The following is a 71,285-nucleotide window of genomic DNA, read 5'->3' as shown; positions in this document are numbered from 1 at the left end:
CAGTTAACTTTGGAAATGAGATGTTCTAAATGATCCACAAGGTTCAAAGTAGTAGATCTGAGAAGGGCACTTCTCAAAATCCACACACCAAAAAGATATGAACAAATCTTCCACGCAATGGTGAGAGAACAAAGAACACAAACAAACACAATGAGCAAGAACACAAGAGACACAAGATTTATCCCGAGGTTCGGTCACACCACCAAGGTGGCCTACTTCCTCGTTGAGGCGCCCACAAAGAGACGGGTCTCTTTCAACCCTAATCCTCCCTTTGCCGACCACAAAGGTCAAGCCCACACAATAATCTTTGCTCAAACGAGCGGGTAATACAAACTTTCTTATGGTCTTCCACAAGATTTAGAGACTCACAAGAGACACCTAGTCGTCTAGGAGCTAGAAGCTCCAAGAGTAATGAATCCACAAAGAACTCGATGTAGTACCAAAGCTCGAATCAAGAAGAGCAAGAGAGATTTGGAGATGAAGCACAAAAACCGCAGCTCTCAAACTCACTCAAAGATTTCTCTCCAAAGATTTGAAATGGGAGAGGCAAGAGATGTGTGAGAGAGAGTGGGAGGTGTTCTTCAAGTTAGAAATGGAGTTTGGGTCGTGCTCTTGTGTATGGGGGAGAGAGGTAGGAGTGAGTATATATAGGTGGAGCTCAAAACTAGTCGTTGGGCAGATTTTTCTGTCTAAGACCGGTTGAACCGCCCAGGCACACTGTCTGCCAGTCAGACTGTCAGACTGACTGGCAGACTGACCTGCAGACTGGTCAAGTTGACCAAGACCGGTTGAACCGCCCCTAAGACCGGTTCAACCGCCTGGGGCAGGCTGACAGACAGTCCGCCAGTCAGACTGGCAAACTGTAGGTCAGACTGCAAAAACAGGTCCTAACACCGGTTGAACTGCCCCTAGGGCCGGTTCAACCGCCTGGGGGTCACACTGGCAGTCAGTCTGCCAGTCAGGAGGTAAGACCGGTCAGGTGACCCTGACACCGGTTGAACCTCCCCTAGGACCGGTTCAACCGGTTTTGACCAGTGAGGTCCGGGGAAAATACCCCGGCTGAACTTTCCCTGGACACCGGTTGAACCTCTCTGGACCTCGGTTGAACTTGCCCTGGACCCCAGTTGAACCTCTCTGGACCCCGGTTGAACTTGCCCTGGACCCCGGTAGAAGTTGAAGTTCAGCTAGAGTTGAGAAAGCTCAACTCAGCTGAAGTTCAGCTCAACTGAAAAGCTCAGCTGCAGCTGAAGAAGCTCAGCTCAGCTGAAGTTCAGCTCAGCTGAAAAGCTCAGCTGCAGTTTAAGAAGTTTAGCTGCTTTTCAACAAGAACACTCTAGGTTTCTCAAACCTAATCACGGTCAACCATAGAATTTTAAAGAGATTTTTGGTTTTTAAAAAATAGCTTTTGAATATAGAGGCTTGAGCTTTGGCAAACACCTACCTTCTTTTTGGATCCCTCTTTATAGTACGACGATTCCTATACTCAAGTTAAATAAAATATAATTAAGTAAACTCCTTGAGTCATTGGTGTCTCATGTGAGATTTCTCCATGGCGTTGCTTCATAAGGATCACAAACATCTTTGTCTCACCTTTTGAAGCAAACATAAATCAAACCATGTGACTTGTACCATATCACCATATGTGAGTTCAAATCATGGCTTCAAGTCACTGTACTGATGCATCAACATGTTATAACTCTTCATAGCTGATTAGTTCATCGACTTAGTGCAAGTACTCCCTTCTTCACCTTAGCCATGGTACCTCGGTCCACAAGCCGTCGCTTGGCCTTCACCTTCGCTTAGTTCCTCGAAGCCCTTTCCTTGCTATCTTCACCCTATCAAGCCATTCTTGAGTCACATCATATTGAGCATCCATTGAGAGAATCATTTCTTCAATATTGTGAACCTTGCTTGAATGTCTTCTAGATATAACCGTTAAGATCAATCAAGCTCTAGTTTGATTCTCATAGAAGCATATATGGACCGATAGTAATACGGTCAAGCCAATTCACGATTCCTCATATCTTATTCACTTTGGCTTGACCTATCCTCTTAATCACTTCATCCTCTATTTTGATCATATGTATGTAGTGATTTCTCGGGTCTTGTCCATATATTCAAACCAATATAGAGATCATATAATATCCATTTGCATTGTCTCATTGGTATTTAACCTCGTGTTGAACCTTCGTTCACTGATCATTATACACTATTCAAGTATGTTCATCATACTGAATTTCCTGTTCAACACTTAGCAAACTCGTTAGACCTTTAAATATGTTGTTATCCAAATCACCAAAACTAACAAAAGGGATGAATGCACTTTCACTTACAAAGATGCTCCAGGGGTTAGGAAGAGGTACTCTTTCAGTTGTAGCGATGTGGTCACCCTCGGGTCGACATATTTCCATCGCCTTGAAGGGTCCTTCCCAGATGGGGGAGAGTTTGTGGAGCCCTTCTCGGTTCAGTACTCGCCTTAGGGTTAGGTCCCGACCCTAGGTTCCCATCTGCGTTTGATGATAGAGTCCACGTCCTCACGCTGTAGCCGTTTCTGTATGGACCCATCAGAAGACTGGACCCGTGGGGAGTCCAGAAGGGTTTCCGGGGGAAGGCAGGCTTCGGCCCCGTAGACCGGGGAGTACGGGGTCCCCCCGGTGAAAGGGAAATGTGCCTTTGGGCCATTTCTAAGTATTTTGGTGATTAGATGCCAACACAAGTGTTTAAATGTGAATCTATGCCCATGGGTGAACAAAGTGAAAATCAAGAGCAAAGGTATGTTTCTAAGTCTTAGTACATTGGTTTTGTGTACTAATATATTTGTCTAAGTGTTAGAAACAGAGAGAAGAAGAAAAGGAGAAGGTTAGCTGTGTACAGCCAACAGGCTGGTTCGGTCTGGGGCACCGGACTGTCCGGTGGTGCACCGGACAGTGTCCGGTGGTGCACCGGACAGTGTCCGGTGCGCCAGGCTGCCTCGGCCGAAGAGGCCGCTCTCGGGAATTCGCCGACGGCGTACGGCTAAAATTCACCGGACTGTCCGGTGTGCACCGGACTGTCCGGTGAGCCAACGGTCGGCCAGGGCCAACGGTCGGCCGCGCGATCGGCGCGCGACACGTGGCCGAGCCAACGGTCGGACAGGTACACCGGACTGTCCGGTGTGCACCGGACATGTCCGGTGCGCCAACTGTGCGCAGATCTGCATCAGAAAGCAACGGTCGGATGAGCTTTTTATGGAAACAAATCGGGCACCGGACAGTGTCCGGTGTGCACCGGACTGTCCGGTGCGCCCGACGACAGAAGGCAAGGATAGCCTTCCAGTTGTGTTCTCAACGGCTCCTAGCTGCCTTGGGGCTATAAAAGGGACTCCTAGGCGCATGGAGGAGCAACACCAAGTATTCCTACAACCTTTCTAAGCACCAAGACATTGATCTAGCGCATTCGATTCATTGTGATAGCATATAGAGCTCTTGTGGAGTTGTGTACTCTTTGAGTTGTGTTGCGAGCTCTTATTGCTGCTTGTGTGCGTGTTGCTCTGATCTTTTGAAGTCTTGTGTGCGTTGCTCATTCCCTCCCTTGCTCCGTGATTCTCTGTGAACATCTTTTGTAAGGGCGAGAGGCTCCAAGTTGTGGAGATTCCTCGCAAACGGGATTGAGAAAAGAAAAGCAAGAACACCGTGGTATTCAAGTTGATCATTGGATCACTTGAGAGGAGTTGAGTGCAACTCTCGTCCATTGGGACGCCACAACGTGGAGTAGGCAAGTTTTGTACTTGGCCGAACCACGGGATAACCACCGTGTCATCTCTGTGATTGATTTCTTGTGGTTATTGTGTTTTGACTCCTCTCTAGCCACTTGGCCATAATTGTGCTAACACTTAACAAGTTTTTGTGGCTTAAGTTTTGAAGTTTTACAGGATCACCTATTCACCCCCCCCTCTAGGTGCTCTCAATTGGTATCAGAGCCGTTCTCTTCAAGAAAGGGACTAACCGCCCGAAGAGATGGATCCTAAGGGGAAAGGAATTGTGATCAACGACAAGGAGAAGGAGTCTTTCGTCAACGAGCCAAGGGATGACAAGTCCAACAACTCGGGCTCTGGCCACAAGCGAAAAGATGGGAAGAAGAAGAAGACAAGACGCATCAAGGAGATCGTCTACTACGACAGCGATGAGTCCTCTTCTTCCCAAAAGGACGACGACAACGACTACAGGAAGACGGTCAATTCGAACTTTTCATTTGATTATTCTCGTATTCCACATAGTTCGAATTCGCATTTGCTTTCCATTCCTCTTGGTAAACCTCCACACTTTGATGGGGAGGACTACGGATTTTGGAGTCACAAAATGCGTAGTCATTTATTCTCTCTCCATCCAAGCATATGGGAGATTGTAGAGAATGGAATGAAATTTGATAGCTCGGATAGCCCTATGTTTATCAATGAACAAATTCATAAAAATGCACAAGCTACTACTGTTCTCTTAGCATCTTTGTGCAGGGAAGAGTACAATAAGGTGAGCGGCTTGGACAATGCCAAGCAGATATGGGACACCCTCAAGATCTCTCACGAGGGGAACGACATCACCATGCTCACCAAGATGGAGTTGGTGGAGGGCGAGCTTGGACGATTCGCCATGATAAGGGGAGAAGAGCCAACTCAAACTTACAACCGGCTCAAGACCCTTATCAACAAGATAAGGAGCTACGGAAGCACGCGTTGGACGGATCACGACGTCGTCCGCCTAATGCTCAGGTCATTTACCGTTCTTGATCCTCATCTCGTGAACAATATTCGTGAGAATCCCAGGTACACGATGATGACGCCCAAAGAAGTACTTGGAAAATTCGTGAGCGGGCGGATGATGATCAAGGAGGCAAGATACGTCGACGACGCGTTGAACGGTCCACTCCACGAGTCTCAACCCATTGCTCTAAAGGCAACAAGGAGCAAGGAGTCGCTACCTAGCAAGGTGGCGCAAGTTGAGGCGGCCGGGCTCAATGATGAAGAGATGGCTCTTATCATCAAAAGATTCAAGACGGTGCTAAAGGGTCACAAGGGGCAGCCAAGCAAGAACAAGACAAAGGGGAAGCGCTCATGCTTCAAGTGCGGTAAGATTGGTCATTTTATCGCTAACTGCCCCGATAACGATAGTGACCAGGAACAGGGAAACAAGAGGGAAAAGAAAAAGAATTACAAGAAGGCCAAGGGCGAGGCGCATCTCGGCAAGGAGTGGGATTCGGATTGCTCCTCCTCCGACTCCGACAATGAGGGACTCGCCGCCACTGCCTTCAACAAATCGGCTCTCTTCCCCAACGAGCATCACACTTGCCTCATGGCAAGGGAAAAGAAGGTAATCACTCGTAATGCTAATACTTATGATTCTTCTAGTGATGATGAATCTAGTGAGGATGAAGTAGATTATTCATGTTTATTCAAGGGCTTAGATAGATCTAAGATAGACAAAATTAATGAATTAATTGATGCCTTGAATGAAAAGAATATACTTTTAGAAAAGCAAGAGGATTTGTTGTATGAAGAACATGATAAGTTTGTAGAGGCTCAAAAATCCCTTGCATTAGAAATTAAGAGGAATGAAATGCTTGCTTGTGAAGTGTCATCATGCCATGATTCTATTTCTAACTTAAAGAGCATAAACGATGATTTAAATGCTAAACTAGTAGAAGCAAATAAATCCAACTCTTGTGTTGAATATGTTGAAGTTTGCACTAGGTGTAAGGATATTGATATTAATGCTTGTAGCGAACACTTAGTTTCTATTTCAAAATTGAATGATGAATTAGCTAGTCTTAATGCTCAACTTAAGACTAGCAAGAGTAATTTTGATAAACTAAAATTTGCTAGGGATGCCTACACGGTTGGTAGACACCCCTCAATTAAGGATGGGCTTGGCTTCAAGAGAGAAGTCAAGAACTTGACAAGCCATAAGGCTCCTATCTCCGCCAAGGAGAAAGGGAAGGCTCCTATGGCTAGTAGCACTAAAAAGAACCATGCTTTTTTGTATCATGATAGAAGACATACTAGAAATGGAAATAGAAGTTATGATGCTTTTGACTCATATGTTTATGATTCTCATGCCATGCTTGCTCCTAGTTCTTCTTATGTGTATGATAGAAATGTTACTAGGAAAAATGTTGTTCCTAAAAAGAATGTTATTCATGCTCCTAGGAAAGTAGCAAATGAACCTTCTACCATTTATTATACTTGCAATGCTCCCTTTGCTATTTGTAGAAAGGGCAAGAAGGTAATTGCTAGGAAGTTAGGGGCAAGATGCAAGGGAGATAAAACTTGCATTTGGGTCCCTAAGAATATATGTGCTAACCTTGTAGGACCCAACATGAGTTGGGTACCTAAGACCCAAGCCTAAATTTGCCTTGCAGGTTTATGCATCCGGGGGTTCAAGCTGGATTATCGACAGCGGATGCACAAACCATATGACGGGGGAGAAGAAGATGTTCACCTCCTACGTCAAGAATAAAGATTCCCAAGATTCAATTATATTCGGTGATGGGAATCAAGGCAAGGTAAAAGGTTTAGGTAAAATTGCAATTTCTAATGAGCACTCCATATCTAATGTGTTTTTAGTTGAGTCTCTTGGATATAATCTGCTATCTGTGAGTCAATTATGCAATATGGGATATAACTGTCTATTTACAAATGTAGATGTGTCTGTCTTTAGAAGAAGTGATGGTTCACTAGCTTTTAAGGGTGTATTAGACGGTAAACTTTATTTAGTTGATTTTGCAAAAGAAGAGGCCGGTCTAGATGCATGCTTAATAGCTAAGACTAGCATGGGCTGGCTGTGGCATCGCCGCTTAGCACATGTGGGGATGAAGAACCTTCACAAGCTTCTAAAGGGAGAACACGTGATAGGTCTAACTAATGTTCAATTCGAAAAAGATAGACCTTGTGCAGCTTGTCAAGCAGGGAAACAGGTGGGAGGCTCTCATCACACCAAAAATGTGATGACGACATCAAGACCCTTGGAGATGCTGCATATGGACCTTTTTGGACCCGTCGCCTATCTGAGCATAGGAGGAAGTAAGTATGGTTTAGTTATTGTTGATGACTTTTCCCGCTTCACTTGGGTGTTCTTTTTGCAGGAAAAGTCCGAAACCCAAGGGACCCTCAAACGCTTCCTCAGGAGAGCTCAAAATGAGTTTGAGCTCAAAGTGAAGAAGATAAGGAGCGACAACGGATCCGAGTTCAAGAACCTTCAAGTGGAGGAGTTCCTTGAAGAGGAAGGAATCAAGCACGAGTTCTCCGCTCCCTACACACCACAGCAAAATGGTGTGGTAGAGAGGAAGAACAGGACGCTCATCGATATGGCGAGGACGATGCTAGGAGAGTTCAAGACCCCCGAGTACTTTTGGACGGAAGCCGTCAACACTGCTTGCCACGCCATCAACAGGGTCTACCTTCATCGCCTCCTCAAGAAGACGTCGTATGAGCTACTAACCGGTAACAAACCCAATGTATCGTACTTTCGTGTATTTGGGAGCAAGTGCTACATTCTAGTGAAGAAAGGTAGAAATTCTAAGTTTGCTCCCAAAGCTGTAGAAGGGTTTTTGTTAGGTTATGACTCAAATACAAAGGTGTATAGAGTCTTCAACAAATCATCGGGTTTGGTTGAAGTCTCTAGCGACGTTGTATTTGATGAGACTAATGGCTCTCCAAGAGAGCAAGTTGTTGATTGTGATGATGTAGATGAAGAAGATGTTCCAGCGGCTGCTATTCGAACCATGACGATTGGAGAAGTGCGGCCACAGGAACAAGATGAACGAGATCAACCTTCTTCCTCAACTATGGTGCATCCCCAAACCGAAGATGACGAACAGGTACCTCAAGTGGAGGCGCTTGATCAAGGGGGAGCACAAGATGATCAAGTAATGGAGGAAGAAGCGCAACCGGCACCTCCAACCCAAGTTCGAGCGATGATTCAAAGGGATCATCCCGTCGACCAAATTCTGGGTGATATTAGCAAGGGAGTAACTACTCGATCTAGATTAGTTAATTTTTGTGAGCATTACTCTTTTGTCTCTTCTATTGAACCTTTCAGGGTAGAGGAGGCCTTGCTAGATCCGGATTGGGTATTGGCCATGCAGGAGGAGCTCAACAACTTCAAGCGCGATGAAGTTTGGACACTGGTGCCTCGTGAAAGGGAATTAGGCTTACACCTAGTTCCTATATAATTTTGGTGGTTGAATTGCCCAACACAAATCTTTGGACTAACTTGTTTGCCCAAGTGTATAGTATATACAGGTGTAAAAGGTTCACACTTAGCCAATAAAAAGACCAAGTTTTGGATTCAACAAAGGAGCAAAGGGGCAACCGAAGGCACCCCTGGTCTGGCGCACCGGACTGTCCGGTGTGCCACCGGACAGTGAACAGTACCTGTCCGGTGCACCAGGGGACTCAGACTCCAACTCGCCACCTTCGGGAAATTCCAAGGCGACTCGGCTATAATTCACCGGACTGTCCGGTGTACACCGGACAGTGTCCGGTGCGCCAAGGGAAGTCGGCCTCAGGAACTCGCCAGCCTCGGGTTCGCGCGGCAGCCGCTCCGCTAAAATTCACCGGACTGTCCGGTGTGCACCGGACTGTCCGGTGTGCCAGCGGAGCAACGTCTCTCTGCGGCGCCAACGGCTCCCTGCGGTGCATTTATTGCGCGCGCAGCGCGCGCAGACGTCAGGCACGCCCATGACGGTGCACCGGACATCAAACAGTACATGTCCGGTGTGCACCGGACACTCAGGAGGGCCCACAAGTCAGAAGCTCCAACGGCTAGAATCCAACGGCAGTGATGACGTGGCAGGGGCACCGGACTGTCCGGTGTGCACCGGACTGTCCGGTGCGCCATCGAGCAGACGCCTCCAGCCAACGGTCAAGTTTGGTGGTTGGGGCTATAAATACCCCAACCACCCCACCATTCATTGCATCCAAGTTTTCCACTTCTCAACTACTACAAGAGCTCTAGCATTCAATTCTAGACACACTAAAGAGATCAAATCCTCTCCAATTCCACACAAAGCCCTAGTGACTAGTGAGAGTGATTTGCCGTGTTCATTTGAGCTCTTGCGCTTGGATTGCTTCTTTTCTTTCTCAATTGTTCTTGAGATCACAACTTCATTGTAATCAAGGCAAGAGGCACCAATTGTGTGGTGGCCCTTGCGGGGAAGTTTTGTTCCCGGCTTTGATTTGAGAAGAGAAGCTCACTCGGTCCGAGGGACCGTTTGAGAGAGGGAAGGGTTGAAAGAGACCCGGCCTTGGTGGCCTCCTCAACGGGGAGTAGGTTTGCAAGAACCGAACCTCGGTAAAACAAATCTCCGTGTCTCACTTGCTTATTCGCTTGGGATTTGTTTTGCGCCCTCTCTCTCGGACTCGTTTATATTTCTAACACTAACCCGGCTTGTAGTTGTGTTTATATTTGTAAATTTCAGTTTCGCCCTATTCACCCCCCCCCCTCTAGGCGACTATCAATTGGTATCAGAGCCCGGTGCTTCATTAGAGCCTAACCGCTCGAAGTGATGTCGGGAGATCACGCCAAGAAGGAGATGGAGACCGGCGAAAAGCCCACTACAAGCCACGGGAGCACTTCATCGGAAGAGTCCCGCACCAAAAGGAGGGAGAAGAAGAAGAGCTCCTCCAACAAAGGGAAGGAGAAGAAATCTTCTTCTCATCACAAAGAGAAGAAGGAAAAATCTTCTTCCCACAAGCCGCATCGGAAAGGCGACAAGCACAAGAGGATGAGGAAGGTGGTCTACTACGAGACCGACACTTCATCAACATCGACCTCCGACTCCGATGCGCCCTCCGTCACTTCTAAGCGCCAAGAGCGCAAGAAGTATAGTAAGATCCCCCTACGTTACCCTCGCATTTCCAAACATACACCTTTACTTTCCGTCCCATTAGGCAAACCACCAACATTTGATGGTGAAGATTACGCTAGGTGGAGCGATTTAATGCGATTTCATCTAACCTCGCTCCACAAAAGCATATGGGATGTTGTTGAGTTTGGCGCGCAGGTACCATCCGTAGGGGATGAGGACTATGATGAGGATGAAGTGGCCCAAATCGAGCACTTCAACTCTCAAGCAACAACAATACTCCTCGCCTCTCTAAGTAGAGAGGAGTATAACAAAGTACAAGGGTTAAAGAGCGCCAAGGAGATTTGGGATGTACTCAAAACCGCGCACGAGGGAGACGAGCTCACCAAGATCACCAAGCGGGAAACGATCGAGGGGGAGCTCGGTCGGTTCCGGCTTCACAAAGGAGAGGAGCCACAACACATGTACAACCGGCTCAAGACTTTGGTGAACCAAGTGCGCAACCTCGGGAGCAAGAAGTGGGACGATCACGAAGTGGTAAATGTTATTTTAAGATCTCTCATTTTTCTTAATCCCACTCAAGTTCAATTGATTCGTGGTAATCCTAGATATACTAAAATGACCCCCGAGGAAGTTATCGGGCATTTTGTAAGTTTTGAGTGCATGATAGAAGGCTCGAGGAAAATCAACGAGCTTGGCGACTCATCCGAAGCCCAACCCGTTGCATTCAAGGCAACGGAGGAGAAGAAGGAGGAGGCTACACCAAGTCGACAACCAATCGACGCCTCCAAGCTCGACAATGAGGAAATGGCGCTCGTCATCAAGAGCTTCCGCCAAATCCTCAAACAAAGGAGGGGGAAAGACTACAAGTCCCGCTCCAAGAAGGTTTGCTACAAGTGTGGTAAGCCCGGTCATTTTATTGCTAAATGTCCTATATCTAGTGACAGTGACCGAGGTGACGACAAGAAGGGGAGACGAAAGGAAAAGAAGAGGTATTACAAGAAGAAGGGCGGCGATGCCCATGTTTGTCGCGAGTGGGACTCCGACGAGAGCTCAAGCGACTCCTCTGACGACGAGGACGCCGCCAACATCGCCGTCACCAAGGGACTCCTCTTCCCCAACATCGGCCACAAGTGCCTCATGGCAAAGGACGGCAAAAAGAAGGTTAAATCTAAATCCTCCACTAAATATGAATCCTCTAGTGATGACAATGCTAGTGATGAGGAAGATAATTTGCGTTCCCTTTTTGCCAACCTTAACATAGCTCAAAAAGAAAAATTGAATGAATTGGTTAGTGCTATTCATGAAAAGGACGACCTTTTGGATTCCCAAGAGGATTGTCTAATTAAAGAAAACAAAAAACATGTTAGGGTTAAAAAGGCTTATGCTCTAGAAGTAGAAAAATGTGAAAAATTATCTAGTGAGCTAAGCACTTGCCGTGAAATAATTGACAACCTTAGGAATGAAAATGCTATTTTAAATGCTAAGGTTGATTCTCGTGTTTGTGATGTTTCAATTTCCACTCCTAGAGATAATAATGATGATTTGCTTGCTAGGATTGAAGAATTGAACATTTCTCTTGCTAGCCTTAGAGTAGAAAATGAAAAGTTGATTACTAAGGCTAAAGAACTAGATGTTTGCAATGTTACAATTTCTGACCTTAGAACTAAAAATGATATGCTGCATGCTAAGGTTGTAGAATTAAAATCTTGCAAACCCTCTACATCTATTGTTGAGCATGTATCTATTTGTACTAGATGTAGAAATGTTGATATTGATGCTATTCATGATCACATGATTTTAATTAAGCAACAAAATGATCATATAGCTAAACTAGATGCTAAAATTGCCGAGCACAACTTAGAAAATGAGAAATTTAAATTTGCTCGTAGCATGCTTTATAATGGGAGACGCCCTGGCATCAAGGATGGCATTGGCTTCCAAAGGGGAGACAATGTCAAACTTAATGCCCCTCCTAAGAACTTGTCTAACTTTGTTAAGGGCAAAGCTCCCATGCCTCAGGATAACGAGGGTTACATTTTATACCCTGCCGGCTATCCTGAGAGCAAAATTAGGAAGATTCATTCTAGCAAGTCTCACTCTGGCCCTAATCATGCTTTTATGTATAAGGGTGAGACATCTAGTTCTAGGCAACCAACCCATGCTAAGTTGCCTAAGAAGAAAATTCCTAATGCATCAAATGATCATGCCATTTCATTTAAAACTTTTGATGCATCTTACGTGCTTACTAGCAAATCCGGCAAGGTAGTTGCCAAATTTGTTGGGGGCAAACACAAGGGCTCCAAGACTTGTGTTTGGGTACCCAAAGTTCTTGTTTCTAATGCCAAAGGACCCAAAACCGTTTGGGTACCTAAAGTCAAGAACTAAAATTGTTTTGTAGGTTTATGCATCCGGGGGCTCAAGTTGGATACTCGATAGCGGGTGCACAAACCACATGACAGGGGAGAAAAGGATGTTCTCCTCATATGAGAAAAACCAAGATCCCCAACGAGCTATCACATTCGGGGATGGAAATCAAGGTTTGGTCAAAGGTCTTGGTAAAATTGCTATATCTCCTGACCATTCCATTTCCAATGTTTTTCTTGTAGATTCCTTAGATTACAACTTGCTTTCCGTTTCTCAATTATGTCAAATGGGCTACAACTGTCTATTCACTGATGTTGGTGTCACTGTCTTTAGAAGAAGTGATGATTCAATAGCATTTAAGGGAGTGTTAGAGGGTCAGCTATACTTGGTAGATTTTGATAGAGCTGAACTCGACACTTGCTTAATTGCTAAGACTAACATGGGTTGGCTCTGGCATCGTCGACTAGCCCATGTTGGGATGAAGAATCTTCACAAGCTTCTAAAGGGAGAGCACATTTTAGGATTAACAAATGTTCATTTTGAGAAAGACAGGATTTGTAGCGCATGCCAGGCGGGGAAGCAAGTTGGAGTCCATCACCCACACAAGAACATCATGACGACCGACAGGCCGCTTGAGCTACTCCACATGGATCTATTCGGCCCGATTGCTTACATAAGCATCGGCGGGAGTAAGTATTGTCTTGTTATTGTGGATGATTATTCTCACTTCACTTGGGTATTCTTTTTACAGGAAAAATCTCAAACCCAAGAGACCTTAAAGGGATTCTTGAGACGAGCTCAAAATGAGTTCGGCTTAAGGATCAAGAAAATAAGAAGCGACAACGGGACGGAGTTCAAGAACTCTCAAATTGAAGGCTTCCTTGAGGAGGAGGGCATCAAGCATGAGTTCTCCTCTCCCTACACGCCACAACAAAATGGTGTAGTGGAGAGGAAGAATCGAACTCTATTGGACATGGCAAGAACCATGCTTGATGAGTACAAGACACCGGACCGGTTTTGGGCCGAAGCGGTCAACACCGCCTGCTACGCCATCAACCGGTTATATCTTCACCGAATCCTCAAGAAGACATCATATGAACTCCTAACCGGTAAAAAGCCCAACATTTCATATTTTAGAGTTTTTGGTAGCAAATGCTTCATTCTTATTAAAAGAGGTAGAAAATCTAAATTTGCTCCTAAAACTGTAGAAGGCTTTTTACTTGGTTATGACTCAAACACAAGGGCATATAGGGTCTTTAACAAGTCCACTGGACTAGTTGAAGTCTCTTGTGACGTTGTGTTTGATGAAACTAACGGCTCTCAAGTAGAGCAAGTTGATCTTGATGAGATAGGTGAAGAACAGGCTCCATGCATCGCGCTAAGGAACATGTCCATCGGGGATGTGTGTCCTAAGGAATCCGAAGAGCCTCCAAGTACACAAGATCAACCATCCTCCTCCATGCAAGCATCTCCACCAACTCAAAATGAGGATGAGGCTCAAAATGATGAAGAGCAAAATCAAGAAGACGAGCCACCTCAAGATGATAGCAATGATCAAGGGGGAGATACAAATGATCAAGAAAAGGAGGATGAGGAAGAACCAAGACCGCCACACCCAAGAGTCCACCAAGCAATCCAACGAGATCACCCCGTCGACACCATCCTCGGCGACATTCATAAGGGGGTAACTACTCGATCTCGGGTTGCTCATTTTTGTGAACATTACTCTTTTGTTTCCTCTATTGAGCCACACAGGGTAGAGGAAGCTCTCCAAGATTCGGATTGGGTGGTGGCGATGCAAGAGGAGCTCAACAATTTCACGAGGAATGAGGTCTGGCATTTAGTTCCACGTCCTAACCAAAATGTTGTAGGAACCAAATGGGTCTTCCGCAACAAGCAAGATGAGCATGGTGTGGTGACAAGGAACAAAGCTCGACTCGTAGCCAAAGGGTATTCACAAGTCGAAGGTTTGGATTTCGGTGAAACCTATGCACCCGTAGCTAGGCTTGAGTCAATTCGCATATTATTGGCCTATGCTACTTACCATGGCTTTAAGCTCTATCAAATGGACGTGAAAAGTGCCTTCCTCAATGGACCGATCAAGGAAGAGGTCTATGTTGAGCAACCTCCCGGCTTTGAAGACAGTGAGTATCCTAATCATGTCTATAGGCTCTCTAAGGCGCTTTATGGGCTCAAGCAAGCCCCAAGAGCATGGTATGAATGCCTTAGAGATTTCCTTATTGCTAATGGCTTCAAAGTCGGCAAGGCCGATCCTACACTCTTTACTAAAACTCTTGAAAATGACTTGTTTGTATGCCAAATTTATGTTGATGATATTATATTTGGGTCTACTAACGAGTCTACATGTGAAGAGTTTAGTAGGATCATGACACAGAAATTCGAGATGTCGATGATGGGGGAGTTGAAGTATTTTCTAGGATTCCAAGTCAAGCAACTCCAAGAGGGCACCTTCATTAGCCAAACGAAGTACACTCAAGACATTCTTGCTAAGTTTGGGATGAAGGATGCCAAACCCATCAAGACACCCATGGGAACTAATGGGCATCTCGACCTCGACACGGGAGGTAAGTCCGTGGATCAAAAGGTATACCGGTCGATGATTGGTTCATTGCTTTATTTATGTGCATCTCGACCGGACATTATGCTTTCCGTTTGCATGTGTGCAAGATTCCAATCCGACCCTAAGGAATCCCACCTTACGGCCGTAAAACGAATCTTGAGATATTTGGCTTATACCCCTAAGTTTGGGCTTTGGTACCCTCGGGGATCCACATTTGATTTACTTGGTTATTCGGATGCCGATTGGGCGGGGTGCAAAATCAATAGGAAGAGCACATCGGGGACTTGCCAGTTCTTGGGAAGATCCTTGGTGTCTTGGGCTTCAAAGAAGCAAAATTCGGTCGCTCTTTCCACCGCCGAAGCCGAGTACATTGCCGCAGGACATTGTTGCGCGCAATTGCTTTGGATGAGGCAAACCCTGCGGGACTACGGTTACAAATTAACCAAAGTCCCTTTGCTATGTGATAATGAGAGTGCAATTAAAATGGCCGACAATCCCGTCGAGCATAGCCGCACTAAGCACATAGCCATTCGGTATCATTTTCTTAGGGATCACCAACAAAAGGGGGATATCGAGATTTCTTACATTAATACTAAAGATCAATTAGCCGATATCTTTACCAAGCCACTTGATGAACAATCTTTTACCAGACTTAGGCATGAGCTCAATATTCTTGATTCTAGAAATTTCTTTTGCTAAGCTTGCACACATAGCTCATTTGAATACCTTTGATCATATCTCCTTTATATGCTATGACTAATGTGTTTTCAAGTCTATTTCAAACCAAGTCATAGGTATATTGAAAGGGAATTGGAGTCTTCGGCGAAGACAAAGGCTTCCACTCCGTAACTCATGCTTCGCCATCACTCCGAGCAACTCTCTATTCCTTGGGGAGAAATGAGCATCAAGGAAAAGGACTTCGTCTTTGGTATAATCTTAACTCATTTACTTTTGACCAAAGGGGAAGAAATTACTTTAAGGGCTCTAATGATTCCGTTTTTGGCGATTCATGCCAAAAAGGGGGAGAAATGAGCCCAAAGCAAAAGGACCGCACCACCACCAATTTCAAAAACTTAGTGCTTTCCAAAAGTATTTATCAATGGGTATCCTATTGTGTTCAAAAGGGGGAGAAAGTTGTATTTCAAAAATGGTATATCAAAACCCTCTTGAACACTAAGAGGTGGATCTCTTTTAGGGGAGTTTTGTTTAGTCAAAGGAAAAGCATTTGAAACAGGGGGAGGAAATTTCAAATCTTGAAAATGCTTTTTGCAAACTCTTATTTATTTACCTTTGACTATTTGCAAAAGATCTTTGAAATGGATTTACAAAAGGTTTTGCAAAAACAAAAAAAGTGGTGCAAACGTGGTCCAAAATGTTAAATAAGAAAGAAACATTCCATGCATATCTTGTAAGTAGTTTTATTGGCTCAATTCCAAGCAACCTTTACACTTACATTATGCAAACTAGTTCAATTATGCACTTCTATATTTGCTTTGGTTTGTGTTGGCATCAATCACCAAAAAGGGGGAGATTGAAAGGGAATTAGGCTTACACCTAGTTCCTATATAATTTTGGTGGTTGAATTGCCCAACACAAATCTTTGGACTAACTTGTTTGCCCAAGTGTATAGTATATACAGGTGTAAAAGGTTCACACTTAGCCAATAAAAAGACCAAGTTTTGGATTCAACAAAGGAGCAAAGGGGCAACCGAAGGCACCCCTGGTCTGGCGCACCGGACTGTCCGGTGTGCCACCGGACAGTGAACAGTACCTGTCCGGTGCACCAGGGGACTCAGACTCCAACTCGCCACCTTCGGGAAATTCCAAGGCGACTCGGCTATAATTCACCGGACTGTCCGGTGTACACCGGACAGTGTCCGGTGCGCCAAGGGAAGTCGGCCTCAGGAACTCGCCAGCCTCGGGTTCGCGCGGCAGCCGCTCCGCTAAAATTCACCGGACTGTCCGGTGTGCACTGGACTGTCCGGTGTGCCAGCGGAGCAACGTCTCTCTGCGGCGCCAACGGCTCCCTGCGGTGCATTTATTGCGCGCGCAGCGCGCGCAGACGTCAGGCACGCCCATGACGGTGCACCGGACATCAAACAGTACATGTCCGGTGTGCACCGGACACTCAGGAGGGCCCACAAGTCAGAAGCTCCAACGGCTAGAATCCAACGGCAGTGATGACGTGGCAGGGGCACCGGACTGTCCGGTGTGCACCGGACTGTCCGGTGCGCCATCGAGCAGACGCCTCCAGCCAACGGTCAAGTTTGGTGGTTGGGGCTATAAATACCCCAACCACCCCACCATTCATTGCATCCAAGTTTTCCACTTCTCAACTACTACAAGAGCTCTAGCATTCAATTCTAGACACACTAAAGAGATCAAATCCTCTCCAATTCCACACAAAGCCCTAGTGACTAGTGAGAGTGATTTGCCGTGTTCATTTGAGCTCTTGCGCTTGGATTGCTTCTTTTCTTTCTCAATTGTTCTTGAGATCACAACTTCATTGTAATCAAGGCAAGAGGCACCAATTGTGTGGTGGCCCTTGCGGGGAAGTTTTGTTCCCGGCTTTGATTTGAGAAGAGAAGCTCACTCGGTCCGAGGGACCATTTGAGAGAGGGAAGGGTTGAAAGAGACCCGGCCTTGGTGGCCTCCTCAACGGGGAGTAGGTTTGCAAGAACCGAACCTCGGTAAAACAAATCTCCGTGTCTCACTTGCTTATTCGCTTGGGATTTGTTTTGCGCCCTCTCTCTCGGACTCGTTTATATTTCTAACACTAACCCGGCTTGTAGTTGTGTTTATATTTGTAAATTTCAGTTTCGCCCTATTCACCCCCCCCTCTAGGCGACTATCACCTCGTCCGAAGCAAAATGTTGTGGGAACCAAGTGGGTGTTCCGCAACAAACAGGACGAGCACGGGGTGGTGACGAGGAACAAGGCTCGACTTGTGGCAAAAGGTTATGCCCAAGTCGCAGGTTTGGACTTTGAGGAGACTTTCGCTCCTGTGGCTAGGCTAGAGTCCATTCGTATCTTGCTAGCATATGCCGCTCACCATTCTTTCAGGTTGTACCAAATGGATGTGAAGAGCGCTTTCCTCAACGGGCCAATCAAGGAGGAGGTGTACGTAGAGCAACCCCCTGGCTTCGAGGATGAACGGTACCCCGACCATGTGTGTAAGCTCTCTAAGGCGCTCTATGGACTTAAGCAAGCCCCAAGAGCATGGTATGAATGCCTTAGAGACTTTTTAATAGCTAATGCTTTCAAGGTTGGGAAAGCCGATCCAACTCTTTTTACAAAGACATGTGATGGTGATTTGTTTGTGTGCCAAATTTATGTCGATGACATAATATTTGGTTCTACTAACCAAAAGTCTTGTGAAGAGTTTAGCAGGGTGATGACGCAGAAATTCGAGATGTCGATGATGGGCGAGTTGAACTACTTCCTTGGGTTCCAAGTGAAGCAACTCAAGGACGGCACCTTCATCTCCCAAACGAAGTACACGCAAGATCTGCTAAAGCGGTTTGGGATGAAGGATGCCAAGCCCGCAAAGACTCCGATGGGGACCGACGGACACACCGACCTCAACAAAGGAGGTAAGTCCGTTGATCAAAAAGCATACCGGTCAATGATAGGTTCTTTGCTTTATTTATGTGCTAGTAGACCGGACATTATGCTTAGCGTATGCATGTGTGCTAGATTTCAATCCGATCCTAAGGAGTGTCACTTAGTGGCGGTGAAGCGAATTCTTAGATATTTGGTTGCTACGCCTTGCTTCGGGCTCTGGTATCCAAAGGGGTCTACCTTTGACTTAGTTGGATACTCAGATTCCGACTATGCTGGATGTAAGGTCGATAGGAAGAGCACATCGGGGACGTGCCAATTCTTAGGAAGGTCCCTTGTGTCATGGAACTCTAAGAAACAAACCTCTGTTGCCCTATCCACCGCTGAGGCCGAGTATGTTGCCGCAGGACAGTGTTGCGCGCAACTACTTTGGATGAGGCAAACCCTCAGGGACTTTGGCTACAATCTGAGCAAAGTCCCACTCCTATGTGATAATGAGAGTGCTATCCGCATGGCGGAAAATCCTGTTGAGCACAGCCGCACAAAGCACATAGACATCCGGCATCACTTTTTGAGAGACCACCAGCAAAAGGGAGATATCGAAGTGTTTCATGTTAGCACCGAGAACCAGCTAGCCGATATCTTCACTGAGCCTCTAGATGAGAAGACCTTTTGCAGGTTGCGTAGTGAGCTAAATGTCTTAGATTCGCGGAACTTGGATTGAATTGTAGCATACATGTGTTTATGCTATTGATCATGTTCCTTTTTGCATTTTGTTGCTTATTGTGGTGCTCAAGTTGTACAAACACTCCCTGGACCTCACAAGTCCGTTGCTAAGTGATGCACATGTTTAGGGGGAGATGTGTTACAACTTGACCCTTTGAGACTAACCATGTGTTTGAGTTTGATGATTTAGTCTCGAAGGAGGATCATGAAAGGGAAAAGGTGGACTTGGACCATGAAAGACTTCCACTGCACTCCGATGAGAGGGTAACTAATTCCAAGTTCATCTCATGACATCTTATTGCCATTTGCTCTTAATTGAAGACTTTGGTGAGGCAATGGGGTTAAAAGGGCCAAGATTGATCCCGTTTTGGTGCTTGATGCCAAAGGGGGAGAAAATAAAGGCCAAAGCGATTAAATGGATCAGCTACCACTTGAGAGATTTTGAAAATAGTAGAATAGAGTTTTTGTTAAACTCTCTTATTGTCTCTCTTGTCAAAAGTTGGCTTCTTGTGGGGAGAAGTATTGATTATGGGAAATAGGGGGAGTTTTTGAAATCTTTGATCAATCTCTTTTGGAATGACTCTCTTTATGCTTCAACATGTGTGTTTGACTTAGAGATAGAGATTTGAGCTTGATTTGCAAAAACAAACCAAGTGGTGGCAAAGAATGATCCATATATGCCAAAATTGAATAAAACTCAAAGTTAGTTTTTATTTGAAGTGATTTTGCTCTTGTTCTAGTTGCTTTATGTTGTGTTGGCATAAATCACCAAAAAGGGGGAGATTGAAAGGGAAATGTGCCTTTGGGCCATTTCTAAGTATTTTGGTGATTAGATGCCAACACAAGTGTTTAAATGTGAATCTATGCCCATGGGTGAACAAAGTGAAAATCAAGAGCAAAGGTATGTTTCTAAGTCTTAGTACATTGGTTTTGTGTACTAATATATTTGTCTAAGTGTTAGAAACAGAGAGAAGAAGAAAAGGAGAAGGTTAGCTGTGTACAGCCAACAGGCTGGTTCGGTCTGGGGCACCGGACTGTCCGGTGGTGCACCGGACAGTGTCCGGTGCGCCAGGCTGCCTCGGCCGAAGAGGCCGCTCTCGGGAATTCGCCGACGGCGTACGGCTAAAATTCACCGGACTGTCCGGTGTGCACCGGACTGTCCGGTGAGCCAACGGTCGGCCAGGGCCAACGGTCGGCCGCGCGATCGGCGCGCGACACGTGGCCGAGCCAACGGTCGGACAGGTACACCGGACTGTCCGGTGTGCACCGGACATGTCCGGTGCGCCAACTGTGCGCAGATCTGCATCAGAAAGCAACGGTCGGATGAGCTTTTTATGGAAACAAATCGGGCACCGGACAGTGTCCGGTGTGCACCGGACTGTCCGGTGCGCCCGACGACAGAAGGCAAGGATAGCCTTCCAGTTGTGTTCTCAACGGCTCCTAGCTGCCTTGGGGCTATAAAAGGGACTCCTAGGCGCATGGAGGAGCAACACCAAGTATTCCTACAACCTTTCTAAGCACCAAGACATTGATCTAGCGCATTCGATTCATTGTGATAGCATATAGAGCTCTTGTGGAGTTGTGTACTCTTTGAGTTGTGTTGCGAGCTCTTATTGCTGCTTGTGTGCGTGTTGCTCTGATCTTTTGAAGTCTTGTGTGCGTTGCTCATTCCCTCCCTTGCTCCGTGATTCTCTGTGAACATCTTTTGTAAGGGCGAGAGGCTCCAAGTTGTGGAGATTCCTCGCAAACGGGATTGAGAAAAGAAAAGCAAGAACACCGTGGTATTCAAGTTGATCATTGGATCACTTGAGAGGAGTTGAGTGCAACTCTCGTCCATTAGGACGCCACAACGTGGAGTAGGCAAGTTTTGTACTTGGCCGAACCACGGGATAACCACCGTGTCATCTCTGTGATTGATTTCTTGTGGTTATTGTGTTTTGACTCCTCTCTAGCCACTTGGCCATAATTGTGCTAACACTTAACAAGTTTTTGTGGCTTAAGTTTTGAAGTTTTACAGGATCACCTATTCACCCCCCCCCCTCTAGGTGCTCTCACCCGGTGGCCCGTCTAGCTTTCGCCACCGGAGTAGGAGTCTTCGGTGATGACATCCTTCAGGACCCCCTCGGGTGACTGATACCCGAGGTCCCGTTCAGCCGCGGCCACCTCGCCGTCGTCGACCCTTTCCTTGCCAGGTCGGCAACGAGGTAGGGAGTCGTCCTTGGAAGACTACTCGCGCCGCTCGTTGACGCGTTTCGCGAGGTCAATGATCTCGCGACATTCCGCGACGCTGTGGCGACTGTTGGGGTGCACAGGGCATGAGCCGCTGTTACCCCTCTGCGGCCGTGGGTATTTGTTGCGGTCGCCCCAGCCTCCAGTCGCAACTGCGACGACCAGCGCGATAGACTGCGGCCTCTCGTGGCCACGACCCTTCTTATTTTTCTTTTTACCATCCCAGGGGACGACACCCGAGCCACCCGTCTGGACAACCCTGTTTTGTGGGGCCGAGTGCCATGCCCGGCCCTCGGCGGCTCTGGCGCACTTGTCGGCCAGAGCGAAGAGTGTGGAGACAGTCTCCATGTCATGTGTGGCCAACTTCTCCAACATTTTTTCATCACGTGCTCCCTGACGGAAGGCCGTGATGATGGAAGCATCGGAAATGCGAGGTATAGTACCTCACACCTTGGTGAAGCGGGAGATAAACGTCCGGAGAGTCTCCCGGGTTCCTGCCTTACTGAAAGTCGCCTAGAGGGGGGGTGGATAGGCGAAACCTGAAAATTAAAACTTTATCCCCCAACTAGATCCTTTGATTAGTGGTTAGAACAAGATGAACAATTATCGGAGTATAAAAACTAAGTTCTTGCTAGTAAAAAGTATAGCTTTCAAATAATGCGGAAGTGATAAATCAATACAACTAATAATTCTATGATAACAAAGCAAGAAGGCTTAGATGAAAAAGAGCACTAACTCAAGTTCTTTTCTTGCGGAGTGTTGCTTCACTTAAATGAGATTTTAACTTGAAGCAACACCAAATGATATGTGCAAAGAATAGTGCAAGAGAACTTAGAGTAAGGGAAAGCAAACAAATCACAAGCAAAAGCACAATGAACACGGGTGATTTGTTTTACCGAGGTTCGGCCCTCGAAGGCCTAGTCCCCGTTGAGGAGTCCACTTAAGGACGGGTCTTTTTCAACCCTTTCCCTCTCTCCCGATCACACAAGGATCGGCGAGCTCTTCTTCTTCTCAAGGATCACTCTCGATCCCACAAGGACCACCACAATCTTTGGTGTCTCTTGCTAGCTTTTACAAGCCTCCAACACTTTGGAGGAAGTTCGAATGGGAGTCAAAAACTCCACGCGCAAATGAACACAAAGATGTAGCACACACTATCTCTTAATGAATCTCACAAGGCGCTAGGGCTAAACTCAATTGAGTAGCTCTCAATTGCTTGCTCTCTCTTTTGTGGCACTTGTGTTGGTTGTAGTGGACTAAATCTTGTGTATAGGATGGATCAATGAATATAGGTGGTTGGGAGGGCTTGAGTATGTCAACTAGATGACTTGGAATGTTGCTTGGACTCCCACTTTTTGAAGTGGCCGGTTGGGGTGGTATTTATAGCCACCATCCAAAAACTAGCCGTTGGAGAAGTCTGCTGGCGATGGGCGCACCGGACAGTCCGGTGCACACCGGACATGTCCGGTGCGCCAGCCACGTCATCCTAGCCGTTGAGATTGGAGCTGGTCGACCGTTGGAGGCTTTGTCCTCATGTGGCACCGGACAGTCCGGTGCACACCGGACAGTCCGGTGCCTCTCTGATCCTCTGCTCTGACTTCTGCCGCGTGTACTGTTCTGCACTGTATACCGTCAGAGTCGACCGTTGGCGCGAAGATGACCGTTGCTCCGCTAGCACACCGGACAGTCCGGTGCACACCGGACAGTCCGGTGAATTTTAGCGGAGCAGTCTTCGTGAAATCCCGAGGCTGCCGAGTTCCTGAGGCCGCGTTCCGTTGGAGCACCGGACACTGTCCGGTGTACACCGGACAGTCCGGTGAATTATAGCGCGCCGGCTTCCGAGAATTCCCGAGAATGAAGAGTTGGAGTCAGCGTTCCCTGGTGCACCGGACATGTACTGTTCACTGTCCGGTGGCACACCGGACAGTCCGGTGCGCCAGACCAGGGGTGCCTTCGGTTGCCCCTTTGCTCCTTTATCTTGACTCTTGTCTTGTTCTTTTTATTGGTTTTTTGTTGAATCTTTGGCACCTGTAGAACATATAATCTAGAGCAAACTAATTAGTCCAATTGTTTGTGTTGGACATTCAATCACCAAAATCATTTAGGAAAAGGTTTAAAGCCTATTTCCCTTTCAATCTCCCCCTTTTTGGTGATTGATGCCAACACAAACCAAAGCAAATATATAAGAGAATAATTGAACTAGTTTGCATAGAATAGGTGCAAAGATTACTTGGAATTAAACCAATATTCATTTCATAAAATATGCACGGATGCTTTCTTTCTTTATTTTATTTAGTATTTTGGACCACGCTTGCACCACATGCTTTGTTTTTGCAAATTCTTTTTGTAAATCTATTTCAAAGATCTTTTGCAAATAGTCAAAGGTACATGAATAAGAGTTTGCAAAGCATTTTCAAGATTTGAAATTTCCTCCCCCTGTTTCAAATGCTTTTCCTTTGACTAAACAAAACTCCCCCTAAAAAAGATCCACCTCTTAGTGTTCAAGAGGGTTTTGATATACCATTTTTGAAATACTACTTTCTCCCCCTTTTGAACATAATAAGATACCAAATGATAAATACTTTTGGAAAGCACTAAGTTTTTGAATTTGGTGGTGGTGGTGGTGCGGTCCTTTTGCTTTGGGCTCATTTCTCCCCCTTTTTGGCATAAATCGCCAAAAACGGAATCATTAGAGCCCCTGAAGTGCTATCTTCCCCTTTGGGCATAAATAAATGAGTTAAGATTATACTAAAGGCGAAGTCCGGTCTTTTAGCTTTGGGCTCTTACTCTCTTCCAGAGACGAAGTCCTTTTCTTTGATGCTCATTTCTCCCCCAAAGAATAGAGAGTTGCTTGGAGTGATGGCGAAGTATGATATACGGAGTGGAAGCCTTTGTTTTCGCCGAAGACTCCATTTCCCTTTCAATCTACGACTTAGCATAGTAATATACTTGGAAACATATTAGTCGTAGTCATGGTACGGGAATAATAGGATATATGCATTTGTACCAAAATGAAAAGAGATATGATCAAGAGATATGTCAATTAAGCATGATCATAGTTCTATATAACATAGATTTCTCCCCCTAAGTATGTGCATGGAGAGGAATACATATTATGGCCTTAAATGCCAATTGCACATAATTAGGTTAATGAGAACATATCTATATTATACAGAATGTGAAGTGCATTGTGTCATAGTATGTGAGTGATGCTCAAGACAGTTTATGCACTTATGAAAGCATGTTGCAAACATTTTAAGCATTTTCCTTTAAGGATTTCAAAGAGACTTAAGGACCATCCACCTTTGGAACAAAGGTAGCTTATCCTCGTTACAAGGTTAAGCTTTAAGCTCTTTGACAATAGAATCACTTCATCTAGTTTTAGCAAAGATGCAATAATGCATGAGTGAAATTTTAAGAGGTTAAACTAGGTATGAAGCAGGGATAAATGCAAAGGACATGCTTTCTCTTCCTTACATATAAGATATGCAAAGAATGTTTATAAGAGGAAGATTTAGGTACAAGTTTAAATGAAAGGAAGTGGTTTTACCCTTTTGTACCTTCTCATAGAGACGCTTTCTTCATTGTGCTTTGTCCTTAGTCTTAGTTGCTTAAGACCTATACTCAATGACAATATATGGAAGTACTTTGCACAAGAGAGAGATCTACAACTAGTGATCTTTTTCAAGTTATTGTTAGCATATATCAAAAGGATCACAAGTTGCATAAATGAATCATGAATTCTCCTTTTTCCTTAGTGCATACCAATTGAAATCAAATTCAAATTACATGAGGCACTAAGAAGCATAAGTGATAATTGAAGTTGTTCAATGATCAACCAATATGCGATCAAGAAAACAACAAAGTCATTAAATTTTCAATCAGGCTTAAAAATAGGAGAATCCAATAAGCATGCTACTTTTAGAAATGAAAGCAACAAACCTTGATAAAAGCGATATTACTTTAACAAGTTTGATTTGATGAGAAGTAGCATACTATATGAGAAACATTATTCTCATGCAAGAGACTATATGAAATTACTAAGATAAAGCAATAGTCTCATAATCAAAATATAATAATGGACTCCCCCTAAAGATATGTATCAAGTAATTTAAAGAAATGATTTCGATGCATTCATTTTTAAGGACATAAAGGGGGAAGCATTATATATCTTTGATCAAGTCTCATAAATTTAGCAACACATAACTTAAGCCTGGTAACCTCATAATGAGAAAAAAAAGGATTTAGAATGCTTACAACCACACCATTGATTGTTTGTGAAAACTTTATTGTCCAAGTAGGTGTTGTTTTTCTTGATGTCCTTTCTTTTTCATTTGAGGTCCTCCCTTTGTAGTTGTCTCTTTTTCCTTCCAAACTTATTGAAAATACTCAAGAGAGATGTCAATAGTGCAAGGGAGTATATGGTGAAGGATGATTACTTTAGATAATTAGTATACATAATTTATCATCCACAAGTCACATAGACATGAAGTAAAATCCTTAACAATAGTGCATTTTACTGAGAATAATGAGTGAGCACCTTTTAAGAATTTTAATAATCACCAATTTTACTTTATCATATTAAAGTGAGTTAATCATTACTTGGAAGCAAATCAATATGATAACATATAAATAAATATCGCAAAGGTATTAAATAGATTCTAATGGATATGAGCAATAAGAAAATGATATTTGAATGCACACTTAGTTAATTTCGGTCCAATAAAGAATCTATTCCTCACAAGGGTAGAATATGATAATTTAGATTAAATACCCATTGAGATGGGAACTAAACTTAATTAAGAAGATGAGTTCCCATACCTTTGCTTTTACCTTTCTTATTTTGGGTGAAGATCAACCCATGAGGCTTGTGTACTTTCCCTTCTATGCATATTTATAAGTAAGCTCAAGAGATACGTTAGCAACACAAGCACTAGTTTCCATTTAGTAATCATTTTGATAAAGAATGAGAAGTTAGATTAACAAAACATGGAAACTCCATAGCATGAACTAGATTATTCATAGATGATGTTATGCTCAATTTTAACTCATAAAACAAGCATAACTAATCCTTTGAGATTATAGGAATAAATCTAAATCATGATTTGGAAAGCGATAAATGTGAAAGAATCATATCCAATTGAGCAATAAGAGATACAACATGAATTATTGGATAGAATTTCCTAGACATGATGAGATACGCATTTCCATAGAGAAACTTATTCTCTACAAGTGAGACTACTTAAATTACTTAGATAAAAACATTAGTCTCACTTTTCTAGCTATAGAGAGAATTTTCCTTTTATAAGAGTCCTAAGTATTTGAAATTCCTTACATGACACCTTATTCTTTTAAGAACATGAAGTATCTCTCTATATCTAGAACATGGCAATAATCGAATAATTAATGTAAAGACATGCCATGTGAATTTGCAACAATTTAAAAACATGTAGATTGTCATAATATAGAATTGGTAAATACACAATCTACCATATGAGAGGAATTCCTTCAAAGAATGATGACATAATTTTAAAACATGCTTAAGTGCTTTCTATTTCTATGTGACTACACAAGACACATGACAATTTAAGATAATTGCACTTAAGAGTATAAATGTTACCATCCTTTGACTTTCCTCCATGTTGTAGGCTTTGATATTCCGCACATGATCATTCTTTAATTCCTACAACATCAATATCTTCCCCGAGATGATATGGGTTTTGAATGACATATTGAAATAACCTTGGGTCAATCTTGAATATGTAGATTATTTGAAGATTGATAGCTTGAGTTGATAAGAATTGAATTAACTCCCTCAAGCACCCCAAAGGTTCATACCATCTCCTTCTCCTACAAATCTTGTCAAGCACATTTTGGTACCCATCGCTTGATGGGTCCGTTAAGGTTAGTAAACAAAGATCTAGGAACCCAAGTGTCCTTTGCGCTAGCGCTTGGTAAACTTGTTACCTTTCTAGCACAAGTTGCAATCTTGGGTTGCCTAGTTATATATGAATCAAATGACAAGTTAGGAGTGAGATTTTTACCAATGGGACAATCTTTGCATTGATGTCCCTTCTTTCGGCATGTGTAGCATAGGCGTTTTCCAAATTTTGAAGATTTCTTCTTTCCTTGTTTGTTGCCTGCTACATGGTTAGTAAAAACCTTCTTTTCTAACCCTATGCCTTTTTGTTTTAAATGGGGACAAGATCTAAGCAAGTGTCCCTTCTTGGAGCATTTAAAACAAAGTCTATCATCCTTGTTAATAATCAAGCCATTTTTAATGTAGGGACATGACCTAATCAAGTGCCCCTCTTTAAAGCATTCACTACACCTCTTAATGTGAAGTGTGGCTTGATCATTACCTTGGATGTTACCTTTTGTGGAGGCGTGGTTGAGGCTTTTGGAGGAGGTGTTGAATTTCTTCTTTTGTTTGTTCCTCTTGGCAGTCCTCAAATCCTTGACATTTTCTTCAAGGGAGGTAGTGCATGCCACGGTTGTTCTCGTCTCAAGCTCCTTTACCATGTGATCACGGTTATCTTGAGAAGGTTGGGCAATGCACTTCCCTTTAAGTTGTGTCAAGCTCTTCTTTAGCCTCACATTTTCTTCTTTGAGCTTTTGATATGAATTATCATTTGTTCCTGCAGATTCTAGCTCAAAGGAAGATTTGCTTGTTGACAAACAACAAGCATTAGCACATGGTAATATAGTATCAATTTGAATACATGTGCATGAGTGAGGTTGTTGGGATTTTAAGTTTTCTATCACAACCTCATGAGCAATATTTAATATGATATGATCATCCATAAGATTTTCATGAGAACATAGAAGCATATCATATTTATTTTGAAAAGCTAGATTTTCAACTTTTAGCTTTTCTATTTGGTCCTTAAGCAAGGTATTCCTATTTACTAATTGAGCGATACAATGTAAAGTGTTATCTTGCTCAATTGAAATAGTTTCATACCTTTGGACCAAATCAACATGAGAGCACTTTAGCTCCTCATGTTCTTTAGTCAACTCGTCAAAGTGTTGCATCTTTATGGAGAGAATATCTTCTAGCCTTTGACGAGCTTCGCTTTGCTCTCTCGCTCTTTCTAGAAGTTTGAGCATGACCGCCTTATCTTCTTGGCTTAGGCGAGCGTAGAGATGCACAAAGCTTCTTTCTTCCTCCTCATCCTCATTTGTGCTTCCGCTATCATTTTCATTAGCCACACAACATATGTGGGAATCGAAATGGGAAGACAAACCTTTTGGAGAGGTGGATTCATCGTTTGGTCTCCATCGTTCATTTTCTTCTTCTTCCTTGCAAGGGTTAGTATCACAAATACCAAAGGAAGTAGAGACACAAAATGAACTATCATGTTTGGACTCATCAAATTTACGTCTAATTCTAGTCCAAATATCATGCGCATCGGGAATATGTTCATAACGATTCATTATGAGGGCATGATAATCTTCCTTGCTAAGAGAATTAACTAAGATGTCAAAAGCTAGATAGTTTAAGCGTATACATCTTTGGTCTTCATCGGAAACATTTTCCTTAGCATCGTTAGGAGGGATAATACTCTTGTCTAAAATTTGTTCTAATTGGGGGTCTACGGTTCTAAAGGCATTTATAACTCTAGTAGACCATGAATCATAATTAGAACAATCGGAACGTAATATTTCAAGAGTTACCTCCGTGTTTTCCTTGGAAGATGTCTTCTTGTTCTTTTGGGATCTTTTACGAGCCATCACTTCGAGTTGTTAGACTCAAGATGAAGTGCCTAGCTCTGATACCAATTGAAAGTCGCCTAGAGGGGGGGTGGATAGGCGAAACCTGAAAATTAAAACTTTATCCCCCAACTAGATCCTTTGATTAGTGGTTAGAACAAGATGAACAATTATCGGAGTATAAAAACTAAGTTCTTGCTAGTAAAAAGTATAGCTTTCAAATAATGCGGAAGTGATAAATCAATACAACTAATAATTCTATGATAACAAAGCAAGAAGGCTTAGATGAAAAAGAGCACTAACTCAAGTTCTTTTCTTGCGGAGTGTTGCTTCACTTAAATGAGATTTTAACTTGAAGCAACACCAAATGATATGTGCAAAGAATAGTGCAAGAGAACTTAGAGTAAGGGAAAGCAAACAAATCACAAGCAAAAGCACAATGAACACGGGTGATTTGTTTTACCGAGGTTCGGCCCTCGAAGGCCTAGTCCCCGTTGAGGAGTCCACTTAAGGACGGGTCTTTTTCAACCCTTTCCCTCTCTCCCGATCACACAAGGATCGGCGAGCTCTTCTTCTTCTCAAGGATCACTCTCGATCCCACAAGGACCACCACAATCTTTGGTGTCTCTTGCTAGCTTTTACAAGCCTCCAACACTTTGGAGGAAGTTCGAATGGGAGTCAAAAACTCCACGCGCAAATGAACACAAAGATGTAGCACACACTATCTCTTAATGAATCTCACAAGGCGCTAGGGCTAAACTCAATTGAGTAGCTCTCAATTGCTTGCTCTCTCTTTTGTGGCACTTGTGTTGGTTGTAGTGGACTAAATCTTGTGTATAGGATGGATCAATGAATATAGGTGGTTGGGAGGGCTTGAGTATGTCAACTAGATGACTTGGAATGTTGCTTGGACTCCCACTTTTTGAAGTGGCCGGTTGGGGTGGTATTTATAGCCACCATCCAAAAACTAGCCGTTGGAGAAGTCTGCTGGCGATGGGCGCACCGGACAGTCCGGTGCACACCGGACATGTCCGGTGCGCCAGCCACGTCATCCTAGCCGTTGAGATTGGAGCTGGTCGACCGTTGGAGGCTTTGTCCTCATGTGGCACCGGACAGTCCGGTGCACACCGGACAGTCCGGTGCCTCTCTGATCCTCTGCTCTGACTTCTGCCGCGTGTACTGTTCTGCACTGTATACCGTCAGAGTCGACCGTTGGCGCGAAGATGACCGTTGCTCCGCTAGCACACCGGACAGTCCGGTGCACACCGGACAGTCCGGTGAATTTTAGCGGAGCAGTCTTCGTGAAATCCCGAGGCTGCCGAGTTCCTGAGGCCGCGTTCCGTTGGAGCACCGGACACTGTCCGGTGTACACCGGACAGTCCGGTGAATTATAGCGCGCCGGCTTCCGAGAATTCCCGAGAATGAAGAGTTGGAGTCAGCGTTCCCTGGTGCACCGGACATGTACTGTTCACTGTCCGGTGGCACACCGGACAGTCCGGTGCGCCAGACCAGGGGTGCCTTCGGTTGCCCCTTTGCTCCTTTATCTTGACTCTTGTCTTGTTCTTTTTATTGGTTTTTTGTTGAATCTTTGGCACCTGTAGAACATATAATCTAGAGCAAACTAATTAGTCCAATTGTTTGTGTTGGACATTCAATCACCAAAATCATTTAGGAAAAGGTTTAAAGCCTATTTCCCTTTCACTTACTACGTGGAGGTGGGCCTCCACGCCGTGCTGTTAGTAAGCGCTGGCGAAGTTCGCTGTGAACCGCGCAGAGCTCTTCCCAGGAATAGATTGATCCTAGGGCAAGATTCATGAGCCAAGTCTGGGCAGGCCCAAACAAGGCGACATGAAAATATGTCGCCATCACAGCGGTGTTTCCACCTGCTGTTGTGATAGCGGTGACGTACACCTGCAGAAATTCCGACGGATTTGACGTATCGTCATACTTTTCTGGCAGGTGCGGCCGGAACTTGGATGGCCAGGACGCCGCGCGGAGATGATCCGCGAGAGCGGCGCAGCCCACGCGGGCCAAGGGGACACCCGCCTAGAACCGGGCGCCCACTGGGATTTGCGGTGCTACCTCACGCGCCCTCTCCAGAGAGACTCGAGCGTCATCGCGACCCTCGAAGTTTTGTCAGTGCTCCCGCGCACTCTCCAGAGAGACCCGGGCATCCTCCCCCGCACGCCTGCGGTTGAGCTCTGTCCGGAGGTCGTTGGTCTGTGCACCCCTCACTGAGGGTGAGCGCACAGACGTCGTCGCCTCATGTTGGCGCCGGGATGACCGCGACCTCGATCTGGTCGAGCCAGAGTGTGCCATGCCGAGCAATTGGTCAACATCGTCACGCCACTGCTTCATGGCCCCCGGTGAGGCCGTGGAGCTTGGAGGGTGGCGCAGCAACTCTCTGGCCGCGGACAACGCCCCGGATGCTGCCCTTGACGGAGTCCGGGACGCCTGTGCAGGCGCGTGCTGCCGCGCAGCGTGCACAGCAGCAACCTAGTCACAAGGCGGTTAGATACTCGTGGCGCGAAAGAGGCAGCTTCCTCCTCCACCAGGAAATCCATCGAAATCTCGACGTGGTGCTCAACGATTTGCACCATCATGCTGAGCAAGAAAACAAGCAAAAACCTAAAGACTAGCCCCTACCTGGCGCGCCAAATGTCAGAGAGGGAATTCTCCGGCCGGGTGGCGGAATGCACCTGCCCTAAATCCTGAGATGAGGAGGGGGCCTAAGAGTTTTGCCTGTTAGGTGGAAACGGGAAGAACACAAGAACACGCAAGGGTTTAGAGTGGTTCGGGTCGCCGAAGCGTAATACCCTACTCCACTGTGTGCTGTATTGAGCTTGAGAGCTTGTATGAACTTGTGAGTGTGAGAGTTTAAGTGAGTCTAAGTGAGTCTAAGTGAGTCTGTCCTTTTGTAACGTTGCATGTCCTCCCTTTTATAGCTCAAGGGGGACACGTACAAGCATGCTGAGCCCCGACATGTGGACCCAGGAACATAACGGATGGAACACCCGGAGCCACTAATGCCGGGCCAGGTGCAATCTCCTTCTGCCCTATTATCTGCGATCTTGCGCAGCATTGTCGTGCTGAGGAAGCTTGCCTAGCGACGTATGAGTCTTGATGAGCACAGTGTGCGCCGCAGCATGGGCGCACTGCCTGCCAGCGGAACGGACAGACACGCCGCCTGCGAGACGGCCTGGTCGCTGCCTCTCAGCGGAGTGGACATGGCACATTAAATGCTGAAGGGTCACATTGCCTGTCAGCGGGGTAGACAGGCAGCGCGTCTTCTCCGCAATAAATGCAGAGACAGCGCGGCCTAGAGGCCTTACGTCAGGCTCCACCCGCTGGCTTACGTCACGGGAGCTAGACCACGTGGCAGCATCGGGCCTCCGTCTGAGCGAGGAGCGGAAGTGCACAGGATAAAGCCTGGACACGTGTCAGTACCGGACCCTCGCGTGTCCTTGACCTAGGCCAGGGTATTGCCTGTCCCGGGACCTTGTTGCGGGTGTCCCGGACCTCACTCAGAGGGGTCCGGACCTCATCAAGGGGTCCGGCTTGCTCACTTGGGAGTCCCGTCCGTACTCAGAGGGGTCCGGGTTGTGCGTTCAGGGGTCCGACGCTTTCTCGTGGAGGTCCGGACCCACTGATAGTATCCTGGAGTATATCACCTCTTCTGGCTATGTGGCATCCTTGGGGCCGTCCACGTGGCGGAGTCGGGTGTTGCCATGGGCCTTGAGTAGCCGCCCATGTCTGGGGCGAGCCGCGCTTGGACCCACACATGGCACTTCTGCCACACGACTAAGGGATAGCTGCGTGGGTTCCTCGTCTTTGTATAGTAGCAGGGGGTACCCTAGTTTCGGGGTACCGACAACCACTATAACATACTTCAAGTTGCCTTGTGCTGGTGGGAGTGGACCCAACAAATTTAGGCCCCATCTTTGCAATGGCCAGGTTGGCTGTATTAACTGAGTTAGCGACGAAGGTTGTTTCTGGTCCTTTGTACATTTTTGACAATTTTCGCACTTTTGAACCAGATCTGCTGCATCCGAAGCTGCCTTCGGCCAATAAAATCATTGTCTAAAAACCTTTCCCAGCAAAGGCCTGGACCCAATGTGAGATCCACACAAACCTGCATGTATCTCCTTCATTAGCTCTATACCTTCGGTTCTGGATAAACACTTGAGAAGTGGAGAGCAAACTCCATGTTTGTATAACTCCCCTTCTATTATGACATATGGTCTTGTCCTTGCTTCCATTCTTTTATTATAGACTTCGTCATCCGAAAGACAGTTACCTTGGAGGAAGGATATGATTTCGGTCCTCCAATCTTCACTATGCACAGGTGATATTGCGAGCACTGCTCTCTCCATAAGTTCAACCGAAGGTGCTTTTATTGTCTCAAAGAAAACTTCCGAATGTAGAGGGAGCCCCTGTGCTGCTGATTTAGCTAGCAGATCTGCATGTTCATTTTCCCCTCTTGGAATATTTTTTACAGAAAAACCTTCGAAAGAGGCCTCCAACCTTCGGACTGTGTCCAAATATTTTCAAGCTTCGGATCCCCTTGCCTTGCTGCTTTTGTCTACATGGCCAGAGATGACTTGGGAGTCAGTTTTAAGGATCGCCCTTCTTATTCCCATTGTCTTTAGCTTCCGAAGCCCCAACAGAAGGGCTTCGTATTCAGCAATGTTATTTGTACAACTAAACTCCAGCCTTGTTGCATAGCATGTTCTGACTTTAGAGGGTGCTACTAGGACAGCAGCGGCTCCTGCGTCGAAGGTTCCCCAAGAACCATCACATAGGACTGTCCAGGCTTCGGTGTCTTTTGTTACTTCTTCCTGAGCCCCTAGCGTCCAATCAGCGATGAAATCCGCTAACGCCTGAGACTGAATTGATGACATGTGTACATAGGCAATAGAAAATTCATTGAGCTCTGCAGCCCATTTTCCGATCCTCCTAGTAGCTTCTCTATTCCTCATTATGTCTTTCAAAGGTTACGACAAAGAAACAATTATATGATATGCTTGAAAGTAATGCCGAAGCTTCCTGGAGGCCATCAACACAACATATAGCACCTTCTCCAATTCTTGTTCTTTGATAAGCTTAGACCTTCGAAGACAAAATATACTGGTGCTTGTTTTTTGACCTGGTCATCTTGCTTCTCCTGTACAAGCGTCGCACTGACTGCAGAGTGAGAGGCTGCTACATATAAGAGCAATGGAGCCCCTCGCGAAGGTGGAGTTAGAGTTGTCAAGTCGATCAAGTATTGCTTTAACTCTTCGAAAGCCCTTTGCTGAGCCGGACCCCATTGGAAAACTTCGGCTGACTTCAGTATTTCAAAGAATGGTAGATTCCTTTCTACTGATTTGGATATAAATCTATTTAACGATGCCAGTCTTCCTGCCAACCGTTGGGCCCCCTTCTTTGTATTTGGCGGCTCCATCCGAAGGATAGCTTCAATCTTATTTGGGTTAGTTTCCATTCCCTTCGTTGATACTAGACAACCAAGGAACTTGCCCTTCTTTACCCCAAAAATACACTTTTTTGGATTTAATTTCAGACCAGCTTGCCTGAGATTGGCAAATGTCTCCTTCAAGTCAGCAATATGATTCTCTTGCTTCGTGCTCTTGTAACACCCTGAATTTGAGGGTATAAAATTTCTTTTCTAATATCCACCAAATTCAGGTGTTACTCTCTCAGTTCTTCGCTTTCCTTTCTCTTTTCCCTAAAAATGGAGAATCATTTTGTTTTATATTAGCGTAAACCTAGTGGAATGAGCCCTAAAGGCACTTTGGTTGTTGCATTCATGCCGTTGCATGGTGTTTCTAAGTGCAAAATGTGTTTGAAACATGTTAACGTATCTTATAGAAGCGCTCGGTAAATTTTCATATTTTTCGGAATATTTTTCTATTTTCCGGAAACCAAAATCTATTTATTTGTGGAACTTAAAAATGTTTTTAGAAATTCTAATTATGTTTTTTGAGTTCATTAGGTCCCAAAACATTTATAGGAATTTTTCTGGAATTTTTGAAAGTATCTATAATATTTTGAGCACAAAATATGGATTTCTAGGCTTTTTCGAATTTTAAAAATAGTAAAATCCGAATTTTAACTGAATTTTTATCTCGTCCATACCCTAGGTATATATACATGTCCGGCTTCATCTCGTCGAGCCCGTTCCAGAACACCAAACGTTTCCCCCAAATCCAATCCCTAGCTCCCGGTATTGCTCGCCGAAGTTCGGGGCGGTTCCAACTCCGGCGACAACTCCGGCAAGCAATTACTCTCAATCCGTGCATCGTCTGCCGAATCCGAGGGTACCGCTGCGTTCGTCTCGTCGAAGGCTTCGTCGCAGCGCGTTCGGTTCATCGATTGGATCCCCAAATCTCCGGCAATCGACGGATTTCTCCTCGGCTCCGGCGAGGGTCTTCTTCCCCGGTGAGAAACCTCCATTGTTGCACCTAGGGTTTCTTCGTTTCTTCGTTTTCCCGTCCGTGCAGAGCCTCTCCCACTCTCCCCTCACCTTCCCCGGTGACGGCGCCCCTCCCCCCTCCGTTTCCCCTCCTCGACGTCGCCCCTTTCTCCCTCCCCGGCGGCGGCGGCGGTGGCCGGCGGTGGCGCCCGCGTCCCGTGCTCCCGCGCCCGCGCGCACCCCTCCCTGGAGGCTGTGGCCGCGCCCCGCGCGCCCGGTGCGGCCGCGCCCGCCCCTGGCCGGCCCGGTCTCGTCCTACCCTGCGCAGCCCCCTTCCCCTCCTCTCTCTTCCATGGATGGGAGGAAGAAGAAGATGGCAGTTCTGTAAATTAGGACGCGCGAATTACAGTATGGTTTAAAACATTCATAACTTTTGCGTTTTAAATCCGATTCGATCCATTCAAGTTGCGTTAGATTCGTATTAAAATAATCTTAATTTAGAAATATTTATCCTAATTTTTGCACATTTTATTTAATTTAGTTAGACATTTGTTTAATCAGTGGCTACTAGAACGACATTTTAATTTAAAAATCTAATTTAGGAATTCGATTTGTGCATTTATAATTAGTCACCAATATGATTAACCTTAACTGAAATATTAGTTATTAATAATTATTTAGTTTAATCACGTTGTTTAATTATTAGTTTCGCATATCGGTCCGCGTGTGTCGCGGTGCTGTTTCGCGCACGTCGTCGCGTGTCGTTCGCGAGTGTTGCGCGTGTTGTTCGCACGCGTTGTCGTGTGCCGTTCGCGTGTGTCGCGCGCCTTGCCGCGTGCCGTTCGCGCGTATCACGCGTTGTCCGCGCGCTAAGTCGTTTGTGTCCACGCGTTGCGCACATCGTGTTTGCACGTCGTGCGTCCTTAATTCGTCTCGCTTAGAATCGCTCATATTCATTAAGTTACTTGCTTAACTGTCAACTATTAAAATAGTAAGTTAGTCAAAACTAAGTAGTAGTATTAATTTATATTTGATTAATATCAATTAATATAATTATGTTGAAGATGTTCTAATTAGTACTTGTTTAACGTAAACGTACTAACCCCTCGACCATAGCTTCGTCTATCATGGTTCTTTTTCTCGCGTAACCGTAGAAGCGCTCTCTATTTTATATTGCTCGCTTTTATAACATTTTATCTTGTATGGTGTAATGTTCTTATGCATATATATGTTTGTTTGCTTGTGTCTGTTTGTCTTCGCTTCGCGTTGCGATTGGATCGCGATTCGTTTCCGAACTTCGAGGAATCGACGGTCAAGCTTCGGCGACCAAGTGATCTAGCTCTTTGGGTTCCACGAAGTTGAAGACTCTGAGCATCTGTTTGGTGAAGGCAAGTGTCCTCTGACCCATTATGTCCCATTTACTTTATAATACACTGTCCCGCATACTATGAACAACCTAAGGATTTACTAGCTTTCTATTTACCTTGTCCTTGATTTACCTTTTGGGTTACTATGGTTAGCTACATGCTAGCGCTTTACTTTAATCAATGAACATGATGAGATACAATGATGATACTATGATTTTATTCTGGATATGATGATATACTTGTGGCATTTAGGGGACTCGGGCTGTTTCCCGAGTACCTCTCCGTAAGGACCTGTTCGTTGAGAGACCACCCGGGATAACAGTGCAACCATGAGGGTGAAATGGGATGCCCTTATCTAATTAATTAGAGGAACTAGAGGTGTAGTTGCTTCGCCGTCGTGCCGTTAATGGGGTCCAGGCACAGTGCTTGCTCTGCCGAGGCGGGGTGCCGAGGTCCTTTCGTTTTGCTTTTGTTAGTCACCCTCCTGCGGGGAGGAGTACTGTGTTTATCAAACTGGAGAAACCTAACGGACGACTATGACCTCTAGGGAATCTTTGTAAAAGCTACGTAGTGATACCCTGCCGGACCACCTAGGAAGTGATCAATGGGGAGTCATGATCCTCGGGCAGAATGGGAATCACGGCTCATGGGTAAAGTGTGCGACCTCTGCAGAGGGTAGTGAAATTGATATATCAGCCGTGCTCACGGTTAAGAGCGGCCTTGGGATCCTCTTTGATTAGAGATACAGATGGTTCAATATACAATGGTTCTATTTATGGTTTTGGCTCGATGATGATAATGATGTTCCTCGAGGAGGAAATGGTTCACGGGTTGGCTATTACTAAAACTTGGCTTCCACTAATAATAAATATCTGACCAACTAAAAGCAACTGCTTGAGCTTAACCCCACATAAAGCTAGTCCACTACAGCCAAACGGGTCATTTGCTGAGTACGTTGATGTGTACTCACCCTTGCTTTCACAAAACACCAGGTTGCCTTTGGTGTAATCTATGCTCAGGTAAAGAAGAAGTCGTCGAGGCGGATCTCCAGGAGTTCTAGGACTTCGATGAGTTCGAGGATTAGGCTAGCGATCTCCCCCAGTCAGCTGCCTGTGGTGGGTTGTTTACGTTGGCTACGTTTCGATTCTGCGTACTTTGATTTATATTATGTAAATGACTCTAGTCTGTAATATTATTACTTACTCTTTATTGTAATTCGAAGCATTGTGCTATGATGAGTCATTTATGTAATCGCTGTGTACGTGAATTTCTGATCCTGGCACGTACATGGTTCGCATTCGGTTTACCTTCTAAAATCGGGTGTGACAGCTCTTTACTATGATGTCATCAACATAAGTCAGCACATTCCTGCCTATTTGAGAGTGAAGGACCTTGATTGTCATTTTGTTGAAGCTTCCTCCACATTCTTGAGCCCCTCAGGCATCCGAAGGTAGCAATAAGTGCCACTAGGAGTTATGAAGCTAGTATTTGGCTCATCTTCCTTCTTTATCCAAATTTGATGATAGCCTGAGTAACAGTCCAGTAGACTCATGAGCTCCAAAGAGACTTGTTGAAGACTCTATATACCTTTGTGTTTGAGTCATAACCAAATAAAAAGCCTTCTACTGCTTTAGGAGTAAATTTAGAATTTCTAGCTCTTTTAATAAGAATAAAGCATTTGCTCTCAAAAACTCTAAAATAAGAAACATTGAGCTTTTTACCGGTGAGGAGTTCATATGATGTTTTCTTTAGAATTCGGTAGGTAGAGTCGGTTGATGGAGTAGCAAACGGTGTTAATCGCTTCTGCCCAAAATCGATCCGTAGTCTTGTACTCATCAAGCATGGTTTTTATCATGTCCAATAGAGTTCTATTCTTACTCTCCACTACACCATTTTGTTGAGATGTATAAGGAGAAAAGAACTAATACTTGATGCAAAAAAATTCTCTGTCCAACATCTCCCTCTTTCTTGCCAAAAGAACCGGGATCCCTCGTTTGAGCTCTACTCTCTCAAATATGGGCGAGCAAACACCTTTCCCCAATCCATCCTTTCCCTCAAATCTGTTGGCTCCCAGCAATTGCACGCTCTGCGACATGCTCTGCAGGCCCACGCTTTCACACTTGTGAATTGCTTGAGTTTAATTTTAGTGAGTAGATTTTAGCGTTCTGATGTGAGTTTAGTTTTTTTAGGGGAATTTCTTTTTTCAGCAGCCTTTAATATAATGTTTTGAGGAATATTTTTTAGGAAACTCTTGGAGTTGCTCTAATGGACTATGCGTTAGGTTTTAACTCCACGAGAATTTTATACTGATTCAATTCACCTTGCCTCTAAAACATTTTGTTCTTTTCGATAGTAATTTACTCGTTACTTGTCCTAATTAGTTGTACAAGAGTGTTATCTGAAATCTTAATTGGTTGTACAAGAATGTTATCTAAAATCATGCTATCTGAAACCCCATCTTAAATTAATGTTAATAACTATTTTATGAAATCATCTTTTAAAATTCAAGCACCTAAAATATATAGGTGGTTTTAAAATTCAAGCACATGAAATATATAAAACGACAGGGAAATATATAAAACGACAGGTATGTAGGAGGCAACAGAAGGAAGGACACTCGTTGCTGGACATCGATATTCATGTGCCATATGGCGATAGCAAGCTGGAAATCGCATGTTATAGGCAAATGACAATACGCATTTCTTCATAAGTAACAACGCCTTTATTGGCTACCAAATCAAAATGTCAGGAAACTGGAAAACGAATAAGCCTAAACAAATATTTATTATAACTCCAACTTATGTTGATTCAAATATCTAATACATGCGAGTGAGAATTTGCTACATAACAATCATGTCTATACAGTTGATACCCAATTTTTTTCACGATAACTGCACAGCTGCTTGGAAATATTTTTCAAAAACATAATGTCTATATCATTGGTTATTTTTTATAAGGACTAACATGTACTAGTTGCCAAAAAAAAAACAGGTAGGCATAGATTTTGCTGGTCCAAATTGATAATTCAGGATGAGTATGAGGTTTTTCTACAGATGGCACCAAATGATGTTCACAAAATAAAATAAAAAGGTGGTATGGACAGCCTGTAGTTTTCACAGTGACGCGTGACCAACCAGGGCTGCCTTTTAAGTTCAAACTTCAATTATACATATGCAAATATGCAATCCGAAATCTCAACTGTGGAAAATCGACAACCTGCAGTTTTCATCTAGTTAGGTGTGACCAACCAAGTTTGCCTTTTAGCTTCAATTTACCCGGATATATGTATGCACTCTAAAATCAGAATTATGGAGAATCGAAGTTAAGGTCTGCATATAATTAAAGGTGGCTGTCACACCTGTATAATTGAAGAGATGTGGTTGGTGTTGCAAAGAGATTTGAATGTGGTATCCTTTGCTTAGACTATCAACCATTGTCCTTGCAGTTTGGTATTCTTCATTGAAAAATGCCAGCTGCTGTCTGTTGTCCTAGATCAAACAATACGGTTCTAACACCATCAGCAAGCATGTCTAATTTACTAGAGATGATTTAACATATTTCGAAATTTCTCTAGAACTGCACTGTTGCATGATTAATGCATAAATAGTACTAGGTATGTGTCTGTGCGTTGACACAAGGCGGAAGAGCGTGGAAAGCAGCACCTAGACTATAAATATAGTTAGCCCCAAATTTCTAGAGCAGAGGGGCGTGGGTTTAAGTGCTCGTTTTGCACTATTTTTGCGGACACTTGGGCATGGGAATTGAGAAGGCTAAAGCCGTAGTAGCACGATGGGTCCACGTTAGATTGTATAGATAGAGAGAGTTCAGCATACATGGGTGGTTATTCAGTGATCACGAAAACAATCCTCTCACAAGCCCAAGTAACACAGTTCAATAATCTTAGTGTTAACCACCTTGCAACCATAAGAAAACAAGAACAATTAGCTCGTCGAAAGGATGCACGGTTGATATATAATAATTCAATATTACTCCCTCCGTTTTTTTATTGTCACGGTTTAGTTAAAAATAAACTAGCGATAAATATTCGAGAATATCATATCCATGAAACAAACATCAGTCCCTCTTGTCACAAGCATCTCATCTCTAATAGATAGATAGATAATGATGTACTAGTAAACATAGGCAGGGGGGACGATAAATAACATTCCGACGAAATGCCAAAATAACAGCAATTGTCGGTGGATCAAAGCGCGGTCCGACGCCTTACTCCTCGTTTACGGCAGCCTCCTCGGTAGGTGGAGCAGTCGCCGACGAGGCCTCCGCGGACTCCTGCGCCTGCGCGCTCCCCTCGGCGGGCGCGGGCGCCGCCGCAGCAGCGGCGGACCGGGTCTTGGCGAGCTCGAGGAGGCGGCGGCTGACCTCCTTGGAGTAGGCCTGGAGCACCTCTATCCCCTCCTCGACGGAGGCCGGGCACTCGGCGGCGGCGGCGGCGGACTTGGAGGCGGCGGCGAAGGCCTCGGCCTCGACGGCCACGGCGGCGCGCTCGGCCTCGGGCTCCGGGACGGCACCGTAGCGCTGGGAGAGGACGCTGGGCGCCGCGAGCGTCTGCACGAGGCGGCGCACCACGGCGTCGCGCGTGCGCTGCGACGGCGGCCAGATACTGAGCGACGGGAGCAGCGCCTCCGCGGCCTTGGCGCCCGCGGCAGCCGGCAGGGCGGCGTCGGCGGATCCCTCGGAGGCCGCGGGCTGGCTGCCCTCGGCGACGGCGTTGGGGGCGTCCTCCGCCATGGCCGCGGCCGAGACTGCGGGGTAGAGTTCGGAGAGAGAGAGAGGGGGGAAAGGGAGAGAGATCTGTGGCGTGGAGGCTGGGTGCCTGGGTGGGGAGAGAGCGGTGCGGGGGGTGTGGGTCAGTGCGTGTGGGGCTGCAGCGAGACTTGCAGGTGGGGTTTTGTTTGGTTCGGCTCCAGTTCTAGATGCTCGGGAGTCTGGACGGGAGGGCAACGACACGTGGGTCCGCACGCGCGGCTGGTGGGTTTCTCGCCATCGGCTGGCCCTCTTTGTGTAACCAGGCTGGACTATATCATCTTGAGCGATGGAAGCCTAGTCGCCTATTGGGCTGGGTTCGGTTTTTTCGTTTTTCCGGCCCACAGTTTCCACTTTCTTTGTACGTTTCTCAAGGGCCTACTTTCCAGGAGATGTGTTACGCAACACACTTCAAATACTTCTTTCCAGGAGTATAGTTTTAAAATACCCTAGTTTATAACCGTACATGGCACAGATATTATTGTATTGTTTTACCACAATAAAACTACGATATTACTTAAAGCCAAGATATGTTTGGTTGTATTAAAAAACCAAAGTATAGAAAACTGAGATCCTGAGTGGAGTTTCCAAAACTCTAAAAATATCATGGTTTTTAGATAAACCATGATATTTAAAACTGTATTTTACCTGTACCAACTAAACACATTTCTTCCCATACCAAGGTATTATCAAATATCATAGTATTGTTTTAAAACTACAAAAATACCAAACTTCCAAACACAGTTCAGAAAGTCATAACGTAACTATGCTGTGCAAAGTGCAAACACAAGTGCAGCCACGTCCAAGTTCGAAGCAACACAACGAGCTCAAGGAGCATCAGATTCAGCAAAGCGATGTGATGACTCAACGGTCCAGATTACCGTGTTCAAAAACAAGTCACAGCTTTGTTCCACGCACGCGGGTGCCATGGTGGCATGGTGCAAGCAGCCACGCTCTCTTCGGGTCGGCCTTGGGCTAGACTAGATAGACCGGCAGGCGGCAGCGTGCATAGGCAGGCTTTGGAGACGATGGAGCTGAAGACTTGTTTTTTAGCACGGTAATGCCTCGGTGGGGAGGAGTTGCGTCCTCGTCCCTCTCGCTCTCTCCGGTTCCCTCGATCGGTTGCTAACATTTGGTAGCAAACTAGGATTCCATGGAGGCGATGCAGTGTATTCTCGACGAACTGGCACGCATGAAGGCGCGCTTTACAAGCGCGTTGGCTGGCCACTGGGGCGAACAGTCTGCATACGCGTGCAGTGACGGACCCAGGAACTGATGACAGCCTAGGCGAGAATACGGTGTGATCCCCACGCCTGTGCTCGTGCCACGTGCTGCTTGCTTCCGTGCACTGTGCTCGCGCATTGCCCTCCATTGCAGCCGGCGAGCCAGCCCAGGCCACCGCCTGCGGTGCCTGGGTGGTGAGTCCGCCCCTGTACGCGTGCACTTCCTCCGACGACAGATCCGCACCGGATTACATCGAGCCCACCAACGAGTTCGTCGACAACTTCACCTTCGCGTGCGCGCACACGAACATGGGTGAACCTGTCGGGTGGCAGGGATCGGTCGCAGCCCGCTCTCACTACCGGACCAGGTCTCATCGCAAATCTTTGGCACGATCCACGCACACAAGCTACGAGCAGACATCGACCCTTGCCGTGCCTACCGCGACGACATCCAGAATCACCTAGTCGAAGCTCCCTCTGCCAAGGAGGACCCGCAGCTACAAAAGGAGGTGGTAGAGTCGTCCGAGTCGGAGTCCGCGCGTCCTCCTGTCGGCTACAACCGCTACGTCGAGCCTGGCTTCCATGGCTCCATCCAGCCATTTGAAGCATCATACGCGTCAACATATGGTTCTTCGTTTTGTCCCGCTTTTTTGTCGGGCCGACCCTCCTTTTATAGACCAAGGAAAGGGTTAGTTACATATGGCCTCTCTTGGAAGGGATCATTGCCTGGTAAAGTGAGATAGTTCTCTCTCAGTAAATATCTCCCCGTGTGTCATTTTTTGTTCCGTATAAATGACCCGTTGTGACTTTTCAAGGCTATTGGTGAAGCGTGCCGACGATAGGAGTTTGTGGCTTGGTGCATTGAACAAGGACTTATGAGTTGTCATTCGAGCCGATTGATCTGATTTGTGCATGGAACAAGGACTAACAATGTGTCAAATCCTTACTTAGCGTTTCATATTGACTTGGCGATTTTTCTTTTTCTTTTTTGAATGAAATGGCAAGAGCTCTGGCTAATAATTACTAGGAGAGAGTTCAAAAAATACACTGTATAGGTCCAAGGACCGAGATAAGACAGACTAGCAAACACAACGTGAGGAACGCTCCCAGCAGACCCACACAAATCAGCTAAACCACTGCAGCAATCCTAATACTGGAGGAACATGGCTCTCTTGAGAGTGAACACGTCACGTTTTTGGTTCTTTGGGAGCGGGGAGGATGTAGCTTCCCACCAGTCTTTTATGCTGGAGAAGTGAGTATGGTCAGCCTGGACCGGGAGGCTCAAGCCCTCCCAAACTAGAATCTGATGCCACACCGCACGGGCAAAAGGGCAATGCAAACAGAGGTGGGGCCGGTCTCCAAGGGACCATTGCAGAGGGAGCAGTTTGGTTGGTGTGGCCAACCCCGAGTGGCAAGATTGTTAGCAGTAAGGAGCTTGTCCTGTAGAGGAATCCAAGCAAAAATCTTGCACTTTTGCTCTGCCCGTACCCGCCAAACAAAATCAGAATTAATGTGGCTGTACGATCCGATGAATTGTGCATTATAGGCTGATTTTACCGTGAAGACACCGTCGGTGTTTCATTTCTAGGTAATGGAGTCCAGCACCTGTGGTTGGAGGTGGAAATTATGGAGTCTAAATCACAGGAAGACGAATTCCTCGATCTGCACCGTGGAGGTAATCTTGCCTCTCAACGACCTAATCCAATTCCCGTCATTGATCTCAATGACAACTGACTTGTTTTTTCTTGAGACTAGCTCGAAGAGGTGCGGTGCTAGGTTTCTTGGCGTCAATGTCATCAAGCCAACTGTCGTGACAGAATTTAGCTGTCTTCCCGATTTTTCTTGTTTGCACAGTACAAGACAAACATTCAGCGCTCAATGTTCCAGCGTGTAGAATTTGTCATCCGAGCTTCTTCGATCCTTCGACGGAGAAGGCGCTCGAGAAGATTCAAAGAAGAGTAGTCAAGGATATGAATATAACCAGAAAAGGACACAAATAAACTATGCACATTTTCTTCGAGGTGCCATCTGTTCGGTCGAATCTCCTGTTTATCAACTCCCTTCCCAATTATAATTGCAGGAGCAAGAGCAACCAGAATAGAGCAAGTGTGACCCATCTTGTGCCAGTGCCGCCGTTGACCTCTCAAAACACACATAATTTCAATCTTGTTGGCCCTGCTGAGCTCTCTTGATCAAGTGATTAACTCATGGCTATGATCCTAGACGCCTTCGTGCCCATGCTGGGGCGAATGGTCGCTGGTGCCGTGAAGGAGAGGCTCGACACGCTCCTCGGCGTGCCCGGGGAGATGGAAAGGCTGGAGAGCACACTGGAGGACCTCGTGAATGTCCTCGGCGACGCCGAGATGAAGCGCATCACGGACACGGCCGTCGACGCCTGGGTTCGGGAGCTTAAGGACGTCATGTACGACGCCGACGACGTCCTCGACCGGTGGCAGATGGAGGCCCAGGCCCGCAGCAGCAGCGACGCGCCCAAGCGCTCGTTCCCTGGCGCTGGCTGCTGCGCGCCCCTCCTCACGTGCTTCCGGGACCCGGCGCTCGCTCACGCCATGGCGGCGCAGATCAAGGAGCTGAACCGGAGGCTGGAGAGCGTGTGCCGTCGGAGCTCCATGTTTCGCTTCGTCAGCGCCTCGTCGTCCGTCCCCCTCCGGCAGCAACTACCACCGGCATCCAGCGGCAACGGTAAGACGAGCTCGGTGATCGTCCACGCCGATCTCATCGGGGAGAAGATCGAGGAGGACGGGAACAGGCTGGTGGAGGCGCTGATCGCCGACGACCTGCGCGAGAACGTCCTCGCCGTGGGCATCACAGGCGCCGGCGGGATCGGGAAGACCACCCTCGCCAAGAGGGTCTTCGCTGACCAGCGCGTGCGCGACGAGTTCGACCTCAGGGTGTGGGTGTGCGTGTCGCAGGACGTGAACGAGGCTGACCTGCTGTGGTCCGTCCTCGTTGGCGCCGGAGGCGGCCACCAGCTCCAGCAGCAGCACGACGCCACGCCGGACAGGTCGTCGCTGGAGCCCGCGCTCCAGCGGGCCGTCTCGGGAAAGAAGGTCCTGCTGGTGCTGGACGACGTGTGGAGCGACGTGGCCTGGAAGGAGGTGCTACAGAACGCGTTCAGGGCCGGCGCTCGTGGTGGCAGCAGGGTGCTCGTCACGACGAGGAAAGAGACGGTTGCCAGGCAGATGAAGGCCGTGCACATCCACCGCGTGGAGAAGCTGCAGCCTGAAGATGGGTGGCGCTTACTCAAGAACCAGGTTAGGGACTGGAATGGATGCTTCTTTTCCGTGTCTTCAAATTAACTATGGCAACAACATTACTGTGGTTTGATGATGCGTAAAAGCACCAGTTAAATTACACTTGCACTCTAAAGGCATTCAACCACTTGATTGATGTCATGTCAGCCAACTGAACTTTTATCTCCTCTAAATTCAGAAGGAGATGTCCACCATCCTCACCAGCACGATTAAACATAGGGCACTTGGTGAACAATCTCACCCCCCTTCTTTTCAGCTTCACTCTCAAGGCTAAACTATAATACACAATTCGCCAAAGAAAATGTTTAACTTTGTTTGGGCATCGTACGTTCCAAATCCCACGCCGAAATTCTTATAAACAAACACACCTAATTTTACATGACAAAAGAATACTCTTTTGAGAGAGAGAAAACTGGACACTGGCTACTACTGATGCATCCAGAGAGGACTTGAACCATCTAGTACATGGTCTGATGGCAGACATACAAGATTAATTTGAGCACAGTTGTTATACAAATTCTTAACCATTCTTTTATGTTTGAACAGGTAGTCTTGGGCAGGAATCCAACCGACATTGAAAATTTCAAAGACATTGGTATGGAGATCGTCACAAGATGCGATTGCCTGCCGCTTGCCATCAAGACAGTGGGTGGGCTACTGTGCACAAAAGAGAGAACGTTCAGAGACTGGGAGGAAGTCTCAAGGAGCGCCGCATGGTCCGTGGCAGGACTACCTGAAGAGGTTCACAACGCCATCTACCTGAGCTATGCCGATCTACCGCCTCATTTGAAACAGTGTTTCCTGCACTGCTCCCTTTTCCCAAAAGACGAAGTCATCAAACGGGTGGATGTCGTTCAGATGTGGATCGCCGAGGGGTTTGTACAAGAGGATGGGTCCTCAGCGCTGCTCGAAGATGTAGGGAACATGTATTACAGAGAACTAGTCATGCGCAACCTACTCGAACCTGATGGCCAGTATTACGATCAGTCAGGATGCACGATGCATGACCTTCTTCGATCGTTTGCCAATTATCTGGCAAAAGATGAAGCGTTGCTTCTTACGCAGGGCCAAAGCTTATGCGACATGAAGACAAAAGCCAAGCTGCGTCGGCTGTCCGTAGCAACCGAAAATGTGCTCCAAAGTACCTTCAGAAATCAGAAGCAGCTGAGGGCGCTAATGATACTCCGAAGCACCACGGTTCAGCTGGAAGAGTTCCTGCATGACCTGCCTAAGCTGCGACTGCTGCATCTCGGGGGTGTAAACCTCACAACCTTGCCGCCTTCTCTGTGTGATCTGAAGCATCTAAGATACTTGGAGCTGTCTGGTACCATGATAGATGCAATCCCAGACTCGATTGGAGACTTGAGGTATCTACAGTACATTGGTCTGCTAAACTGCATAAATCTGTTCAGTCTTCCTGGGAGCATAGTGAGACTGCATAGGCTGAGAGCTCTCCACATCAAGGGGGCCAGTGTGAATGACATCCCCAGGGGGATAGGGAGATTACAAAACCTTGTCGAGCTGACTGGTTTTTTAACACAGAATGATGCTGCTGCAGGTTGGAACAGCCTGGAGGAGCTAGGCCACCTGCCCCAGCTCAGCCTCTTGTATCTAAGCAACCTAGAGAAAGCACACACCGGCTCTGTGGCCAAGAAAGCAGACCTCCAAGGCAAGCGCCACCTTAGATACTTAAGCTTGGAGTGCACACCAAGAGCCGCTGGTGGAAATCAGATCAAAGATAATAACACACAGCAGGAGAAACGTCAGATTGAGGATGTCTTTGATGAGCTCTGTCCACCGGTTTGCCTCGAAAACCTCTCACTAATCGGCTTCTTCGGACACAAGCTTCCTAAATGGATGAGCTCAGGCGAGATGGATCTTAAGTACCTAAGATCAATAAAACTCGAAGATTGCACCTACTGCGAGCAGCTCCCCGCATTGGGCCATCTCCTGAGTTTAGATTTCCTGCTGATCAAACATGCGCCATCTATTATGAGAATTGGACACGAATTCTTTTGCAGCAGCAATGCTACACAAATAGACCCTCGGATGCTGTTCCCAAGGCTGGAGAAACTTGGATTTGATAGGTTGGATGGATGGGAAGAATGGATATGGGACAAGGAACTTGAGCAGGCAATGCCAAACATCTTTTCTCTCAAAGTCACAAAATGCAAGCTCAAGTATTTCCCCACAGGGCTTGTGCATCAAACCAGGACCTTGAGAGAATTGATCATATCTGAAGCTTGCAACTTGACATCAGTTGCAAACTTTCTCCTCCTCAGCGATCTGCATCTCCATGCCAACCCAAATCTCGAGATGATCGCCAATCTCCCTAAACTACGAAGGCTTTCGGTTATCCAATGCCCCAAGTTGAATGCACTTGTGGGTTTAACAGAACTGCAAAGCATTACATTGCAGGACTATGCCGCAGAACTGTTTCCACAGTACTTGGAAGAAACTAGTGCTGCAAAGCTAGAGGTTTTCTGTAATGAAGAACTCTTCAAACTTATAACCCTGCAAGAAGGTTCAGAGTGGTGCAAGATCAAGAATATCCAAAATGTTAAAGCATATGCTCCCAAAGGAGGCGACCGTAAAGGATGGTACGCATTATACACTAAGGAACCGTTTAGCCTGACCACAAACAACAAGGGGTGCGAAATATTTGAAGTTGCAAAGTCCTAATGATTGTTGAGTTAATTCATCTAGAGCCGAACGGCAAACTGTCTCTCATCTTGTTTGAGTCCATTGACTCTACATTGGAAATCAAAATATTGTTGTGGTAAAGGACTTCCCGAAAGAAGTTTGTTCCAGCTAGTGATTTTGTTAGTTATGAACACCCCCCCCCCCCCCCCCCCCCCCCCCCCCCACACACACACACACAGTGAAATTTGGCATGTAACTTCATCATTTACTTAGGTAGTGTTTGGTTGAAACATAACACTCAAAGTTAGCAACATCTTTCTGCAATAAGCCTACTCCATTAATGTATGTTATGTGAATAATCCAAGAAAATTGATAAAATAACATCGTTGAAGATACAGAACTTTTACATAGTACAATTTAAATTGACACGGTATTTATGAAAAGCAGCACAAAGGGTTTATAGTATTTTTCACCATGTGCGTTCGAAATTTTGTTCGGTAGGCCACACTGTGCAATTACAAGCACGAAATTGCAAAGGTCTGTTGATTGGTGAGTTTGGCAAAACATGCGACGCTAATGGAGAGCTATTGGAAGCAGGCGCGGACCTGGGCCTAGGTCCGGCCCTAGTAGTGGCCCAGTAACACTTGGTACCCATGTAGTTCCAGCCCACAAACCTGTTACTGCCCGCACGTGACCTCGTTCGGCCGCTGCGACTAGGGCCGGACATTCGGTTTTTTTTAAATTTCAGTTCAATTTTTTGGTTTTCTAGATATTAGAAACTAATCGCCTTTCTAGCAAATGAAAAATCGAGAAGTTTGATTTCGATTTTTTACTTCGTGTTTTCGGTAAAAATCGAATACCAAACTTATACTTAAGACAACGTATAAAACAAGTTTATATGATAGATTACACATAATTTTAAAAAGTGAAAATTATATAAGTATAAATATTTAGAGATACATCATATATCACATATAAATAATTTGAAATTTTGGTTCGGTTCAGTTTGGTACAGTTCCTTTTGGTTTATGATAAAAAAGTGTCCACACCTACCGCCGACGGACGGCCAGACCTCCTCGGCTCCTACTCGCTAAGGGTCTGTTTGGTTGGGCTGTGGCTGTGGAAAAAGTTGCTGTGGGCTGTGAGCTGTGAAAAAAGCTGCTGTAGGCTGTGTGCTGTTAAAAAGCTAAAAATCGTTTGGTGGAAACCACTAAAAGTCGTTAAAAGTTCTTCGATATATGTTTTCACAGTTCCATCCAAAAGCCACTAAAAGCAGGTCCAGGGGTGCTTTCAGTTTTGCACTACGAGAAAGTCGGCTTTTAGAAAAAGCTACTTCCTAGATCCAGCCCTTTGGTTAGCTTTTGGCTTTTAGGGGGCAAAAGCCAAAGCCAAAAGCCAAACCAAACACACCCTAAGTCTCGTCGCGGGTTCTCCGTCCATCCCATCTGCACCCACGCATCATGGCGTGGACCTGGCCAATTTTTGCGCTTGCGGCAGCACTAGTGCACTACGACGTTCGGGATACGGCCACCGGCAAGGTCGCGAGGCACACAGTGTGGGAGCAGACGATCTGCGGTAGGCAACCAATGAAATAATTCGTATTTTGCCACTTTGTCTCATTGTTATAATTGTCATTGTATTTATAAATTGTAAGTCTATTTAAGCCTATAAAATATAGGCCGGATGACAATTGTGAGAACCTTTTTCGTGTTGATGGCAAATATCAGAATCTCGCGCAGCCAACAACCACGTCTCCCATCGCCCTTCCTCTATCCGTCCAGATTCAAAACTAGTATTTCTATTGAATTGGTGAAATATTGGTTGAATTGCGTTGATTTAATATCCTGATTATATAACGCCCCACATAGATAAACAATGTGGTACTATTCCTATACTACTCTAACACTTACAGTTATAACAGACATACTAGAGAAGAAGTTACAAGGTAATATCCCCTATAGTCATAACGGGTGATGCGTCACGTATGCCCAGGGGCGAAGCCAGAATTTGAGTTTGAGGGGGTAAATCAGATTGAGGGGGGGCTATTAAGAGGTATTTTATATTATTTACATGGTGATTAGCTAAAAAAAGTAGTAGCTCCTATGGAATTTGGGAAAGATTAGGGGGGACGTTGCCCCCCTTGCCCCTCCCTGGAATCACCCCTGCGTATGCCATGACTGAAGAAGAAGCCGATGAATCCTCATGCAAGGCGGTAGCCCTCTATACCGATGTTGAGGTAGCCGAATGTGAGGGCAGAATAGCCGTGATTAAGGATGTTGTGATGGATATAGTCATGGTCAGCATAGCAACTTGAACATTTAGTCTGCCTATAATATAACATGTTGAAGATAGCTTCAAATTTGCTAAGTATTGCATTTATATCAACTAGTCGGTTGCCCACGTGGTAACACGGACAATATTTACAATATCTATTCTTTGTTGAACACAAATGGTTGTGGGTTTTAGTAGTTAGAACCTAGACATGTGAGAGGGGAGGGTAATGGTTTGAACTCCAACATTGTGTTTATTTTTGGACTTTTATTTTGGGCAAGACCGCGGGTTGATATAGATAAAATTGATGGTGTTTTTAAAATTGCGAGGGCTTGTGCGTCGCAGAGGTGGGAGGATCATGGTTTGATTGAAGCAAAATTAAGGAGTGCTTTCAAAAGTTTACTGATCATGGACCGTTGAACCATGAAAACTGGTGCTTTATCATCGTTGAAATATCTTTTAGTTTTGATTGTTGTTAACTTGTTATGAACTGTTTAGAGTTTTCCGTTGGTAGGTAAATATAAATAATTCTATAACATTTTGATTAGATGTCTCGAGTTTGAATCCTAGTTAACACAGTTAAATAAAAATAGTTGTTGGTCGTTATACAAGTGAATGTCCACCTCTAGTGGAGATTTTGACATTGTGCTGTTCTGCCCTTATTTGCAATTAAGTTTAATCATGATATGATGGCCATGGTATCTCACTTATCAAGTATTCAGCATTGTGTCACCTTATGCTTTCACTAAAGATTCTATTGCTACGCACTTTTTTCCAACTGAAAAAGAATGGGTTCTGGTTCTTTCCATGTATAGTTCCATTGATATGTTGATTTGTTACCCTCCTTTTTATATTCTTTCACATTACTTTGCACGGATTCATCTATATGCTAAGAATCTATGGTTCTTAGCCTCTTATCTTATGTTTGTGCGATACCTGTACTTCGATCAAACGATTTGAAGTCATATCATTTTATTACAATCACTGTATTTGTAAGTAGTACCTGCTTTGAAGTCAACAGTGAACCACACAGGCTATTGGTAAAGAAGCAAATGTCTTGAATATGCTGTCTTGAAACAGTGTTTACCAATGAAACAAAATGTACGAATTTGAACTGGACTCATAACTAGTTACCACAAAGATACAGAGTAAGCTAATAAACATGCATTTTCTTCCTTATTTTAGATTTAGAAGGACCAGTTTCTCTATATAATGGTCATCATTATCATGGTAAAAATCCATAAAAGCTCCATATGTATTTTCTTATTTTCCCCTCTATAATTTATCATCACAGTTACTCTCATTAAGTCAATATGCTACATAAAACACCCACCATAAGTCATCCCGCTACATTACTTATCTGGGGCTGTTTCTCGAAGAAACTTTATTCTACCAGGCCAAGACAGACATTGATTTGGGCTGCTCAGAGGTGACAGACAACCTATAACTGAAAACAACTTTGGACCCTCTTGCCCCTGTTAACTGAAAGGCAGAGCTCGTGCCATGTTCTTTCCAGAAAAAAAATGACAGACATCAATTGTACAGTAGTTTGCTATATAGGCTCCAATTGCTCATTTGTCAAGCATACAAGCAACAATTGCATGAGATTTGGCTTCATTGAATCAATTAGCTATTTTAAGGTCCTGTTTGACACAACTTCATGAGTGCAGTGACTTTTTTTTCCAGATACTCTTTTTTTTTTGCAAACAACTTCATGAATTAAGTTTCTTAAAGCATGCTCTCACAAAGAAATAAGGTAAGGTGAAGCTAAAAATAGCTTTTCGCAGATTCACCTCCACTTGTGGGGTTTGTGAGAACATGTTTTAAGAAAATCTATATAAAAAGTTGTTTTGCCCTTAGAAGCCGGGAATGTGGCCACGTTCCTCGTTCCGGGAACGTTCGTCCATCCTGGAAATATGGGAACAATCTCATTCCCATAATGCTAAAACCTTATTTTAGTAGCATACTGCGTCCCATGTTCCTGTCCGTCGATCCCATCGAGATCCGGGAACTTGGTTACTAAGGTTTTGCCAAACGGTTCACTAAAACAGTTTTATCTTCATCGAGAAAGTTGCTCATGAAGGTGAGCCCCCCCCCCCCCCCCCCCCCACCACCACCACCCCACACACACAAAAACAACTTTGCTAGTGAAGTTGAGCTGTGCCAAACAGGGCCTAAATTTTAGCCAGTTGTAGGTTTGCAGTTGTAGATTGGTTGAATTTACACTAACTTGATCCAGTACAACCAAATTCATATAGCCTGCTGCAAGTGACAGCAGAGAAAATAAAGTTCAGTTGATGCACAAGTGTGAGGGCGGATTCAAACTTTTCATCCTCACCATGCATTTTATACTTGTTCACCCAACAGAAATTATGAAAAGATTACACTTCTCAGAAAATGCTTGTATGTAATGACCTATCTGCTTATTACAATCTACAAGCGCAGGGTCAAGTCAATATTTTTTTGCTCTATTTGCTTCTTGGACTCCTCTGAACTTGCTGTGAAGCTCCCTGTCCATACTAACCCTCCAGGTTCTTCAATTGCAAAAGGCATCCAGCTGCTCATTGGGCCTCCGTCGAATCTTGCTACAACAGCAGCAGCAGCACTTTCACCATGATCCTTGAGGATCGTGGAGTGGGAGTTCACTCTCAAAGGTTGGAGAAAGGAATCAGATGGAGGATTAAGGCCCGTCATCATCTGAAACCTGTATGGCTTTCTTGCTGCACACCTCTCCCTCTTGTGCGCATTCTGGTGCCCACCGAGGGCCTGCGAACTGAAGAACTTTCTCATGCAGTAGTTACAGGAGAAAGTCCTATGTGGAGTGGCCACTGGTTTCACCTCTCGAGGGGGCTTGGCTTCTTCACTTTTCGGCGCATCAAGACCCAGCTTCAGCCATGGTACCGCGGTACTATCATCAGCTAGACCAGCTTCGTTAGCTTGGTCTGCTGCTGACTTGTGCTCTTCCACACCATCAGGTACTCTATCCATTGCTCTCTCTTTGGAAGTAGCAGAAGAGGGGGGGGGGGTGGTCTCTGAAGTTTGGGTTATCGTTCCTCACCCTGCTTTGCTGTTGCTATAAAAAGAAGCGCATCGCAAGGGTCTGCGGGCAGCAATAATCCAGCAGAAAAAAAGGGCAAGCCCTCGGTGAAGTGGACCAGGCGGATATGCTAGTTTTGCAGTAGTGGCAAACATGGTGGTTCTTGTTATTCTTCGAGATGATATACTTGTCATGCGAAGTGACAGGCTTCAACAAACTTCAGTTTCACGTCCAGCTGATTCCCTATCAGGTTCGCACCTGCTCTAGATAGCAGCGTTACGCATTTCTATCAGGCACAGTCCTGCAACCTCGTGCAGGGCCACGACGACTGGATAGAGTTTCGCTATTCTGTGTCTGCCCTGTCGTTTGGGGAGCTATACTGCTCAGTGCTCACGTTTGGTTTTAAAACAAAACGACTTCTATACTGCATGTGGACTTTATTCAGAAGAAACATCAAGTTTTAGGTGGACTGAAGCAAGTTCTTTCCAGGTGATCTGTTTGGCTGACCCATAGCGTAGCATGCTTTACTGAGAGAGAGAGGTGCTATGCGCTATCGGTGCTTTGCTAGTCATCTTTGAACTTATCGCAACTCTCACCCATGCTCTCTTTTTGTCTCTTGAGGCTCAGGCACGGACGCTTGGCATTATTCAACACTAAAAGCCTAGCTCTCAAGCTGCACCACCACGTGAGTGGATTTCAGGTGACATGCATGCAATGCAAGCAAGTGCCGTTGCCACTTGTTGCTAGCCAAAGCCTACATGCCATTAACATTGGACAGGCAGACACTCTGGGAGGTAAAGAACAGAAGCTTTCTGCTGAGAAGCAAGTGGGTGGGTGACGCACTCAAAGCGCAAATAATGATTATGTTTTTCTCTATGCAGGATACGGCGTCTCCTTTTAACTCGTAATCGTACCCTGGCAGCGGCCCAATCCGGACGAGAGGGCGTGGCCGTTTGCGAGGCTCGTCGTGCCAGGGCACAATTATATCTGCAGCTGTGTGGTTACTCATCCTCATCTTGTTACACTTACACAGTGGTACATTTTTTTATAAATATTGTCAATTATATCTGCAGCTGTAGTCGCCAGCTGCTGAGCATGGTTTTTTGTTCCATTCCATGTGTTCTTTCGTCCATCATCTTGGGTGGACGAAATGTCATCTCTGGCTGCGAACCGGCTCTGCGAGCGACCCGGTGCGGTGTGCTGTTCCAATGCAAGTTCCATGATTTCTATTCCGATGTGCTTTGTCACAGTCTCCCCCCATGCGTACCTTCCAGTTTATATGGTCGTGTTTTGCATATTTTCTGTTTATGAAGTGGAATTTCAATTTGAAATAAGAGACCGCTGGAGGTAGAACTGTCATTCACCAAATGCGTGATCAACTGATCATGCATGCAGCACCGGAGTCTGGAGCCACCAACAGCCACGTTGGAGATTGTTGCTGACCGGGTCCATTAGCCTCGTGGGCTTTAAAGGTGGTGAGTTGTAAAGCAGGCCGTCACTCTTCAAGCCCGCAGTGCCCTACCCGCTCTAAAGCATTGGGCCACGACTCCTTTTGGGCTGAAAGGCCGACTCGCACCGGGTGGGCTTTGCCCATCCAAAAATAACCATCCTAACTTGCCGCCCCACAGTGCTGGAAACCTCGCTTCAGCTTCGGCCAGGTGATGCCACTTCTACTTCTTCTTCTTCTTCGCTGATGTAAGTTGTAATTGTAACCATAGTGCTCTACTTTTTTAGCCAAATGAAATAAGTCTATCTACCAAAAGAATCAGGCCATTTATTATAACGTAATAACAGTAACGAGTAAAATCAACTTATAACTTAATTCTAGCACTATTTAGCCATCCAATGCAAAAGGAAGAAGAGAAAAAACACGTAGTAGCCTTCTCAAATCTCAACATCTGCAGGCAGGGCGCCGTGCCGAATCAACTGTGAACGCGTCGGAAGTCGACCAGACATTACATCTTGAATCATCGCGTACATACATTCTAAGCATTGGCTACATGGTTGTACCGGCGCTGCAAACCAATCGAGCGCTACGTGGATGGTGGAATTAATGCCCTTATTATTGTTCATGTATCACGGCATGAGTGCATGCATGAGGATCGATGCCACAGTCAGGAACACACCACTCCCCGCCTGCCTGCTACAGGCGACGACAGAGGCATGCACTAGGCGGTCAATATTGCTGTGTGCACACACAGAGCTACCAGCACCGTCCTGCAATGGCCACGTACGGGCCACCACCCCCACCCATATTCTTCCGGCCGGTCCACTGAGTGAGTGAGTGGACAAGCACAGGCAGGCAGAAGACACCGGCGGCGATCCGAGTCTCGGCCGCCATGATGGGTCGTCGGCCGTTCGTTAGGTAAACATACCGGCCTTTTATTACGACGGACCGAGACCATACAGGATGTGGGCACGACGATTGGCCATGGCAGAGGCAGAAAGAGTGGCCGGCCGCTAGCAGCGCCTCAGCCCTCCCTCCCTCAGCAGCGTCGTCGTCCTCCCCCTGCATGCATGTGCCGTGTCTGCTGCCCGGGCCTTGTCAGTTGTCACGCCAGCCAGTCCCTTTATTCGTTCCCCCCCGTCTGTCTCCTGCCCTTTTTGATTCCCAACTCGTTACGGGAGTATACGTAAACAGTGAGTCATCAGTGAGCATGCACGAGACACGAGTGTCCAACCAACAAATCAGATCCCAGAAAGAAATATCTGATGCCCGGCCAAGCTCACCGCCACCATTACCAAAGAGGCCCACGGTGGACACAATGCAAAAGGCTATGTCGGGAGTGTCGACCAACTCACTACCGCCGGTCAGAAGCTTCCAGTCCAGGGAGGAGCTAGCTAGCCGAGTTGTTTTGCCGCGTGCGTTTTACTGCGTGTGCTTGGCGAGTTGGCGTGCGGGGCGGGCCATGCATGCATATGCATGAATCGCCCCCGGCGCACTAGTGCGGTACACAGTAGGGTGACTGGCGACGTGACAATATTCTTTTGGCCCCTCGTTCGTCCTGTCAGTTCTGGTCGAGACTAAAGTTTTTTTTTCTTCTATTGTATATATAGTAGAGTTGTTGCTGTGTGGCGTGCTGTATAATTAATATCGTTAAGAATTTAATCGAGAGCAGTGGCCAGTGATGGCAGTAATGTTCAGGCTGCGGTAATAAGCACACACACTGCACGTCTGCACGCATCTCTCTTTCGCTCCTTCCACTAATCCATCCACTACTAAAAAAGAACGTATCGTTCAAGATCGATGCATGTCGTTCTTTGTTCCAGTTCCACCACCACACCTGCTTTCACGCAAGCAGCACGTCGTCAGTCAGTCGTTCCTGTATTAGCTGCATGGCATGGCATGGGACGCCAATCCATGCGTTTCAAAGAAAGAACCGGATGCCGGGCAGCCGGGCCCCTGACGTACGTATCATCACGCGTCAAGAGAGCACGTACGTCCTCGATGTTTAAAGAATCTAGCTCATTGTACATCAGGATGGTTTATAGGATGCTAACTAACGGTATGGTGATCCGCATGCGGTGGAATTGAGGTGCGTCGCTCATCGTGCCAACGTATACAAAGTAATTAACTTTCGGTATGCATCCCCAGATGCATGCAGATAGTGGCACCAGACCACATATATATTCCTTTGGAATTATATTTTGGAAAGTGTAAAAGGCGGAGGGTCCATATTCCTGATATTTGTCTCTATATATGGCTTTATTTAGTTCCCCTGATTTTGTTCCAAGCAAGCGTGATTTTTTTTCTTTCTTTCTTTCTTTCTTTCCACGCGCACGTTGAGGAAGCAGAGCAGCTAGCTGATGATACTGCTCCAAATAAAAGACACGACCCCGCGAACCTATCGATCGAGCAAAAAACTGGCCTTAGCTGATGATACTAAATCCTATCTACTTTTACCATCTCTATCTATCTTACTGGCCGTAAAAAACTGGCCTTAGAGCAAGTTTAATAATATAGTTTATTGTTGGCTCTAACTCTTTACCATACCATCTATAACCAACAATAAACGCACACATATAATAAAGCTGACTTTAAGGTTGGCTCTTAAGTGAATCGTTTGTCTCTTTCTCATTCATCCTTTTGTCTTGAAACACGTGTATCACCTAACTCTAACATAAAAGCAAACTCACTTTACTTTTTGATATCTCTCTTCTATATATATATATAAGTAAAAATATCATATAAGTAGGCTTATAGCTTATTATTGTACTTGCTCTTACTTACAGTAATCGTCGGCGACGCGCCCACCGAGGAATCGAAATCAAATCACTGTCAGGATCACGTACGGGTGACCGCCCCTAGAAATTCCCAGCACGGCCGGGGCGGGCGGGCGTGCGCGAATCAGACAAAAGGCCTCTAACAAGTGTTTTGTTCCCTTCTGGTTCACGCCGCATGCAGAAACCGCAGCCAGGCAGCAGCCTTCTTCTTTTCTTTTCCTTTTCCCGTCCCCGTGTCGCGCAAAAGCGAAGCTTCACGGCAACTCGCCGGCACGCACATTCACGGCCTCGAACGCGCCGGCGCGGCGCTTCTTTTCCTGGCCGCGCGTCAAAGAACAGGTGCGGACTTTCACGGCCCCGCGCGCACAGCTGCCTGGCAGGTTACGCTTGGCCGGTCGGCGACCGGTGAACAATGGACACAGCTGACTGACTGGCACAGCTTGGCGAAGGTTAGAACTTAGAAGCGCACGACGTACGCGGCCAGCCACGCAACCGACGCACGCGTCACGCGGCCGCGTCGTCGCGCCACCGCCCCAAAGGCTGGCATGGCCGCCAGTCTCGCAATCTCGCCCGCCCCCCCGACCAATCAATCATACGCACTGGCGGGCCGGCGGGGGGCGGCAGCCGCATCGCACGTCCGAGTCCGAGTCACCACCCCCCGGCGGCCCGCGTAGGGCGACGGCGGCGTCGCGCTGGGATGGGAACGCGCCAGAGCACGAGCACGAGCAGCCAGCGGCCGGCGCCTCCCCCGTCTTTGGAATATAAATTTCTGCAGCCATGGGCGGTGATTCGAAGTTTCGTCTGACGCGAACCGTATCCCGGCCGGATCTCTCTGGCTGCACACTGCTCGCAGCCTCGCGTTGTTAGTATATTCTCCCAGCGCCACGGCGCGCGCTGGGGGTTCGCGAGCCGAGTGATTGACAGAACAGAAAGATTATTTATCTACGCCATGCCGTCCGCAGGCATCTCTACGAGTGGACTGGAGCATGATCTATCCCCGGCCGTGGACCGGATCAACCCCCTGGCGATGCCGATGAGCATGTTCCAACCTGCTTTCACGTGGCCGCCAGCCCGTAACCGAGTCGAATCCACCGCCGCGCGCGGGCCACTGGTTCCGCTCCATCGCTAACCGCCCCAGCCGCGACGGTTCAATGCACCTCGCCTCCCCCCCCGCGTGGTTAGCGGCGGCCGCGCGCAACGTAACCGCCGGGCCCTGCCGAAAGCCGGCCGTGCGCGACGACGCCACTCCGTGCGTCGCCATCGGTGCGTCCCCGGGAGGGGAGGTCGGGCGTCGCGTTTCCCGAACCAGCCCAGCCGACGGCGGCCCGGCTGACGTGCCGCTGTCTGCCGATGATGCACGCGCGCGGCGCACCGGCCGTCCCGCCGTGCCGTGCCCAAAGCGGATCGACAAAGGCTGGCGCCGGTAAAAGCCGTGGATAAGTCACGGGCACATGTTCGGGCAGGCCAGACACAAACACACACACACACATCCGGCAGCGCGGCCGGGCTGCGCCCACGCAGACTTTGCGTCCAGTTCGGCGACTCCGTTCGGTGAGCTGCGCCAAGGGCGTTGCGTTTCGATTCGGGGCACTCCCTGGGCTCAAAACTCTCACCAAATTCGGCGCTTGCGTCTCCGCTCGGTTGCTTCCAGTTCCTTCGGCGCTGACAGTAGCTCGTAACGGATTGGGACAATCAATCAGCAAGCGTATCACGGCTTTGCATGCGCCAAAATCCACGACCAAGTTGTAGAGAAATTTGCATCGGTCTGGTAGAGTAGACTGCGGCGTGCTCAAGGCATGCAGCGCGGCGGAGTCGACACACACACAGGCAGGGCCCAGCGGCCACGTTTCCATGGCCTCATCGGCGGCCGCTCCGACGTGGCAGTCCGGGCCGCCCCCACCTTGCCGGGCGGTTGCCCACCCCCGGACGGGACACGGGGTCCCACCGCTGCCGCGCCGTGGACCGACAGCCCCGACGTCACCCCGTGTCCTTCTCCCCGTACCACTGCGCCATGCCCCCCCGCCACTAGCTCGCCCGAGCTGTGCAAGCTCCTCGACCACTATAAATACCCCCCCGCCATGCCCCAACCACTCCAACCCAGGCAACACAGCAATCAGCAGAAAAACATCTCCTTGGCCTTCCATCCATATGATCCATCCCTCCAGGCTCCAGCTAACTCCAAACTACCCTCTGGTTCGACTCGCGTTCGCATCGCAAGCAGCAGCGTACCATCGAGGCAATGGCGGTGATGGCCGAAGTAGTGTCGACCACCGGCGCGGCGCTCCGGAGCCCGGCCACGCAGCAGCCGGCGGCGGCGGGCGCGGCGAAGGGCACCGACGCTGAGAAGCTCCAGTTCATCGAGGACATGACCTCCAACGTGGACGCCGTGCAGGAGCGCGTGCTGGGGGAGATCCTCGCCCGCAACGCGGACACCGAGTACCTCTCCAGCAGGTGCGGCCTCGCCGGCGCTACGGACCGCGCCACCTTCCGCGCCAAGGTGCCGATGGCGACGTACGAGGACCTGCAGCCGTACATCCGGCGCATCGCCGACGGCGACCGCTCGCCCATCCTGTCGGGGCACCCGGTCTCCGAGTTCCTCACCAGCTCCGGCACGTCCGGCGGCGAGCGGAAGCTCATGCCCACCATCGAGGACGAGCTCAACCGCCGCCAGCTGCTGTACAGCCTCCAGATGCCCGTCATGAACCTGTAAGTTTTCTGCTGCTACTCCTCCAGTACCAGTAACAATTATTGGCAGCTAGCACACACGTGCGCGGCGCAACGCAGCGCAGTCGTTGATGGTGGCCATGAGCGTTGGTTGAATGATCGTGTACGTGCAGGTACGTGCCTGGGATGGACAAGGGGAAAGCTCTCCATTTCCTGTTCGTCAAGTCGGAGACCAAGACACCGGGCGGCCTCGCGGCGAGGCCCGTCCTCACGAGCTACTACAAGAGCAACCACTTCAGGAACCGCCCGTTCGACGCGTACAACAACTACACGAGCCCCACGGCGGCCATCCTCTGCGCGGACGCGTTCCAGAGCATGTACGCGCAGATGGTGTGCGGGCTGTGCCAGCGGCAGGACGTGCTGCGCGTGGGCGCCGTGTTCGCGTCGGGCCTCCTCCGCGCCATCCGCTTCCTCCAGCTCAACTGGGAGCAGCTGGCGGAGGACATCGAGGCCGGCTCGCTGACCCCGCGCGTGACCGACCCGTCGGTGCGCGAGGCGGTCGCCGGCATCCTCCGCCCTGACCCCGCGGTCGCCGAGCTGGTCCGCTCCGAGTGCTCCGGGGGCGACTGGGCGGGCATCGTCACCCGCATTTGGCCCAACACCAAGTACCTGGACGTGATCGTCACCGGCGCCATGGCGCAGTACATCCCGACGCTCAAGCACTACAGCGGCGGGCTCCCGATGGCGTGCACCATGTACGCGTCCTCGGAGTGCTACTTCGGGCTGAACCTCCGGCCCATGTGCGACCCGTCGGAGGTGTCCTACACCCTGATGCCCAACATGTGCTACTTCGAGTTCCTGCCGATGGGCGGCGCCGTCGACGCGAGCCAGCTGGTGGACCTCGGCCGCGTGGAGCGCGGGCGCGAGTACGAGCTGGTGATCACCACGTACGCGGGGCTGAACCGGTACCGCGTCGGCGACGTGCTCCAGGTGACCGGCTTCCACAACTCGGCGCCGCAGTTCCGGTTCGTGCGCCGCAAGAACGTGCTGCTGTCCATCGAGTCGGACAAGACGGACGAGGCCGAGCTGCAGCGCGCCGTGGAGCGCGCGTCCGCGCTGCTCCGCCCGCACGGCGCCGCCGTGGTGGAGTACACCAGCCAGGCCTACACCAAGAGCATCCCGGGCCACTACGTCGTCTACTGGGAGCTCCTGCAGGCCAAGGGGGGCGCCGCGGTGGACGGGGAGACGCTGGAAGGGTGCTGCCTCGAGATGGAGGAGGCGCTGAACGCGGTGTACAGGCAGAGCCGCGTGGCCGACGGCTCCATCGGCCCGCTGGAGATCCGGGTGGTCCGGCCGGGCACCTTCGAGGAGCTCATGGACTACGCCATCTCCCGCGGCGCGTCGATCAACCAGTACAAGGTGCCCCGGTGCGTGACGTTCCCGCCCATCATCGAGCTCCTGGACTCCCGCGTCGTGTCCAGCCACTTGAGCCCCGCGCTGCCGCACTGGACCGCCGGCCAGCGCTCCGGCTCCGGCTCCGGCTCCGACTAGACACAGCGGCAGGGCGGCGAGGCGTGTCCGTGTCCAGGCGCGCTTAATTAGACTGTGGAATCATCTGCTGCGTGTCGCAGACGTAGAAGAATGCCCGTGAAAACTTAAATACTATTTGTTAATTTTGGAGTTTTGAGTACGTGCTGCCAGTTAGAAGCGTGAGGGTAACTTAACTCGATGCGATGAGAGTTGGGCTGCTTCTGCTTGAACCGATCAGCTGAAGCAACAGTGGACGCATATGTATTTCCGGTCCGGTAGTAGTGGCACTGCTGTCCGTATCACTTAGCAGTACGGAGAACGAACGCAGCTAATTTTAACGTCCATCCAAATCTGTGCGGGCTGTGCGCCTGCACAAGACAAGCTAGATCTTGCTGCAATATTCCGATTACTACAACCGGCTAGGAGCCTGTGAAGAAAGATTCGTAATACATGATTCAGTGAAGCATAGATATGAGCCAAAGACCCTTAGAATTTGCCTCATTACTGGCACAAACGAAGTGCTTGCCGGCTAACCATAGCTGATATCTCAACACAGCTTCTGTCCCTCACCCTCTGATCTTGTGCTGTGCGGGTGTGACTGACCTCTTGTGCAGTTGTGCGACGTTGACGGACGATTAATAAACTAACCAGTGCAACCTTTTCAAGCACAGTGTACCGCTGAATCATTGGCGGACCGATGCACGCTGCTCGTGCTCGGCCGTCTCGTCAGGTCATCGCTGCGGACCGGACGGACGGACGGACGGACCAACATGCTTTCCCTCGATGCGCTGTACCTACCTTGTGCGTTTCATGCTCACTTTCCATCCACGAAGTCAAAAGCGAGATCACTCGCCCTCATAGAAGGGGGGTTTTTTTTGGCGCCGCAGAAAGTCCCTCCGAAATTCGTCTATCCGAACCGTACTATCGGCCTGCTCGCGACCGGGCCCTACGTGTCCGATCCTGCTCTTCGCGTCGCGGTGAGCCCCGTGACAGGGACGCGTGCTCGTCGTCGACGTTGTCGATAATGTGTGAGCGATCCACGTCGTCGTCGCCGTTGCCGGATCTCCGAGACTTTGACCCCGCGCGCACTAGCCGACGACGCGTCGGGCGATGCGGATGCGGTACGGCGTTGAGATCCGCTCTCTCGTCCCCTTGTGTGCTTCCTCCGCACCACAGTGCTTTTAAAAGGACCTCGCCTCTGCCTGCCTGAGTGCTTAAAGGGCCCACGGTTTTGTAGCCCCGCTGGCGGGGTCAGGTCAACCCCGCGAAATGGAACTGCGGGTCACGCGCGAATCCCGGGTCTTGGCCGCGTCGGACTGCGAGTGGCCAGCGTCCGCAACTGCGGCAGCCCGCAGGTCAACGTACGGGTAGGGCTCGAGCCTTTCGGCCCGTCCGGCGAGGCGGGGGGCGCTCGGTGGCCGTCAGAATCGCCGCCCGCCCGCGCGGCCGAGACACAGACACAGATGCGGGTCTCCCTGCCCGGAGGCCCGGTCGCCGCTTTCCTGCGCCCGCGCCCCAGGGCGCCGTGGCGTACTTGTGCTTGTAGACGCGTGCAGCCGCTGCCAAATTTGGCGCTGGCACTCTGTGCTGGAGACTGGAGTACGTGTACAAGAGATGTTGAGGAGTCGTGATCGATATCGTAGATGACCGCGACGGCCGTGCTGTGCACGCCGCTATGCATGCTGCCTCCTTTTGACCGTTGGCCATTAGGATACACTCATATACATACAGTACGCTCTTCGTCGGCCCGTGCTCTGCTTGTCGTCTTGTGTGCCAAGCGATATCCGACCTGCTGCTGCTGCTGCTGCTGCATGTGTGGCGAGGGGTGCTCCGCCTCCGTGTCGCTGCGGCCATGGAACGTGCAGAAATGTCAGGGTCGGAGAAACAGACAAGCAGTGCAGCATTGCTTCGGATCGTCCGGGCAATTATTGGCTCCATGGGCCATGCCATGCCGCCATGGCCTAGAAAATGAAGAGTCAAACGTGCGGGGTGTGGATGTTCGCCGGTGTCAGGTTGCTATCCGCATACCGGTGATAATATAAGCCTGCAGCCTGCAGGTCGTGTTGTTGACTTCGTTCTCAACTAGTGACGTGCAATCGATTACTGTAGGCTTATTTTTTTCCTCCTGGAAACGGGTCAAAATTTAAGACTGTACTTTGCTAACCAACGTCCAATCAACAAAAGGTAATTGTATCGTGCATTCGTGCTTGGCGACTTGGTGTAACGACCACGCAACGAGATGCACGCAATAGTGGATATAGCAGAAGAATAGCATTTCGGACAGTTAACGAGAGAAGTAGTTTGGGGAGGTTTTTCGAGTTCTGATCGTCGTTTACGTGGGCACGTGGCAACAACTTATAATTACGCCCCTCACTGCAAACCGCCTCAGTTAGAATACATTGTCTTTACATGGCAACGACTTATAATTACGTCCCTCACTGCAAACCGCCTCAATTAAAATACATTTTCTTTGTGTAGTCCATGGGAGTTTAGTAGCCCACATTTAGTGGTGGATCCAAGATCTGACGTGGAAAAAGGGGACTGGAGGCTGATTATCTTTTTTTCTCCCCTACTATTTCTCTTTTTCCTCTTCATCTTCTTCATTCCTTTTCTTCATTGTTACTTCCTTTCCTTTCCTCCTTTTCTTCCCTCCCCTCCCTCCGTTGTCTTCTCCCTTTCTCCTCCCATGTCAACGCATGCGGCACCTGGATCCGCCACCGCCCACAAGCACGTACAGCCTACACCAATAGCCTAGCACTAGCTACTCTCACCAACCCCCCCCCCCCCCCTAAAGATATTTTTTCTTCAAGATGGCGCTTCAGGATATCATCGACGAAGATCATGCTCTTCCTCCCAAGTGGCCATCATTTTCGAAAGTGTGGACCAAGGGAAGACGACGTTGATCCAATATATTCTTTAGCCACGACGGTAGAATTTGGTCCATGGATACCGTTGTTAGGTCCAAAGAAGTTTCAAACGATGCAACAAGTTGGGATGCATGTATGACTAGATGATTCTTCGAGTTTGAAGGTGGTTGAAGTTTGTATGCAACCGAGCCCGCCCTTTGAAGTCACCTAGAGCCCTCCACTCGTCGATGATCTTAGTTCGAAGCAAGTAATCGCTATCTAACCTGATGAGATCTATCTCTGTGATCATCTACTGCTCCCAAGCCAACACGAGTTTGGCAGTACTGAAAGAAACATGGGCGGCTACGAGGAGGGTGAGAGCACATAGAGGGGTGTGAATAGGTGATCCCGCAATATTAACACTAAAAACACAAACTTCGTCTAGAAATGAGAGTTAGTGCAAATTGGACCAAGTTCGAGTAGAGAGAACAAGAAAACAAGTCATATTTGAAAGTCGCCTAGAGGGGGGGTGAATAGGGCGAAACTGAAATTTACAAAATTAATCACAACTACAAGCCGGGTTAGTGTTAGAAATATAATCGAGTCCGAGAGAGAGGGTGCAAAACAAATCGCAAGCGAATAAAGAGTGTGACACGCAGATTTGTTTTACCGAGGTTCGGTTCTTGCAAACCTACTCCCCGTTGAGGTGGTCACAAAGACCGGGTCTCTTTCAACCCTTTCCCTCTCTCAAACGGTCCCTCGGACCGAGTGAGCTTTTCTTCTCAATCAATTGGAACACAAAGTTCCCACAAGGACCACCACACAATTGGTGTCTCTTGCCTCAATTACAAGTGAGTTTGATCTCAAGAAAGAATGAGAAAGAAAGCAATCCAAGCGCAAGAGCTCAAAAGAACACAACAAATCTCTCTCACTTATCACTAAAGCTTTGTGTGGAATTGGGAGAGGATTTGATCACTTGGGTGTGTCTTGTATTGAATGTCTAGCTCTTGTAAGTGGTTGGAAGGTAGAAAACTTGGATGATTTGAATGTGGGTGGTTGGGGGTATTTATAACCCCAACCACCCAACTAGCCGTTTGGTGGAGGTTGCTGTCGCATGGCGCACCAGACAGTCCGGTGCGCCACCGGACACTGTCCGGTGCGCCAGCCATGTCACCAGGCCGTTGGGTTCTGACCGTTGGAGCTCTGACTTGTGGGCTCACCTGGCTGTCCGGTGGTGCACCAGACAAGTCCTGTAGACTGTCCGGTGTACCACCCACGCGTGCTCTGCTCCTCTGCGCGCGCTGGCGCGCATTTAATGCGTTGCAGTCGACCGTTGGTGCGAAGTAGCTGTTGCTCCGCTGGCTCACCGGACAATCTGGTGTGCACCGGACATGTCCGGTGAATCATAGCGGAGCGGATTCCCGAAGCTGGCGAGTTCAGAGTCGCTCTCCTTTGGAGCACCGGACACTGTCCGGTGTAGCACCGGACAGTCCGGTGAATTATAGTGAAGCGTCTCTGAGAATTCCCGAAGGTGCAAAGTTTGGCTTGAAGTCCCCTGGTGCACTGGACACTGTCCGGTGGCACACCGGATAGTCCGGTGCGACAGACCAGGGCACACATCGGTTATCCCTTGCTCTCTTTGTTGAACCCAATTCTTGGTCTTTTTATTGGCTAAGTGTGAACCTTTGGCACCTGTATAACTTATACACTAGAGCAAACTAGTTAGTCCAATTTATTTGTGTTGGGCAATTCAACCACCAAAATCATTTAGGAAAATAGGTGTAAGCCTAATTCCCTTTCAATCTCCCCCTTTTTGGTGATTGATGCCAATACAAACCAAAGCAAGTATAGAAGTGCATAATTGAACTAGTTTGTATAATGTAAGTGCAAAGGTTACTTGGAATTGAGCCAATATGAATACTTATAAGATATGCATGGATTGTTTCTTTTAGTTTTAACATTTTGGACCACGCTTGCACCACATGTTTTGTTTTTGCAAATTATTTTGTAAATCCTTTTCAAAGTTCTTTTGCAAATAGTCAAAGATAAATGAATAAGATTTTGCGAAGCATTTTCAAGATTTGAAATTTTCTCCCCTTGTTTCAAATGCTTTTCCTTTGACTAAACAAAACTCCCCCTAGATGAAATCCTCCTCTTAGTGTTCAAGAGGGTTTTAATTTATCAATTTTGAAAATTACTACTTTCTCTCCCTTTTGAACATAATAAGATACCATTTGAAATTTACCAATCGAAAATCATTAGTTTTTAAAACTAGATGGTGGTGCGGTCCTTTTGCTTTGGGCTCATGCTCTCTCCCCCTTTGGCATAAATCGCCAAAAACGGAATCATTAGAGCCCTTTTCAAACTACTTTCTCCCCTTTGGCAAATAGAATATGAGTGAAGATTATACCAAAGCCGAAGAGTTGCTCGGAGCGACGGCGAAGGATGAGTTACGGAGTGGAAGCCTTTGTCTTCGCCGAAGACTCCAAATCCCTTTCAATACACCTATGACTTGGTTTGAAATTCACTTGAAAACACATTAGTCATAGCATATATAAAAGAGACATGATCGAGGGTATACTTAAGAGCTATATGTGCAAGACATCAAAAGAAATTCCTAGAATCAAGAATATTTAGCTCATGCCTAAGTTTGTTAAAAGTTTGTTCATCAAGTGGCTCGGTAAAGATATCGGCTAATTGATCTTTAGTGTTAATATATGCAATCTCGATATCTCCCTTTTGTTGGTGATCCCTTAGAAAATGATACCGAATGGCTATGTGTTTAGTGCGGCTATGCTCAACGGGATTATCCGCCATGCGGATTGCACTCTCATTATCACATAGAAGAGGAACTTTGGTTAATTTGTAACCATAGTCCCTAAGGGTTTGCCTCATCCAAAGTAGTTGCGCGCAACAATGACCTGCGGCAATATACTCGGCTTCGGCGGTAGAAAGAGCTACGGAATTTTGCTTCTTTGAAGCCCAAGACACCAAGGATCTTCCCAAGAACTGGCAAGTCCCCGATGTGCTCTTTCTATTGATTTTACACCCCGCCCAATCGGCATCCGAATAACCAATTAAATCAAATATGGATCCCCTAGGATACCAAAGCCCAAAGTTAGGAGTATAAACTAAATATCTCAAGATTCGTTTTACGACCGTAAGGTGAGCTTCCTTAGGGTCGGCTTGGAATCTTGCACGCATGCATACGGAAAGCATAATATCCGGTCGAGATGCACATAAATAGAGTAAAGAGCCAATCATCGACCGGTATACCTTTTGATCTACGGATTTACCTTCCGTGTCGAGGTCGAGATGCCCATTGGTTCCCATGGGTGTCTTGATGGGTTTGGCATCCTTCATCCCAAACTTGCTTAGAATATCTTGAGTATACTTTGTTTGGCTTAGGAAGGTGCCCTCTTAGAGTTGCTTCACTTGAAATCCTAAGAAGTACTTCAACTCCCCCAACATCGACATCTCGAATTTTTGTGTCATGATCCTACTAAACTCTTCACATGTAGATTCGTTAGTAGACCCAAATATAATATCATCAACATAAATTTGGCATACAAACAAATCATTTTCAAGTGTTTTGGTAAAGAGTGTAGGATCGGCCTTTCCGACTTTGAATCCATTAGTGATAAGGAAATCTCTAAGGCATTCATACCATGCTCTTGGGGCTTGCTTGAGCCCATAAAGCGCCTTAGAGAGTTTATAAACATGGTTAGGGTACTCACTATCTTCAAAGCCGGGAGGTTGCTCAACATAGACCTCTTCCTTGATTGGTCCATTGAGGAAGGCACTCTTCACGTCCATTTGATAAAGCTTGAAGCCATGGTAAGTAGCATAGGCCAATAATACACGAATTGACTCAAGCCTAGCTACGGGTGCATAGGTTTCACCAAAATCCAAACCTTCGACTTGGGAGTATCCCTTGGCAACAAGTCGAGCTTTGTTCCTTGTCACCACACCATGCTTGTCTTGCTTGTTGCGGAAGACCCATTTGGTTCCTACAACATTTTGATTAGGACGTGGAACTAAATGCCATACCTCATTCCTCGTGAAGTTATTGAGCTCCTCTTGCATCGCCACCACCCAATCCAAATCTTGAAGTGCTTCCTCTATCCTGTGGGGCTCAATAGAGGAAACAAAAGAGTAATGCTCACAAAAATGTGCAACACGAGATCTAGTGGTTACCCCCTTGTGGATGTCGCCGAGGATGGTGTCGACGGGGTGATCTCGTTGGATTGCTTGGTGGACTCTTGGGTGTGGCGGCCTTGGTTCTTCATCCTCCTTGTCTTGATCATTTGCATCTCCCCCTTGATCATTGTCGTTATCTTGAGGTGGCTCATCTCTTTGATCTTCTCCTTTATCAACATGAGCCTCATCCTCATTTTGAGTTGATGGAGATGCTTGCGTGGAGGAGGATGGTTGATCTTGTGCATTTGGAGGCTCTTCGGATTCCTTGGGACATACATCCCCAATGGACATGTTCCTTAGCGCGATGCACGAGGCCTCTTCATCACCTATCTCATCAAGATCAACTTGCTCTACTTGAGAGCCGTTAGTCTCATCAAACACAACGTCACAAGAAACTTCAACTTGTCGAGAGGACTTGTTAAAGACTCTATATGCCCTTGCGTTTGAATCATATCCTAGTAAAAAGCCTTCTACAGTCTTAGGAGCAAATTTAGATTTTCTTCCTCTTTTAACAAGTATAAAGCATTTGCTACCCAAGACTCTAAAATATGAAATATTGGGCTTTTTACCGGTTAGGAGTTCGTATGATGTCTTCTTGAGGATTCGGTGTAGATACAATCGGTTGATGGCGTAGCAGGCGGTGTTGACCGCCTCGGCCCAAAACTGATCCGAAGTCTTGTACTCATCAAGCATGGTTCTTGCCATGTCCAATAGAGTTCTATTCTTCCTCTCCACTACACCATTTTGTTGTGGGGTGTAGGGAGAAGAGAACTCATGCTTGATGCCCTCCTCCTCAAGGAAGCCTTCAATTTGTGAGTTCTTGAACTCCGTCCCGTTGTCGCTTCTTATTTTCTTGATCCTTAAGCCGAACTCATTTTGAGCCCGTCTCAAGAATCCTTTTAAAGTCTCTTGGGTATGAGATTTTTCCTGCAAAAAGAACACCCAAGTGAAGCGAGAATAATCATCGACAATAACTAGACAGTACTTACTCCCGCCGATGCTTATGTAAGCAATCGGGCTGAATAGATCCATGTGTAGGAGCTCCAGTGGCCTGTCAGTCGTCATGATGTTCTTGTGTGGATGATGAGCACCAACTTGCTTCCCTGCTTGGCATGCACTACAAATCCTGTCTTTCTCAAAATGAACATTTGTTAATCCTAAAATGTGCTCTCCCTTTAGAAGCTTATGAAGATTCTTCATCCCAACATGTGCCAGTCGACGATGCTAGAGCCAACCCATGTTAGTCTTAGCAATTAAGCAAGTGTCGAGTTCAGCTCTATCAAAATTTACTAAGTATAGCTGACCCTCTAACACTGCCTTAAATGCTATTGAATCATCACTTCTTCTAAAGACAGTGACACCTACATCAGTAAATAGACAGTTGTAGCCCATTTTGCATAATTGAGAAAACGGAAAGCAAATTATAATATAATGAATCTACAAGAAAAACATTGGAAATAGAATGGTCAGGTGATATAGCAATTTTACCCAAACCTTTGACCAAACCTTGATTTCCATCCCCGAATGTGATAGCTCGTTGGGGATCTTGGTTTTTCTCGTAGGAGGAGAACATCTTTTTCTCCCCTGTCATGTGGTTTGTGCACCCGCTGTCGATTACCCAACTTGATCCCCCGATGCATAAACCTACAAAACAAGTTTAGTTCTTGACTTTAGGTACCCAAATGGTTTTGGGTCCTTTGGCATTAGACACAAGAACTTTGGGTACCCAAACATAAGTTTTTGACCCCTTGTGCTTGCCCCCAACATATTTGGCAACTACTTTGCCGGATTTGTTAGTTTACACATATGATGCATCAA

The 71,285-nt window shown here is 47.0% G+C and overlaps 4 protein-coding genes across 4 annotated transcripts; 2 read left to right on the top strand and 2 right to left on the bottom strand.

Moving 5' to 3' along the window:
• Positions 1 to 40,743: 40,743 nt before the first annotated feature.
• Positions 40,744 to 41,673, bottom strand: LOC100278282 (WPP domain-containing protein 2). Its single transcript, NM_001151608.2, has one exon. It carries the CDS (start codon positions 41,540 to 41,542, stop codon positions 41,018 to 41,020), a length of 525 nt encoding a protein of 174 aa, NP_001145080.2. The 5' UTR covers positions 41,543 to 41,673; the 3' UTR covers positions 40,744 to 41,017.
• Positions 41,674 to 44,426: 2,753 nt separating this feature from the next.
• LOC103647804 (putative disease resistance RPP13-like protein 1) lies at positions 44,427 to 48,866 on the top strand. Its single transcript, XM_008672312.4, has 2 exons — positions 44,427 to 46,052; positions 46,599 to 48,866. The coding sequence occupies exons 1-2, from the start codon at positions 44,988 to 44,990 to the stop codon at positions 48,732 to 48,734; spliced, it is 3,201 nt and encodes a 1,066-aa protein (XP_008670534.1). The 5' UTR covers positions 44,427 to 44,987; the 3' UTR covers positions 48,735 to 48,866.
• A 4,334-nt stretch (positions 48,867 to 53,200) lies between these two features.
• LOC103647803 (zinc finger protein 7) lies at positions 53,201 to 54,262 on the bottom strand. Its single transcript, XM_008672311.4, has one exon. It carries the CDS (start codon positions 53,952 to 53,954, stop codon positions 53,400 to 53,402), a length of 555 nt encoding a protein of 184 aa, XP_008670533.1. The 5' UTR covers positions 53,955 to 54,262; the 3' UTR covers positions 53,201 to 53,399.
• Positions 54,263 to 60,334: 6,072 nt separating this feature from the next.
• Positions 60,335 to 62,575, top strand: LOC100280445 (indole-3-acetic acid amido synthetase). The gene is made up of 2 exons (NM_001153365.2): positions 60,335 to 60,933; positions 61,065 to 62,575. The coding sequence occupies exons 1-2, from the start codon at positions 60,467 to 60,469 to the stop codon at positions 62,440 to 62,442; spliced, it is 1,845 nt and encodes a 614-aa protein (NP_001146837.2). The 5' UTR covers positions 60,335 to 60,466; the 3' UTR covers positions 62,443 to 62,575.
• The last annotated feature ends 8,710 nt before the right edge of the window (positions 62,576 to 71,285 follow it).

The sequence above is a fragment of the Zea mays genome, chromosome 2 (assembly GCF_902167145.1).
Source record: "Zea mays cultivar B73 chromosome 2, Zm-B73-REFERENCE-NAM-5.0, whole genome shotgun sequence".
NCBI lineage: Eukaryota > Viridiplantae > Streptophyta > Magnoliopsida > Poales > Poaceae > Zea > Zea mays.
Note: the sequence above shows the minus strand (reverse complement) of the source record. Positions and strands in the feature narration are given on the sequence as shown.

Excerpts from the sequence above, each read along its gene's own strand:
- LOC100280445 (NM_001153365.2), top strand. The coding sequence starts at position 60,467 with ATGGCGGTGATGGCCGAAGTAGTGTCGACCACCGGCGCGGCGCTCCGG. Across the intron at positions 60,934-61,064 it reads CAGATGCCCGTCATGAACCT|GTACGTGCCTGGGATGGACA; the intron begins GTAAGTTTTCTG and ends GTGTACGTGCAG.
- LOC103647804 (XM_008672312.4), top strand. The coding sequence starts at position 44,988 with ATGGCTATGATCCTAGACGCCTTCGTGCCCATGCTGGGGCGAATGGTC. Across the intron at positions 46,053-46,598 it reads GGCGCTTACTCAAGAACCAG|GTAGTCTTGGGCAGGAATCC; the intron begins GTTAGGGACTGG and ends ATGTTTGAACAG.
- LOC100278282 (NM_001151608.2), bottom strand. The coding sequence starts at position 41,542 with ATGGCGGAGGACGCCCCCAACGCCGTCGCCGAGGGCAGCCAGCCCGCG.
- LOC103647803 (XM_008672311.4), bottom strand. The coding sequence starts at position 53,954 with ATGGATAGAGTACCTGATGGTGTGGAAGAGCACAAGTCAGCAGCAGAC.